The 72,089-nt window shown below is 29.8% G+C and overlaps 1 protein-coding gene across 1 annotated transcript; it reads left to right on the top strand.

Moving 5' to 3' along the window:
* The first annotated feature begins 22,636 nt into the window (after positions 1-22,636).
* Positions 22,637-24,616, top strand: LOC122501846. Its single transcript, XM_043611608.1, has 3 exons — positions 22,637-22,971; positions 23,059-23,515; positions 23,612-24,616. The coding sequence occupies exons 1-3, from the start codon at positions 22,637-22,639 to the stop codon at positions 24,614-24,616; spliced, it is 1,797 nt and encodes a 598-aa protein (XP_043467543.1).
* Positions 24,617-72,089: the final 47,473 nt, after the last annotated feature.

The raw sequence follows: 72,089 nt of genomic DNA, 5'->3' as shown, positions 1-72,089 counted from the left end.
ATCCGATATCAATATGTAAAGAATGCGGAATCAGTCCGCAACAATGCGGTATAGAGTTCGGATTTTTCCGGATTAATTTCGGGAGCAAAAACCTGACCATAAACCGCATTATTACTGACAAATTTCGGATTAGACCGAAATCTGGCCGGTTTTTTAACAAGGGCAATTAATTAAAAAACATTTTAATTAAATTCTACGCAGAAATTTACTTATTTTCATGAAAATTGAAAATTTCACATGAATAATAATTTATTGAATTCGATCAAATTTGATTATAATTGTAATTTTGCTTTAAATTTTTTTTCTATTTTTTAAAAATCGAAATTTCTTAAAATTCTTTGAAATTGAATTATTAACAAATTTTTATAAACTTCTTCGCAATAATTTAATTATTTTTATAAGTAATAAAATTCTTTTCATATTAATATGAATAAAACTCTTTGCAGCATTTCAATTACTTTTACTACAATTTTAAGAAATATTAAATTAGGTATGCTTAATAAATTATTTATTTTTATATTTAAATAATTGAATTCTCGTTGACATTTCTAATAAAAATTGATTTAAAAATTACTTTCAGTTAAAATTGTAAATAATAATTTATATTAATTTCTCAAAAAATGCAATTCTTTATAATTTTATTAAAATTCTTCTAAAGAATTAAATTACTTTTGAAAATTTTAATATAATTCTAGTTAAGATTTTAATTATCTTTATAGGAAATAATTAAATTCTCTTTAGAAATTTAATTTTTTTCATAAGTAATAACATTTTTTTAGGAAGTCAATTGTTTTCATAAATAAAATTTATCGCAGACTTTAAATTACTTTTTAATACAATTTTAATTCAATTTCTTCGAAAAATATAATTATTCTTAAAAATTTTATTTATCTTCGTCAAAATAATTTAATTATTTAAAAATTTGTTGATAAAATTCTTTAAGAGAATTTAATAAATTATTTATTTTTGTATTTAAATAATTGAATTTTCGTAGAATTTCCGAATAATTCAGTTATAATATAAAATAATAATTTTATTACTCAGTTATCTTTTATTCTTATAAAACGTGAAGAAAGCGTTCACTACGAGTCGAAGACTCGGAGTAAACTATGTCTTCATGTTTTATAATATTTTTTCAATTTTTGTATTTCAATAGGTTTGAATGTAAAATTTTAGAGAATTTTAATTCCTATGGAAAAATTGATGTTTTCGATTAATTTTACAATCACAGAAATTCCTAAATAAATGTAATAGATTTAATTTAGTAAATAGTAAGTGTAGTTTTAAAAATCTGGAAAAATTTCGTTTTTTAACCTGGAAAACCTGAAAAGTCAGGGAATTTCAAATAAGCTAAAGCGTGGAAACCCTGTTTTTAATACAAATTTCCTGCAAACTTTTCGAGTTTTACATTGCAAATTTGGTAAAAAATATTATGCTATCTGGGTACTGACAATCCGTTATTGAATTACAAATAAGTTTAATATTTTAAACTTTTTGAATAAAATTTCTTCAATTACATTGGTAAGAATAAATAATTTGAATATTATTTTTCTATATATGCCTATATTCTAACACCTTAAAAATTTAGCAGTGTTCACTGTAAAAACAGTGTCTCAATGTAAGACGTTTCTTTCCCCACTTTTGAAACATTTGAGGTGTTTTACCTTAATAATTTTGAAATAAAACACCTCAAATATTTTAAAAGTGGGGACAAAACGTCTTACATTGAGACACTTGTTTTTACAGTGTTGTATCCGCACTTTGAAAAAGGCCTTAATAAGTCTAAAAATAAGAAATATCTCTTTAAATACAATATCTGTGCATGTCTGGATGATGAAGGACCACTTTGTTACAATTAGACTCATCTCTGAGTATATTCTCATGCAGATTTCGAACAACATGTTCGGTTTTTGATCCCCCTATAGCGAAAATAATTACTTGCAATATCACGGTTGATTTGGACATGTAAATACATGTGTATTTACATTTACAAGAAGTATTCAAAGTTGGAAGTGACTAAAGCCTAACTAAAATAAGTTAAAACTTCAAATATAGCATTAATTGCCGTGGAAATTGAACGTTATTGAAATTACGAAAAAATGATCTTTAAAGCAAAATTTAACGTGGTAAACTTTGTAGTTTGATTTTTAACAGTAAAAGAAAAATAAAAAAACTGAACTACTTTAAAAAAATTGCGACGTACACATATAAGTCCCTGATTCAGATCATGGAAGTCTTCGAATTTTAGATGATTAGTATGAACACGCTGAATAAGTATTTTACATTAGATTCCAAAAAAATATTATACCAACACTTACAAAAAGCTTCAATTATATGTTAACACTTGTTTTACAATTAAGCACTAAAATCTCAAATAACAATGTAATCAACAATTGAAGTTTTAAGTTATTGATTTCATTGTCAAATTTATAAAATATATTACATTCGATTTCTCTTTTAAGGAAAAGAACCACTTTTGACGCATTTTGTAATTGTAAAAATAACGTATAATTTTCATACATTTTAAAAAATAAAATAATAACAAATTAAAACAAAATGTCATAATTGCAAACTAAATATAAATAAATTTATTTAGTTTTACTTAAAATCCAATGCTTTCATAAATGTAAACTGTAAAGAATCAACAATTAATTAGTTGAGCAAAACACAGAACTTACTTTTGTTTACCTCTTTCTCTTCGAGAAAGTCTATTACTAGAAAGTTTTAAACGTCCAGACTTATTATGTCTTCCCATTTTTATATTCTATTATACAATTTTTATATTTACATAAAAAATATCGCCAAATAAAATTTCATGCTATTCGTAAGCAACCAATCAACTATAGAGTAATCAATTTAAAACATGAGATCCTATTTTAGGTTATCAATATATGTTGACTAAAAACGAATTACAAATCTTAGCAGCGACAGTGCTTTTATTATTAAAAATCCTACTGATACTTTCACAATGTTTAAAGTTGTAGCCACCTAGTGGTAAAAAATTAATGTTAAAGTGGATTTGGATAGGTGCAAAAAACGGAATGAAAGATGGCGTGAAATGAGTTGCGCCAAAGATTAATTTGGGCTTTGCGCACACTAAATGTATGATATATCAACTAAGTAATCATTGTTGGTATGCGCAGAACCCAAATTCATCTCTGGGCGCAACACATTTCACGTCACTCATGTTTTCATATACAGTTTCAATTTTCATTGCACATGAAGCAAAAGATTAATTTCCTGTAGTATAGTCTTCTTGATTTTGGTTTTGGCAACTATAAATCATTACCAAACGTAATAAAAAAGTTTCTAAAACAAATATATATTCTTTTGTTTATTGGGTATATTGCCTTGATTATACTGAAACATTGAAATATTGACATTTGTTGTGTTATGTATGTATGAAAATAATTACGAGAGCCAATATTAAAAATAATTTAAGTAATTAAATATAAATAATAAATAAAATAAACCATAAAATAATTAATATAAAATATTTTACAAGCATATTTCTAAAGCACTCTCATTATATTATCGCAATAGAGTAAGAACATTTTTGAAACCTACTGTACAAATTTCATGGAAATGCGGGTGCTCAATATTATAGAGACGTAATATCAGAAAATAATAATTACTTAAAAAATATGAGATGTGTATTAGTAAAATATATGAAATTTATTTAAAAGTTATATAAATATTAACTTAGAAATGTAATGAACAATTAAAAATTAATTTGAATATTTAAAATAATACCTCATTAAAAATAAATCCACTTAACTGCTTAACAACTTGAATAAAATAAAACTCTAAATAGTAATAATATTGAATTTAATTATTAGCAGTGGGAATTGTTATTAAAAAATAAATTTGAAAATTAATATTAACAATTTTTCAAAATTAATTTCAACGTTAATTTTAATTAAAAAAAGGAAGTTAAATATCATAAATTTAATTGATTTTATTGCTTTTATAGGTGGATTCATGTATTTTAAAAATCACACAATTTTGAGAAAATCATTACACCACAAAGGGACTAAATTCTATAGAAATGAAGAATGCATGGGATACAACTTTTACGTGTAGTGTATGAATAAAGTAAATAGTGCACTACAACCGCCTATAATGAGTGTGCTCATTCTAGGAAAGAACTTTTGAAAGTATAAAGGTGCTAACACACTTTTTTAAGACTTAAGGCGCTAGCACAGCTCCTAGCCTGCCTGCCTGCAGGTTGTCATGGTAACGCATAAGAGTAAGAGAGTCAGAAAATTCAAATTAAATGTTTTTCTCTCTCAATCTCATTGCGCCTGCCTGCGCAGACAGGCAGGCAGTAGAGGTGAGAGTGTATTTTAAATGTATGTCCGAGACCAAAATTTTAACGCTTGTGAGACTTTATTTTATTGGCCATGCTAAATATTCTATTTACACAATTCTATTTTTAAAAACTAATCGATATAGAATCTTTATCACAAAGATTGACAAAAATGACAGAGGTGCAAAAGAACCTTGAGTGATTATATGTTTACATTCTAATGATTTCTTTTGTTTTACTTGCCTGCGTTTGTATTGAATAATAAAAAACAGAAAGTTAGACATATACTTATATCCTTATTAAACTGCTTAACGAAAAAACGCAGCATTTAAACGCAACCATGTAAACATAGGCTGATGGTGTGACAAGGATAGAAGTATCTCTCTCTCTCTGTCGACATATTCTGCTCACATAAAAACGCACCCTGAGAGTATTTCGGATTGCGTTTTTTAATTAGGCAATAAAGGTGCACTCTCATGGCAGCGTTTTACTTTGCGTTTTGTAATTAGACCATGAGTGCAAAATATAGCGAACATATTTGGACATTTTTCGGTAAATTTTATTTCTACCGACAAAGATATAACCTTTTGTTTTCTTTCATAATCATTTAATAGTTACAAATTGTTCTCATGTAGACTAAGAACTAACGCACAATAGCTTTGTCAAAGTCGTTAGCGAACGAAATGCATGAGTTAGACAAGGACAAAGATATATATGTGTCTTTTTCTATAACATGCATCTCGCTCGCGAACAACTTTCCCAAACCAACTGTTTGTTGGACTATAGAAAAGTCTGCGCTTTGATACATGTTTCACTTTTATGATTTTCTAATGTAGGATAAATTTGTGCCTCTGTTAGTAGACAATATATTTACCAAAAAATGTAGAAATGACGTTCACGTTTAGTTGTACAGAATTTTTTATAAATTCAAGGTAATGTAGAAACACCACGTCCTTGTCTATCTCATGCGTCTCGTTTTGGAAAAACCGTCTTGTCATCTCAGTTAGGTGTAAACGCGTTTATAATATTTTTCTGTACATTTTTTTTCTTACGACAAATGTTTAAATGTACAGCAATAATTTTTTTACACTGTAAAAAAATCTCGGTCAAAATGTCTCAAAATGAGATAGATCACTGTACCGACTCATTTTGAGACGTCTTTTTTACAGTGTATTACATGATGATGCAGTCTCATGTGGTCAGAAAGCGTAAAACCAAAAACAGAATTTCATAAGAGTGAAAAGGATAGTGATAACGACTATTTCTCTTGCACTCAGTATTATCTGCTTTCAGATTTACGCTTTTTACTCTAATAAAATTGCACTCTAAGAGTAGAAAGGATAGAGTCAACTGGCTTTTCTTCTTGTAACTATCAAATTCTGCTTTGCGTTACGTTTTCTGCTCTGTATAGGGTTCGCAATCAACATATTTCAATGTAATATGTAATTAGAGTAAGATACCTACGCATATTATCGTAGAAAATTTGAATTGTTATCAATTTTAAAGTGAAAATGTAATATTTGTCATAGACAATCAAATTTATTAGTACGACCATGAATATTCTTCGACTCGAATTGCTTGACCAAAATACCGGAGGTATGTAAGCACCTTTACACTACAACTTGAGAGTGAGGTTAGAGTCCTATGGCAGAATTTTGCGTTGAGTTTTTGTAAATATGTCAGGAGTAAAAAAATATAGCAAACGTATATATTTTGTTTTTATTGTTGAACTAAAACAAGTAACTCAATATGAGAGAATAGTGCAATAATGAAAGTAGAAAATTATGATAGAAAAGCAAAGAGCAAAGACTTTTTGCTCCTGTATAAAATAATATTGCACTTTTGTAACTAACATAAACCTAATTTATTGAGATTTATATTTTTAGCATGAGTGGCAGCATTTCTGCATTATAAAAAAATTTGAAAATTTGAAAATTTGAATTGTTATCAATTTTAAAGTGAAAATGTAATATTTGTCATAGACAATCAAATTTATTAGTAGGGGAGACTGGGGTAAACCCGCTCACTTTTTTTCAGATCGGATAAAATCTAGGAAATTATTCTCTAAATCCAAGTTAATTTATATCATTTGAAAGCTTTTGATTTCTACTAAAAAAATAAAAAATAGTTTTTGATTTATTTTTTTTAGTTTTACTTAGAGAAACTTTTTAATAAACATATACCAAATTTCGAAATCACAATTTTCCAGGGTAAACCCTCTCACTTTATCTTTTCAAGACGGAACAGTTTTATTTTTTAAATATTAAAGTTCGTCTTATTCCCGTCTTAAGTATGATTTATTATTGATAATTTATGAGTTATATAAACAATTCTATAAACAAAAAATTGGTTTAATAAATAATTAACATAGATTTCATGAATTACAACTATGGATTTAAATAGTGTTATATTTTATTAAGAGAAAGTGAAATGTAGTTACAATTTTGGTTTTAATAAGTCATAAATTGTGTTATTGTTGAAGTATAATACGTGAAATTATTTTATTCTAAATTTTAAATTTAAAACTAAGTGAGCGGCTTTACCCCGACTTCACGTGAGCGACTTTACCCCGAGTGTATTCCTCACATTTCAGAATAAATTTAATTAAATCTTTTTAAAATAAGACAAAACTATATATGTACTTCGATGAAGGACATCCAATAGCAACAAAAAAAAATTTCCCAGATAAATTAAGACTCAAAAATAATGATCGAAAAACTTAAAAATCCAAAATACGTTTTTTTTCTGACACCTCTAAAAACATTTGATCGTCTCTGATTCTGTGTTGAATTCATGAAACTAAACAAAAGTTCGTTAATATAAGTTGAATGTTAAGTACTATTCACAGTACCAATATCTCCATCTTAAGTTGAGTTCATAGCGTAAAATCGCTAGTGAGCGGGTTTACCCTGTGAGCGGGTTTACCCCAGTCTCCCCTACGACCATGAATATTCTTCGACTCGAATTGCTTGACCAAAATACCGGAGGTATGTAAGCACCTTTACACTACAACTTGAGAGTGAGGTTAGAGTCCCATGGCAGAATTTTGCGTTGAGTTTTTGTAAATATGTCAGGAGTAAAAAAATATAGCAAACGTATATATTTTGTTTTTATTGTTGAACTAAAACAAGTAACTCAATATGAGAGAATAGTGCAATAATGAAAGTAGAAAATTATGAGAGAAAAGCAAAGAGCAAAGACTTTTTGCTCCTGTATAAAATAATATTTCACTTTTGTAACTAACATAAACCTAATTTATTGAGATTTATATTTTTAGCATGAGTGGCAGCATTTCTGCATTATAATATTTTATAATATTTTTACTTATAAAGTTTTTGAACTATTATTTTGTGCATACAGTGAATCTACTATGAAAAATATGACAAGTATAATTGTATATTCTTTATCAGAAATTTTCATTTATATTATCAATTTTATTACAAAAATTTTTTCTTTCTTGGTACAATAGAGCTATTATAAAATTTAAATTGAACCATGGCTGACACTTTCTTGAATATTTAATTTTTAAAAAAATTTATTCGATTTGAAACTCAAAGTATTTTTTGACAAATTTTATAAAATCTGAATTTCTCAATTTTTTATATCTGTCACACTACATATATGTCTTAGACAACAATCAATAAATCATAAAATATAATGAAAATGAAATTGTTATTTACAATAAATTATATAATATACATAATATTATTCTTTTGTTATAAATATCAATTCAATTTCAATCCTTATTATATATATATATAATTTCTTATTATTATTCTTATCATTATTTACATAATTTTTCATCTCATTAGCTACTTTTTAAACACTGTTCAAAACAGATGAATTCAACATTATTTGTAAGACGTGACTTTATAGACTATAGCGCCCTATGCATGTGGCCGCTTTCAGAAACATATCTGCAGCGAAATGTTACACATATTCTTATAACTGCTTTCTCTATAACTGTGTTTATATTTATTACTCTAGTAAAAAAGATGGTTGACAGGAATATGATCTGTCAAAAATTTCGTGAAATATTGGCCTTGGATTATGCCTTGCAGCATAAATAAATCATGATTCCATAAAGAAAAAACAAAAATACAAATTATAATACAGTGTCGTTACTATATGGTTTTTTTATCTGCTATCAGTTTTATGTAATAGAAATTAGTTTTCTTATCATTCTAAACCATTGAGTTCCCGCTTATCAAATTTCATCTTCAGAAGACCGTAAAATATCCTATAATGTGATTTATGTCAACGATTAAAAAAAGGAAGAAATCAGAAATAGCACAATTAAACGAAATACCTTAAATAGATAATAATAACGTAAATGAAATACGAATAAAGAGATGTAAAGTAGTACAAAGAAAAGAATAGTTAATTTTACGACGAAAATTTGAACGTACAAGGATAAAAGAAATATTGATTACAAATATGACTGACAAATATGACTGAATGATAAACTATAAATCAAGAAAGAAAACCATTATGACAAAATGAATCAATAAGATAATAACATTATGACGACTGGGAAATTCAAGTAGGATTGAATGATAAAATATAAATCAATTATGACGAAATGAACCAATGAGATAATAATATTATGACGACTAGGATATTCAAGCAGGACTGAATAAAAAATATGAATCAATAAAGAAAACAAATATAACGAAATTATGTCTATGTAATTTAGTACTTGAATACTAACTTACTTACTAAGCAAGTTTGAAAAAAATGAACGATGACATACCAAACTATAAATATATTTTACAAACGAAAAATGAATACGTACCGATTGACAAGACAGACTTAGAAAAATGTAGCACTGTAGAAGAATATAAAGTTGTAAGAGAAACGAATCGAGCTATTTAATATATCAAACAAAACTGTGACGCGGATTTAATAAAAATGTTTAACAAAAATTGTCTAAAATCTCCATTATATTACTCACGTGAACCTACCTAAGTGTTACTCTCCGATTTGGCTGAAACTTGGCACATTCGAAGAACTCGGCAAAATATTAGACACGTATAATTTTTTATCGGCAAAGAAGAAGGTTTAAGGGTTGAAACTACCCTTCCAGTAGCTTAAAAACCCCCAAAAAAGTTTAAAATTTAAAAGTGCGCAATTAGTTAATAAAATTTTTAAAAGACCCGTATCTAGGGGTTTTCGGGGTCGCTGATTACGAATCTGATATCAGATTTTCAAAATTCAAAATGGCGGATCCAAAATGGCGAATGAAAATTTTTAAAACTCTGAAATTTTTCATTAAACTTGGTATCTAGGGGTTTTCGGGGTCACTGATTACGAATCTGATATCAGATTTTCAAAATTCAAAATGACGGATCCAAAATGGCGGATGAAAGTTTTAAAAACTTTGAAATTTTTCATGAAATTTGGTATCTAGGGGTTTTCGGGGTCGCTGATTACGAATCTGACATCAGATTTTCAAAATTTAAAGTTCAAACCATACGTAACTACAAATACTAAAAATTTATAATTTATTAAAAAAACGATGAAGCAAAATAAACTAATGAAATTTTAGTTTACATTTCAAGATCGTAATACATGATCGACTATTTAATTGTGAAAGTCTATAAGAAACTAGAGTTTAATGATTTTTTGCAAAAACCTTTGCTGGACATGAAATGTAAGCATCAGGAGTATACAACCAGCAAAAACAATTGAAGCTCATTTTCTTCAGAAAAAAATATTGTCGTGGGCATTAAAAAAAGCTAAAACTTTTTGAACATCAGAAAAAATAAATTAAAATTTAAGTCTGTCAAGACTTGGTTTAAGAACTTAAAATATATGAAGCAATTATATTGTAGAAAAAAAACTATCGAAAAATCGTTCTCAAGCAGAAAAATGGGTCAGCAATTTCTAAATTCGTTTTCAATCAATTTAAGTAAGCTCTCGATAAACGACTAAAAATGCATGATTTGATGATTCATTTCGTTACAGGTTTTAATAAATGAATTGAATGAATTCGTTTATTTAAAAAAGCGCATGGATTTGTTTCCAGAAAAATAAGTACGTTTGTTAGATAACTGTTAATTAAGAAGGATAAATTAGAAAAAGAAACTAATAATGTAGTACAAAAATATAACAAGCGTCACTTTAACTGTTGGACAAAAAATATTTCTAATTCTGATCAGTCTGGATTTATAATTTAAAATTGGAACGATACGTACATTCGTATTAAAATATTCAATATGCAACAAAGTTGAAATTTTAAATTTAACTTCACATGCTATGACTCATAGTTACACACAATCATTTTTTCTTATAACTGGTGGCTTTCTGTCCCTTCTTTTAATTGTTTGCAAAAGTTGACCAATTAGGGCCTCTAGATGGCCTCATAATAAAAGCTAAAAAGTAAACAATATTATATAATTCTAATCGGTTATTCATAAAAAGTATTTTTCTCCTCGAATTTCGAATTTAAAAAAAGTACTTGTATAAGCGTTATTACTTTCAGAAAAGACCATCTGAATTTTAAAATTGTAGTAGTTTATCAAAAATAAAATTGTGCTTGCTGTACAAAATCTTTTAATTATAAATTATCGCTACTGCAAAAATTATTTCGAATAATATATAATAATATTAATAAAAAAGTAAATTTTCGTAATTAGCTGATGAATTACAACCGTTTTCACGGCCCCAGAATGCACCACGTGGAGGTTTACGAAAGAATTGCATTCCTCTTTTTTCTTATATTTTTTTTTGTTTTTAAGTTTTTAAAATTTTTTTTTGTTTTAATTTTTGAAAATTTTTTTTTGGTTTTTTTGTTTTTTTTCTTTTATTCGAAATAGTCCTTGCAGTAGTGATAATTTTCAAAAAAATGTGTAAAGCACAAAGAATTTGTACACCAAGCACATTTTACAGTCGCTACACTACTACAAAACTGACATCCTGGTGCACAATTGACAAAACAATAGTGCACAGGATTTTCAAATTCGGGTGGTCTTTCCTCAAGGTAACCGCTTTTAAACCAAGCATACTTTATTAAATTCCGAAATCGGGGAGAAGAGAACTGATTATGTATGACAGATTGGAGTTTAATAATATTGTTTCGCAGGTGCAAATTCACATCATAATTGTGAAGAATCACTTTATCAGAGAAATGTCGGATAAAATTCTTCCATGGTCTAAAAAAAACACATCCAATGGTTGCACCATGCCAGTTGTGCCTGCTGGGATTGTTAAAATGGAGCAATTTTTGCGTCTTTCTGCAACTCCAGCAAATGTTGCAGAATTCTGTCCGCTCCAAGAATCAAGCAACAGTACGGAGTTTTGGTTTGTTTTTGGCAGGAAAACTTCTCGAAACCAGGTTCTCGAAAGCTCTGAGGTCATCTTGCCTGAATTCGATGCCAAAGCAAGAATATTTTCTGCTTTGAACATTCTTTGTTGCACTAAAGGTCCAAATTGACCACCTTTTTCTTGCAGGACAATTAAAAGAGGGGACAATAAAACGCCATTTGCTGTAATTAGTGGTTGTATGGTGTAACTATGAGTCATAGCATGCAATGATTGGGTTAAGGTTTCAACTTTTTGTTGACCTTTGAATGCCAATGTACGTCCCGTATGCATTTCCAAATTAAACCCAGACTGATCAGAATTAAAGACATTTGCTTCTCCAACATTTGATAAAGCACTTTTTACTTTTTGTACAAAATCATTAGCTTCTTTTTCTAATTTATCTTTTTCAAATACAGACTTTTGCGTCACAAATTTATTTACTTTTCTGGAAACAATTCCATGCGCTTTTTTAAACATATGAATCCACTTATCAGAAGCTGTAAATAAATTCGTTGTTAATGAATTCTTTTCTGCGGCTTCTAATGCCCACTTGCGAATGTCTAAATCATGAACTGTTAGCCGTTTATCAAGAGCTTCTGTAAATTTATCTAAAACGTACTGTGAAATTTCTTTCATTTTATCTATTCGAGTACCATTGCTCAAAACTTGTTTTTCCCAACGATATAATTGCACCTTGTGTTTTAAAAGCTTAAAGCGGGCTTTAACAGACTCAAATTTTAATTTATTCTTCCCGGAGTTCCAGTAATCAACAACTTTTTTTTTATACTCCATGGTAATATTTTCATTTTCTGAAAAATGTGAGTCCGTATCAGATTTTATGCCAGTTGTATACTCCTGATCTTCTTCGATGGGAACAGTAATGGGTACCGAGTTTGAGTCACCAAAGTGTAGTCCATTATATACTTCCACAATTAAATTATCGTTAATTGCATCCTTTATTAAATTCTCCAAATGTAAACTAAAATTTCTTTCGTTTTCTGATACGACAGATTCGAAGTCATATTTCGCTTCGTCGAAAGTTGTTTTCAATAATTTTATAATATTCCTAGGATTCATAGACATTTATGACGAAAAATACTCTATATCTTGTCGAAAAAAATAAAAAAAGCTAATAAAAAAAAATACCTGAAAATAAAAAAATAAAAAAAAATAATAAAAAAAATACCTGAAAAGAAAAGGAAAAAGATGAAAAAATAAATTTCTTAATTACAAAAGAGTACAAACCTGCGATAATATTTTTACGTAGATGATTCAAAAATCAATTTCGTAAAGCAAAGAAATGACGAATAGTCACCTGTACTTATAATACATGTGCAGCTTCGTCGCCAGCGAGAAAGGCGTCCATCTACCGACAAGTTCAGTACTAAAATTTTGGCGGGAATATTCGAATCATTAGAAGAGAACGAGGAGTAAAGTAACAGAGGAGGAAAGTAATAATCCTCATAACTTTTGAACAAATAAGTGAACGAACACATTTTTAATTTATTAAAGGTGTTTAATTAAAAATGTTTTAAGTTAATGAGAGAATATAAGTAAATTGACCCACATAAAAACATAACCTAAATATCATAAATTATTAATTTTCAAATTTTAAATTAAAGTTAATTTTAATGCAGTTGTCCCTACCAAACAGCAATTTTTATTATATAAATTAAATTCTATCTATTAAATCTGCTTAATTATATCAGGCAATGTTCAAATTGCTAAATTGACTTTTAAATTTCAGATTTAAGTCCATTTATCTTAATCTTATCTTGTTTTCGAACTTTCTTTATGTTTCAAGGGATTAATTTAATTTACGACAATAGTATAAGATTTTTCTGCAAATTTCGAAGTATTGATATTGTATTTTTGATTTGTTTAAACGGGGTCTACTAACCGTGCAATAGCCGGGAATTGACATTGACAGGGAAAAATTAGGAATCTACCGGAAATTTCAAGTCCAATCAGGAATTTCTTGTCCCATGCTTAAAAGAACTTTTATTATATTCATGTATTGAAAAAATTACTTTTTAATTCCGATTAAATTTTAATTGTGAACAAACCGATACCTTATAAATCCCCGAATAATAAAAATTAAAATATTTTTTAAAAATTTGGTCCGCCATTTTGAATTTTGAAAATCTGATATCAGATTCGTAATCAGTGACCCAGAAAACCCCTAGATACCAAGTTTAATGAAAAATTTCAGAGTTTTAAAAATTTTTCATTCGCCATTTTGGATCCGCCATTTTGAATTTTGAAAATCTGATATCAGATTCGTAATCAGCGACCCCGAAAACCCCTAGATACGGGTCTTTTAAAAATTTTATTAACTAATTGCGCACTTTCAAATTTTAAACTTTTTTGGGGGTTTTTAAGCTACTGGAAGGGTAGTTTCAACCCTTAAACCTTCTTCTTTGCCGATAAAAAATTATACGTGTCTAATATTTTGCCGAGTTCTTCGAATGTGCCAAGTTTCAGCCAAATCGGAGAGTAACACTTGGGTAGGTTTACGTAAGAATTGAATCCTTCTATTGATAAAAACGGTTGTCAAATTGGAGGTTATCTCATCCAAATCATTTCTTGTTGAAGAAAAATAGTAATTTTTATTTAAAATATGGGTATTCTACGTGAGATTTAAGTCGACCTCTTAAAATCGGTCAAAAATATTCTTTTTCTATTCTGTATTAAAAAAACAGATACGTATTTTTTATTGTTGTTTAATTGTCCAAATTTTCAAGTTATGAATTTTCGAAATTTTGGACTTTTAATTATAGACCTATATTTAGTAGCTTATAAGTCAGAAAATATTGAGTTTAGGAAAAGTTGTCAAAGAATGAAAGTTTTAGTTTTCTTTCGACTTTTAAGAAATGTAAACAAAAAAGTTTTTTTTTTTTTATAAACAAATTAATTTTTTCTAACTTGGGGCCGGAATTAAAAATTTTTTTTTTTAAATTTATTTATACGTTATAATATAGACAAGATTTTCCAAAAAGTCCGGAAATGGGCCTAATGTGTTAAATGAGTTTTAAAACATTTTCAAAAATCACTTGCAAGCAACACTGGGATTTTTGAAAAAGTTTTAAAACTTATTTAACACATCAGGCCCATTTCGGATCTTTTTGGAAAATCTTGTCTATATTATAAGGTATAAATAAATTTAAAAAAAATAAGAAAAAATCCGGCCTAAAGTTAAAAAAAATTAATTTGTTTAAAAAAAATTTTTTTGTTTACATTTCTTAAAAGTCGAAAGAAAACTTAAACTTTTTTTCTTAGACAGCTTTTTCCTGAACTCAATATTTTTGGACTTATAAGCTACTGAATATATAGTTCTACAATTAAAAGTACAAAATTTCGAAAATTCATGACTCGAAAATTTTGACAATTAAAAAAAAAATAAAAAAATAAGTATCTGTTTTTTCAATACAGAATAGAAAAAGAATATTTTTGACCGATTTTAAGAGGTCGACTTGAATCTCACGTAGAATTGCCCATATATTGTTCGAAAATTTTACCAATATCCACTCTAAATTATTAGGCGGATGACTGTTCGGTGGCCGACTACTATATGGTTATCCCTGGAGAAGAACGGGTCGAGGCAGCCAACGGGGTGAGCTCCGCATAATTTTTTCAAATCGTGCGCTATTGATAATGTAGACTGCTTATGTTAGTTTACTTCAGTTGCTAACAGATGGGCATAATTGCGATATTGCGATATTTGTAATATTACGGGTTTTGTGAATGTTTTCTTAAAAAAGTACTCGTGGGGTTAGACAGCCAACGCTAAATTTTTTGTCTTTTTGTGTTGATTTTATTGGTTCTTCTAAATGTTTTCTCTTTTTTTCCTATTCCAATACATTTTAAACTTAACATTGAATTTTATAAACCATTTTTTAAGAATAACAAATTCATATTTCCTTAAAATGTTAAATTGAATTTAATTAATGTTATTATTATAATATTATTCAAATGTAAATTTTTGAAGTTTATTAACAAAATAAAAGTAAGTTAAGTACAACTACCTTCTTATGCTTCACTAATTTTAACTTTAAGTTATGTTTTTTTTAACTATTTTTCATCCAAAATGTCCGACAAAATTTTGAAAAATTTCAAAAGTAGATAAATTGTTTTAAAAATTCTTACTCGGGCGTTTTTAGGATCGCTGATCACGATTCTGAAGTCAGATTTTCAAAATAAATAATTTTTCATTCAAAATGTCCCCCAAAATTTTGATAAATTTCAAAAGTAGATAAATTGTTTTAAAAATTCTTACTCGGGCGTTTTTTGGGTCACTGATCACAATTCTGAAGGTAATTTATGGATGGCCTCTAAAGATACATATAAGGTTTAAACGCGTTTTTCTAAAAATAACGTTTTTTCAAATTGCGTACACTTTATCTTTGAATTTAATAAACCGATTTTAATAAATAATAACTAGTTTTATTTGTTAGCACGTCCTGTGTGTGGATTCACCAGAAAATAGTCAAAAAATTAAAAAAATCATTTTTGAAGACTAGAAAAGTACTGAAAAACATAGTGTATTTTGACAAAAATTATTGAAACATCTGCTATTTTTTTATTTTAGTCGATTTTTCATTAATGGTGGTGGATTTCTATGCAAGACACCTTCCTTTTTAAAAAGCAGTTTGGATTTTTTGTTACCGATTTGTCAATTTTGAGATAAACTGTCCGCAATTGGATAATTAACTTTTTGAAGTTTTGATCTGGATGCTGTCTGCAGATTATGATATTAAATAAGAATTAAAAACAGACCATTATTTTTATTCTCCAAATATGTACTAACATAGGCAAAAAAGTTTTTTACATATTTATAATAAAAGACCTAAGAAAATTTTCTTTTAAATTTGGTCTTTTAAGAGCCTTACAAAGTGTAGTGGTACCTTAAGAAAATTCTGAGGAAATCGTGTATTATTTCTAAATATTAGGTATTAGGTTTTGAAAGTACACACCTCAGCAATATTTACCACCAAAAACTTTGATGAATTTGCAAGGCGTTTTTTTAAACAAATATTTATTCTCAAAATGAGCCTGTGGGTCAAACCGGACAGTTTTCGGTGGGACAAACCGGCAATAGGATATTTTCATTGTATCAGAGTTTCAAAAATATTATTATTAATAAGAATGTTTTTTTCATTAAAATATTTACTTTTAATGAAAAATAATTATCTTCCAATTAGAATCAGACCCTTTAATATTGTTTCCCTGATAATTTCAAACATTTTTGTTTTGTTATTAACCACTTGAGCGGCAGGGCGTCAGAATTGGCGTCAGCGTGCAAGTGACAGAAGCGGCAAAAATGCGAAAAAGGCGTCAAAATTTGACTACTATTTTCTCATTCTGTAAGGAGATTTATAATATCACAACAAAGTATTTTTCTTTCTTAAAGTGAAAGAACAGACCTGTAAGCAAAAAAAATGTTTTTTAAAATATTTAAATAAGTTTTCAAGGATCAAAGCTAACAATATTTAATAGTTTGATATTAGTGGCGTTTCAATTTCTACCACAAAAAGTCCAATTTTTCTTCACGAAATCGAAATATTTAAAAAAGCATTTTTTTGTTTAAAGATCTGCTCATTTACTTTAAAAAAGAAAAATACTTTGTTGTGATATTATAAATCTCCTTACAGAATGAGAAAATAGTAGTCAAATTTTGACGCCTTTTACGCATTTTTGCCGCTTCTGTCACTTGCACGCTGACGCCAATTCTGACGCACTGCCGCTCAAGTGGTTAAAAATATTTATTTATGATACAAGTGCGTAAAGTGAGTGATTATACGTGTGTGACATTTGCAGCACGAGCTGAAGGCGAGTAATGCGAATCACATGAGTATAATCAGCTTTGCACACGAGTGACATACAACATTTTTTGCAACACTCACCTCCCTCCTCACAGAATTTTGCAAAAATATTGATAATATTTGGGCAACATTTCTATACAATGTAGTTACTATGGGGGGATTGTAGTTGTTAATTTGTGTTTATATAATAAATATATTTTATTTTATATATATATGAATATATAAGAAAATGAAACATAAAACATAAAAAAACATACATACATTGTATACATATACTATGTATACCTGCATAATCATTAATACATACAAAACAGTGCGTAAAGTGAATCACTTTACACACCGTTTTATAAAGAGGTTCTTTACACATACTTTAAGGTGTGTAAAATTTAACTTTAGAGGTTAATGTTGAAAAAAAAGTATTTATTCAATTAAAATTCAATCCTGTATTATTATTTACATTATTACAACCATTATTAACATGATTCTCTATGTTTGTTGTTATTGTAGATTATACAAATGCAATATTATAGATAAAAACCCAACTGGCCGGTTCGCCCCATAGGGGTTGCTGGTTCACCCAAGGGAGTGGGGCAAACTGGACAGTTTAAACATTTTTTGAAACTTAACACTTCAACTCAACAATAAAATATAAAGTATAGGTGTCTCTCGGAAAAAGTTACGCAATTAAATGATCTTTCAAACAAGCCATCAAAAAATGAAATCGGTTGATTCGTTTAGTCACAAGAGTAAAAAAAACCGTTTGTATGGCCAGTTTGCCCCACCCTCCCATATACTTTTACCATCCACAGATCGAAATTTCTAATTACTTTTAATATAAAAAATTTCGGAAGGGAATATCATCATTATACTATAAAAAAATAAGTATTTAATTTTAATATTTTTCTATAAAGAACTACAAAAAATAATCCGTGTTCAAAATTCATTGAAATATTAAGCGCCTTTCAGAAGATTACACTCTAATCATCTTTGTGTGTCACACGCAACCCAATTGAAAAGAATCACGAGTTGCGCATAGAATCTAATTTCACTTCTTCCCTTTTTCTCTAACTTCAGTACAAGGTTTTTTCGCCAACATGTGCTCACACAAAATTACCTCTTAAAATCAGTATAAATCTTGAAATCCATACTTTTCTTAATTGTTTAAAATAAACAATGTTAATAATTAATTCAACCTCGATTATTATGTATAATTAGTTTTATTCTATTGAAATTAAATATCGTTTTAATTAAAGTGATGTAAAGTGATATTTTCTCCTAACCAAATCAAACTTTGAAAACAATAAAGTAATGCCTATTCGAAAAACGAACATAAATAATGGTCCTTCGAGCCGGATTTTTCAACGATTTACATAAATTAACAACTTTTATTGAACATTATTCACAACTGTGATGAGGAACTCAATCTTCAGTGAGGAATCTAAGTATAAAATAAGTTCTTTAAATCTAAAATGATTTGGAGTAAGTGTTTTATGTTAACCTGTTCGCTCTTAATTTCTTGACGTTTTTCATGTTTTTTGAGACGTGTTACAATTGTAACAAATATAACAAATTATTTATTTGAATAATTTTTTTTAAAATAATTTTGTGAAATGACCAGTGGCCTGATGATGGTTTCAAACCAAGACACCGAAATGCACAACTAATGTACCATTGTTTCATTTATCACTATTCCGATAATCGAATAAAAAAGGATTTACAAACTTCAACAACGGAAGAAAAAATATCATATATATTAAATATTGACTATTAATAAAACTTTAAAAATCATGGGACATTTTCTATTAACATATTTTTTCGTCTCTTTCTTTTTTTGGCCTTGTTAGTGTATTGCGTTTCTTAGAGGGAATAGTAGATTACTTTTAAGTAACGTACTACATTCAAAGCTTTCAAGGTTTAGTTAAAATTACTTTCCTTAAAATCTTAAAATTAATCATACTTAATTTAAGTATATTTAATCTTTAAATAGAAAATTAACAAATAACTTTTTTTTTGCTTCTCTTGTCATTGGGAATTGGTCATCATGTCGGACATCGGTAAACAGGAAGCACTAGCTAAGCGGATTACTAAACATCACTCCGATATTATCAAGTCCCCCAGAGCAAAGGAGAGTCCGTTACATTATTTGGAAACACGTCTGGAAACATTAGAATCATATTGGAAAGATTGTTACGAACTACATTGGAGGATACTTGGAAATACTGAATATGCTTAAACCGAATATGACGTCAAGTCGTTATTTGATAACATTGAGGAAGATTACACTGTAACTGAAGCAGCTATGTATTTTACAAAAAATTCAATCATCCTACAATCTAAGGACACCTCTTCACAAGTGTCCGTAAGACAAGGTAATATTGCTTCTGATCACTCTTATAAACATCTTCCTGCTTTATCATTACCTAAATTTTCAGGAAATCAATTACAGTGGGAAACTTTTAGAGACCTTTTCACTGCTATGGTTGATAAAACTAAACTCTCAGACGTCCAAAAGTTATATTATTTAAAATCCTCCCTAACCGGTAAAGCCGCGGAAAGAGTAAAAAATGTTGCTGTTAACGAAACTAATTATGCAGAGGCTTGGAGCATGTTAGTTAGAACGTACGATAATAAGCGAGTATTATTATCAACACACATGCGAAAACTGTTATCTTATCCTGCAGCGTCTAAACGATCAGTCGATGAGATCCTCCGGTTGTTAGACTCAACGAATGAATCAATTCGAGCCTTCTATAACATGGGCAGACCCGTCGAACTTTGGGATGACTGGTTTGTTCACCTCTTAGTAAATAAGCTTGATTCAGTCACTAGAGAAGATTGGGAGACATCTTTGAAAGATTCTGAGAAATTTCCTTCCTTACGAAGATCTGTCTTTATTCTTAGAAAACACTGTTAGAGCTTTGGAAGCCTCTCAAACAATTCAGAATCCCTCCACTAACACCCCTAAATCTCAAAATGCTAAAGGGAAAAAATCAATTATTTCAGTCAATCATTCTCAGACTGATTCCACACCTTCTTCTAATCCTTGCCCTCTTTGCCAGTATAAACATTTAATATTTCATTGTTCTCAATTTAAAAAGCTTAAAGTCCCACAACGAGTTGAAAAGGTTAAGAGTTTAAAGCTTTGTTTTAACTGCTTGAGAAGCAATCATAAATTAGAAAATTGTCCATCAGAAAAGAAATGTTTTGTATGTAGTTCTAATCATCATACATTCCTCCATGACAATTTTCAACCAACCGATCAAACCGTACAGGCTTCTAACCCTGTTGCAGGCACTTCTTCCTCTGTACAGGTAACCTGTCACACTGTCTATCAAACTAATCATCTTTCAAATCACCTTGAGAGTGATCCAAAAGGTATCTTTGCCACAGTTTATGTAAAATTGACATCATTCAATGAAAAAACAATTATCGTGAAGGGTTTTTTGAATTCTGGTTCCGAACGAACTTTAATAACGGAACGTGCAGCTCAATTATTAAAATTACCCAAACAAAAATGTGATGTGTCTTAAAAAGGTATCGGCAATACCTCACTAGGATCATCACACTACAAGGTTAATCTCTGGCTGCAATCACCAAGAGATTCAGAATTTGAACTACCTCTCAATGCATTAGTGCTTAAATCTCTTGTCCAATTAGTTCCCAAACTCACACTTAACCACACTAAATGGCAACATCTTAAGGATCTTGATCTTGCTGATCCCAACTACCACCTTTCAGAACCCATTGATTGCGTTATTGGAATTGATCTTCTCGGACACATTTTATTACCAGGGCTAAAGCAAGGTCCTCTTAATAGTCCTACAGCATTACTTACCACATTTGGTTGGATCATTTTTGGTGGTTCATCTTTACAGAATGATGGTGAGAGTCATACTTGCAATCTTCAAGTTGAAGAGAAGGAATCTCTTTATGAACAGCTGCAAAAATTTTGGGAATTAGAAGAACTGCCTCAAACGACATTTCTTTCCAAAGAAGAAATTGAGTGCGAAAACTTTTTTCGAAATACTTATTATAGAAACAATGGTGGCCAGTATGTTGTTCAACTTCCTAAACTTAAATCTCCTGATCTTTTGGGACAATCTAAAGAACCCGTTATTTCTATGTTTAAAAGAAATGAAGCTCGTTTAATGAAAAGCCCTGAAGCAAGAACTAAATATAACACTTTCATGAGTGATTATCTCTTGTTGAATCATAAGGAACCTGTTTCCAAGGAAGACGAAGATTTTCCTAAACCCAACTATCTACCGCATCACGTGATCATTAAAGCTCATGACCCTTTAGCAGCCATAAAAGTAGTGTTTAATGGATCTTTTCTGACTGGATCAGGTGTATCTTTAAATGAAATCTTGCACCCCGGGCAGAAATTGCAACCAGATATCTGGCTGATCATCAGCCGATGGAGATTTTGGAAGTTTGTATTCACTGCTGACATAGTAAAAATGTTTAGGCAAATCAAAATCCTATTTCCCGATTGTAATTTACAACGCATAGAGTGGAGAGCTGATCCTAGTCGACCTTTGCTAGAGTATAATCTGACTACAGTCACTTATGGTACTAGACCTGCTCCCTATCTAGCCATCAGAGTACTCCAACAACTAGCTAGTGACGAAGCTGATCGTTTTCCCTTAGGGGCGCAAGTGTTACTCAACAACACATATGTCGATGACATTTATCCTGGAGCAAACACTTTAGAACGAGCAATTGAAATCAGAAATGATCTCATCAACATCCTTAACACATCTTGCATCAACCTCAGCAAATGGGCAGCAAATCATCCTGCTCTGCTTCCTGACAATGCTTCCGAGAAAGTAAAAATTGAGAAAGTCTTCGATCCAGAAAATTCCGTATCTACGTTAGGTTTACGTTGGAATCAAAATTCGGACGAGTTTCATTTCAAAATTACTCCTATTTTTATTACTAATCCAACGAAACGAATGGTCGCATCAGAAATTGCTAAGCTTTTCGACCCCTTGGGATGATTGTCTCCATTTTTGTTAACTGACAAAATTCTCCTTCAAGATTGCTGGCTTGCAGGTATTGATTGGGATGTAATTCTTTCAAACAATCTGTTGGATAAGTGGAATGAATTTCAGGAACAATTCAATCAACTCGATACTATCATGATTCCTCGATGGATTCACACTAATGATGATCAGAGATTTCTCAATCTCATCTCTTAATGTCTAAAACTAAACTAGCACCAGTTAAAGTGATTTCCCTGCCTAAACTTGAATTATGTGCCGCTCATCTGTTAGCCAAACTAGTCGCAATTGTCATCGAGAAACTATTACCCTTAGTTAAATCAATCTTCTGCTGGTCAGACTCACAAATTGTTTTGTCTTGGCTTCAAGGTCATCCTTCAAGATGGAAACCATTTGTAGCAAACCGCATAAGTGAAATTCACTTAATTTTAAAAGATGTTTCTTGGTCGCATGTTTGTTCCGAACATAACCCTGCTGACTGTGCAACACGAGGTTTCAAGGTTGAAGAACTTCGAAATTCAACTTTATGGTGGCATGTACCAACATGATTAACAGAGAATTCTGAGAACTGACCGGTCTCTAATCTTGTAATTCACACTAAATTAAATCTTGAGATTAGGTCAAAATTCGAGAATAGTAATGAAGACACTCAAATCAACCTGTTACAAGAAAATCAAGTTCCTGATCTACTCACAAGAGTTTCATCACTATCCAAACTCATTAGAACAACTGCATACTGCTTCCATTTTGCTAAGAAATTGTTAAATCAAGATACTGATTTTCCAACATACCTTACTTCCGACGAACTAAAACATTCTGTTGAAGTCTGGATTAAACTAATCCAAAAGGATTATTTCTCTGATACTATAACCGCTCTAGACTTCAATCGACCTTTGTCTACTAAAAGTTCTCTTATAAAGCTCACTCCATTTTTAGATCAAAACTCAGTTCTTCGAGTAAAGGATCGTTTAGAAAACTCTTTTTTTTCTTACGATGAAAAACATCCGACTATTTTGCCTAAAAATTCTCGATTTTCAGAACTTCTTGTCTTGCAAGCTCACCATGAAGCTTTACATGTAGGTCAATAACTTACCTTGAGCAGAGTCCTTCGAAAATTCTGGATTACAAGTGCTAAGTCACTTATCAATAAAATTCTAAGAAAATGTGTGAAGTGTGCACGATTCCGTGCAGCAACTCCCACTCAACTTATGGGTCAATTACCAGCTGAGAGAATCACGATCTGTAAGCCGTTTACTTTCACTGGTCTTGATTATGCTGGACCTTATTACGTTATTACTTCCAAAGGTCGAGGCATTAAATCTACCAAGGGGTATATTTGTTTATTCGTTTGCCTTTGCTCCAGAGCCATTCATCTGGAACTAGTCTCGGATCTTGAGACTCAGACTTTCCTGGTGGCATTTAAACGATTCATTTCTCGCCGTGGTAAATGTGTTAAGGTTTTTAGCGACAATGATAGAAATTTCGTGGGTGCCGAAAGAGAGTTAAAAGTACTATTTTCTGGTGCAAAGAGCATCTTTCCCAAAATTGCTGAATCACTCGCCAACCAAGAAATTACATGGTCCTTTATACCACCACATTCTCCACATTTCGGTGGAATTTGGGAAGCTGGAATCAAGTCTGTTAAGTATAACTTACGACGAGTAATTGGCGAGACGCGACTTACTTTTGAGGAGATGACTACTGTCTTATGTCAAATTGAAGCCTGTCTCAATTCTCGCCCCCTCTACCCTAATACCTCTGATCCGCAATCTGTTTCAGCTATCACTCCTGGTCATATACTCATAGGAGGGCCTATTTCTGCAGTTCCAGAGCCAACACATAACGACATCACTCTTGAGCCTAATAAGCGCTGGAAGCTATTAACAAAAATAAGAGACGACTTCTGGACAAGGTGGTCCCAAGAGTACCTTCACCTTTTGCAGCAGAGATCTAAGTGGTTGGTCCAAACAGATGCTGTCAAGGTTGGAGAACTGGTTCTGATCAAGGAAGATCATCTACCTCCAACTCAATGGTTGATGGGTCGTATTGATCAGTTACATCCCAGACGTGACGGTTTATCAAGAACAGCCACGATTAGAACAGCTACGTCTTGCTACAAACGAGCATTTTCAAAGTTGGCGATTCTTCCTGTTTCAGATAACAACGACGATAAATAATGTACGATAAATATTGAATTCAATAATGTGATATAACATTTTATTTCTGCGTTTGATAAACGCACCCGGACAGAATGTTCAAAATTCATTAAAATATTAAGCGCCTTTCAGAAGATTACACGAGTTGCGCATAGAATCTAATTTCACTTCTTCCCTTTTTCTCTAACTTCCGTACAAGGTTTTTTCGCCAACATGTGCTCACACAAAATTACCTCTTAAAATAAGTATAAATCTTGAAATCCATACTTTTCTTAATTGTTTAAAATAAACAATGTTAATAATTAATTCAACCTCGATTATTATGTATAATTAGTTTTATTCTATTGAAAATAAATATCGTTTTAATTAAAGTGATGTGAAGAGATATATTTTCTCGTAACCAAATCAAACTCTGAAAACAATAAATTAATGCCTATTCGAAAAACGAACAATCCGGTTACACTACCAAAGAAATTTTGCGAATGCTAACACCTCAAGATATAAAAAAACCAGCACAAAGACAAAGATAATTCCTTCAAAAATGAAGCTAGATGCTTTTCTTAAATTGCATTGAAAAGATAATTAAATTTCCAATGAAATGATACTATTTTCATTTGTATTGGATAAATGGAAAGCGAGATATCATGTTATAAACACAAGAAAATAATTCTAATTTTTTTTAATTTCTTACTCTGACTTTGACTTACAGTAAAATTTAGAATAGTTGGTTAAACAAATTGTTACTTTTAGAGACTATTCCTTGTAATCTTAGCTTTGAACAGAGACACAGAATAGTAAAAAATATTATCGAGTTCCCGAGATATTACAAAAAGAGTCGTCTCTGTTAAATCGCTAAGATTACAAGGAATAGTCTCTAAAAGTAACAATTTTTTACCAACTTTTCTAAATTTTACTAGGAGTCAAAGTCAGTGTAAGAAATTCGAATAAATTCGAATTATTTTCTTGTGTTTATAATATGATATCTCGCTTTCCATTTATGCAATACAAATGAAAATAGCATCATTTCATTGGAAATTTAATCATCTTTTCAATGTAGTTAATGAAAAGCATCTACCTTCAATTTTAAAGGAATTATTGCTGTTTTCTTATTTGTCTATGATTGACCACATTTTTGAGTTATAAATTTTTGAAATTCTTTATTTTTGAAAGTAGACATGCTCAAGATTATTATGTTTTCTGCGTATGTACCGCGTGTAAGTTCACATGGAAATTTCCATACATAAGCTTGTATTTATGTTTATGATCAAGTTTATTTTCATTTTCATGTTTATATGTAATTAATTATATAAAAAAAGAAAGTAAAGACTTTAGAGCCAGAACAGTAGATGTACAAGTATTAAGTAGTAGAATTTACACTTTTTATTTTTTAATATTTGATTTTAAGAATTGATAAATTTCTTGACATTTAATAGTAGATGTACAAGGCTTTTACAGATGCGCAGTAGTCTTAAAAAGCATTGCTTCTTATGATTTTTTTTCTTCCTAAATGACTTGAGGTTAGGCCAACTGTCAGAACACACATTCTTATATACCAACTTGTTTATGCGTTTCTACAGAACGACTTTTTGAGGTTAGGAGTACTCGCATTTGCCTAGACCACCCGTCAATGTGTTTTCTCGCCAGAGAAGAGGGAAACTGTAGAAAACCTCTCTTGAGTACAACCGGTTTATCGGCAGCCGAGTTCTAACGGTATGTACTGGATAATAATCGACAGTGCTCATCATTATACCTCGACGTCAAACCTCCAGCTTGATATATTACGAAAGTAGTGAGAAAACACCGGGCTATAGCGAGATTCGAAGCTATAGCTTGGTCACCTATCCAAGTACTAACCGCACTGGATGTCGCTTAACCTACTTTTTAGCACGGATACGTGCCTTTTGACTGTCTCATCCCCAATCAAGTAGACTTTTAGCTACTATATAAACCCCTAATTTTCTTAGAGCATTTGTCAAATACTCCGGTGAGTTTCTGCCCGAATAGTGTCGTGAGTCGGCTCTTCTATCGTGAAATTGAGTTATTAAATTCAGTGTTAAAGAGAAGACTAGTTTTCTAGTAGGGAAACAAGTTGCATTAATTAAAATATAATTTCAATAACACTTTCGTCGTATAACAGTATAATTTACGAAATCTTTCTAATTTTGATAAAAGATTGGTGCAAGTTCTTTCCAACTGCTAAGAAAACAAGTTTTCTTTAGTATCAAGGTACAGTGTTAGAAAGAACACTTAGAAATTGTAAATCAACTGTTAAAATAGTGGTTCTTAGTGCCAAAGTGCTAAAAGGACGAACTGAAAATAAAAATTCATAACAACATCCATTAAACCAATCGACTTGTGTGTAAGACGGGTTGCGGTCTCATTATCTCACAAAACAATCAACAATTTCGACATTGTAAGTACTTGTAATTGTTAAAAATTAATATTATTAATAAATTTACACTCATAAAAAGGAATATGCTTATGATTATTTAACGGAAACCCATAGTTTCTTCAAAGTCAAACGAATCCACACTATAAAATAAATGTCAAGACTTACCAACTTGATAAATCAGCGAATTACCTTCCTTTTATTAATTATTTAATAAAACTACCCTTGCCCTAGCTCGGGACGTGACAGGCAGAAAGGGTTAAAAATTAAATAAAAAAATTTATAATTTGTCTTTACTTCGCTTTGACATTTTACTATATTTACGAATTCATTTTCAATAGCAGAATGTAATAATTTAAAATCATTTGAATTTTTTAATTTACATGTAAAACCATATTTGAGAAGAAATTCATTTATCATTTTTTGTCTTCTGTATTGCCGTTCTACCTGAAATGTTTTGAAATCAGTTTGAGAATCCTTGCATCTTTTACTGTTCACTAATGGGCAGTATATCTACTCGTCTATCTCTCTTTGTCAGACTGGATAAGGAGATTTTGGGTAATACTTTTTATTCTGAGGTTGACTTAAAGAAACATTATCTCTTTTGTTTCAACCTCTTCAGCTTCTCCCTATTAACACTACAGGTTTCACTTCCTTTTTACTCCTATTTCTGCACACATTTCTTGCAAGAATGATCTGGGAGGCCACATACCCAGCAAGCTTTACTCCTATCGAATCCTTTTCAGACCCTCGTCAGATGTCCATTGCTCAGGCATTTGTGTCGTCTGTCCAATTAAAACCATGCTGCGGATCCTGCAGTTTATCCAACCTACCCTAACTTTACCAGACTTTAGTAGAGAATCCACGTCAGCTCCTGATAGTCGGATTATTGTAATCATAACGGCTTCGCGCAAAGTTAATAGGTCGGTCCTGCCCAAAGGTTTCTTTAGGCTTCTGTGACATCTATGAAGTCTGTTGTCTCATCTAGATCTCTAATTTCTAGTGATCTCCTTGTTATCAGGAGTTAGACACAAGCTTTTTATTTGAGAGCCTCGATTAACTTATTGTTGAACAACGAGAAGTTTTGTCCCTTCTTAAAAACGAAAAGCAAGCCTTGCTTTTTTGTTCTTCTAATGGTCAGAACCTCTGTTTCTGCATGGTTAATAGTAGTAAAATTCTCATCTATAATTTTTTTCGAAGGGACCCTTCTGTCTTCTATTGTCACTCCCTAGGCCACTTGGTACTTTATTCGTTGCCTTTTTCTTTTCATGTTCTTTCTTCCTTTTCTTGTAGAAGAATCCCTGGCAGCCAACATTTTGTTTACTAGAGTGTAATTAAACTTATTTAACTAAATTTTAAAAAAAATTTACACATTCCTTATTAAGCCACCGTTTCGAAGTGCCAAATTGTAACTATTATTTCTTTTAATTATTCAAAACACATTTCTATAAAAACATTTACGTTAAACATATATCGTCGTGGATCAAAAATTGCGTTGTGCAATACAGATATGAATCTTTAATAAAGAATTACGTCTTCTTATTTTTGTAAATCGTATTTAAACAATTAGTTAGAATATATTTTCTAAAAACTGAATACTATTCCATCCTCCGTAAAATTTGTAAATTAATTAAAGTAATTAGTGTTAATGGATTACTATTGTGAGAATATTAAAGAAAAGTTTTTTTTTAATATTTTGTTTAATTCCCTGATTAAACTATACAAAATTTTACGGATTAGATATTTGATAAAACATTATAAAGTAATGAAGTGACTAGCTTCGGAACATAGTCAGCTATACAACGAATTTTTCCAAGACCTTCCAACTCTGTGGATTGTATTATTCTAGAACTAAATTAGTATGTAGAAAAAATTTATTTTAGATTACATTTTCACTGGGAAAAAGTGAGGGCATTCTCTTAAAAGCTCAAAATAAGTTGTCCATGGACCTTCAGCAATAAAATCCTGAAGCGACTGATTTTTCTTCAACATGTCGGACGCCAATATGGCTGCTGATTCCTTAAAAATGGTCCAAAAAAAACAACGTAATGTTACGTACAAGGTACTTAACAGCTAATATTATTTTAATTATTATCGTTTAATAAAGCTACAAAACATAGGACGGAAATAGTAAAACATGTTTATTATTAAATACTTTATAAACTGTTTATAAATTAGATGCATAAATTTATGAACAGTATTAATTCTAAAATTTTTATATAATAAATGAAACCTCCATTTGAAAATAATCAAAAGTAATGCATTTCACACATGGATTGAGACGACCAGGGTGTATACGTGCACATCCACTGATTCCGATGGCTACAAGATCTAACACTACCACACCCTTGAGTTCTTCGCGTTACGGGCACACATACAAGCATGCTACACATGCCTCTGCTCATTGCCTTGTCTCTCCTATTGTCTTTTCTTGTCTCTCCTTCCTTTTTCCCCTTTGGGCCTACAAACTTAGGGACTAGAATATCATAACAAATGCACATGCATTTGGAGGCTGACTCAACGCTTTATGAAGCGTATATATTTTATTCGTTTTATGCACTATTCCAAATTTACAGAAAATAATTTGATAATAGCTAAACATTTTATTGTAACTTATTGTTAACAATAAAATGCCGGAGGACTGTAAGTTGCATGTATATGTGTATATGTATAATTATGAATGCAAAGTACATATACTAGTAACTTATAAAATGTAGGATCAATATAACGTTATTTATACAACTTATATTAAACACTTATAACTATTAATAAATTATAATTATAAATAAAAAATTCTTTCTTTACAATATAATTATAATTTATATATTTAGTTATAAAAATAGTTTCTAAAAAGTATCAAATTAACAACGCCGTTTCCGTTCTCACGAAAACTGCATGCAATCAGAAAAGTCAGCATAATGCAAAGTCCAATGGGCCTCAAGAACATCCCTACTTCTACTTCTAAAAATCCTTAGTTGACAAATTTACCCCACTTTGGCATTAGGACAAGGAGTAGAGGCTTGTCGCAATATTTCCATCGCTGCTGTACAATTTTCCTCTTCAAGCGATCAACACCTGTCCTGGCTGCGGCCTGACAGATCTGTTGATCGCAAGAAAGTAGGAAATGCCGCGACTAAGCCCGTCTGCGCGTCGGACCCCCGCGTATAACATATCAAGTACAACGTGAAAGGCAGACGAAAAATTTAATAGAATCTTCTAACCGACGGAGTCCAGTGAGAGCTGTTTTGAGTGAGATTCCAATTAATTAAATATTTAACAATTGTGAATCTTGTTTCTTAACCCAGCCAGTCCGTACGTGTAGTACCTGCGCCGTCTCAATGCAGTGGCCCCACATAATTCGCGAGTTCGCGTAAATAAAAATTGGTCGCATAGACGACTTAATTTTCAAAATTCAACTTGTGTTTTGCCCGATGGAGGATCCCTGTTTCTCGACCGGCCAGTCCGCGCGCGTAGCGCCTGCGCCGTCTAAAAGAAATTATGCCCTGTCGGTAGGATTAAGGATTTTAGCGGTAAGTCTGTATCGTTTCAATGATTTAATGTTACTTTCAACTTTAATTCTCTTTCAAACATGTGCAAGTTTGTAAATTTCTTAAAATCTTGTTAAAATAAAATTTTAATGTGAATGCCAAATCTGATTTTATTTATTTTAAAACTCCTGAAATAAATAAAGTAAATTGAAATAATTATTTATCAGAGTTAAAACAAAGCAGAAACGGTAACTTTTAAAAGTAGGATCACGAACCCACACAATTAAACAGGGCCTTAAAGACCCTGGCAGCTTGGTGCCTCCCCAAACCGAATTTAAATAAGAGCCATCTCAAAAGCTCGAATAAAAGGAACAACATAAATTTATTATTCTGGTTTGTAACATAATGCCAAAATTTTTGAATATAGATAAAATCGGCTGAAAATCGTTACTCGGGGGGTTTCGGGGTCGCTGATTACAAATCTGATGTCAGTTTTTGAAAATTCAGAATGGCGGATCCAATATGGCGGACGCCAAATGTAAAAATAAATCGGATTGGCCTGAAACTTGTTACTCAGGGGTTTTCGGGGTCGCTAATTACGAATCTGATGTCAGATTTTAAAAATTCAAAATGGCTGATCCAAGATGGCCGACGAAATTTTTAAAAATTCATCGAATTTACTTAATATAGTCACTTAGGGGTTTTTGGGGTTGCTGATTACGAATCAGCGACCCCAAAAATTCTTAGTTAGTTTTTCAAAATTGAAAATGGCGGATCCAATATGGCGGACAATTTTTGGAAAAATTCATCAGATTCGCTTGAAATTCGTTACACGGGCGTTTTTGTAGTCGCTGATTACGAATCTGATGTCAGTTTTTGAAAATCCAAAATCGCGCATCCAATATGGCGGACGAAATTTTTTAAAATTCATCTAGTTCATTTGTAATTCGTCACTCGGGGGTTTTTTAAGGTCACTGATTACGAATTTGATGTCATTTAAAAAAAATTTTAATTGGATTAGTAATAATTTATATCGAATCAACTTTGTGATACTTGGTATACCCAGCATTAAATTTCTTTAAATAAATGTCAACAATTTCTAAACCAATTTGTTAAATCTTAAATAAAAGAAAAATAATAAAGAATAAAGTAAAATCTTAAAGGAAAAAAGTAGTATTGATTCAAGAAAACTATGTACTCATATGTTTCCAATTCACCTATTTTCTTAATTTTAAACTTAATTTTTAAACTATTAAAATTTTCTTGGATCAAGAAGAGAAGCGAATTTAATACGGACCATTACGAATTACGATTTTTTTTTATTTTTCTTTTATTTAAGATTTAAATAATTGGTTTACAAATTGTTGACATTTATTTAAAGAAATTTAATACCGGGTATACCAAGTATCACAAAGTTGATCCACTTGAAGCAAAAAAAAACTGAAGGACAAACATTATTGGAGCGATAAAAATAATAAATTAAAGACTCAGAAAAATTTGGCACTGTTATATTAGATTCAATATAAATTATTACTAATCCAATTAAAATTTTTTTTTAAATGACCTCAAATTCCTAATCAGTGACCCCAAAAACCCTCGAGTGACAAATTTCAAATGGACTCGATGAATTTTAAAAAATTTCGTCCGCCATATTGGATGCGCGATTTTGGATTTTCAAAAACTGACATCAGATTCGTAATCAGCGACTCCAAAAACGCCCGTGTAACGAATTTCAAGCGAATCTGATGAATTTTTCCAAAAAGTGTCCGCCATATTGGATCCACCATTTTGAATTTTGAAAAACTAACATCAGATTCGTAATCAGCGACCTCAAAAACCCCTAAGTGACGTATATTAAGTGAATTCGATGAATTTTTAAAAATTTCGTCGGCCATCTTAGATCAGCCATTTTGAATTTTTGAAATCTAAAATCAGATTCGTAATTAGCGACCCCGAAAACTCCTGAGTAACAAGTTTCAGGCCAATCCGATTTATTTTTACATTTGGCGTCCGCCATATTGGATCCGCCATTTTGAATTTTCAAAAAATGACATCAGATTTGTAATCAGCGACCCCGAAACCCTCCGAGTAACGATTTTCAGCCGATTTGATCTATTTTTAAAAATTTTGGCATTACGTTGTTTTTTGACCATTTTTTAAGAATTAGCACCCATATTGGCGTCCGCCATCTTGAAAAAAAAATCAGTCGCTTCAGGGTTTTATTGCTGAAGGTCCATGGACAACTTATTTTGAGCTTTAAAGAGAATGCCCTTACTTTTTCCCAGTGAAAATATAATCTAAAAGAAATTTTCTTCTTGAAAAATCGTGTTTTTTGGAAGAAATTGGTTATAACTTTTTCCCTGTTTGTTATAAACAAATTCTAACAACGGTATCTGAAAGAGCGATAAATTTTACATCGGAAATGTTATATGCAAATTTTTTCTGATGTCATTTTCATACAAAGATGACTGCTCAAAGTCAATGGCAATTTTTTGTCCACTTGGACGTTAATGGGTTAACGACCAAATAAGCTGATTTTTAACTTCTATTTCAAACTCTTAATATTAGAAGAAAACAATTATTAAAAATTCTACAATCGCATATCATATGGCGGACAAGAAAATTAAAAATCGACTAAATTCGATTTAAATTTGTTATTTGGGGATTTTTGGGGTCGCTGATTACGAATCAAAAGTCAGATTTTCAAAACTCAAAATGGCGGATGAAATAGGTTGAAAGATAAAATTAAAACTGCATCGTATTCGTTTAAAACTTATTACTCGGGAGTTTTCGGGTTTCTGATTAAGAATCTGAAATCAGATTTTTAAAATTCAAAATGTCGGATCCAACATGGTGGACATGAAATCTAATAATCGACTAAATTCGATTGAAGCTCGTTACTCGGGTGTTTTAAGGGTCTATGATTACGAATGTGAAGTCAGATTTTAAAAATTTAAAATAACTGACCTATCTGATTCAGATTTGTTTTACTTCGAATTTTGCAATAATATTTTAGGAGAGTATTCTTGACACTATAAGAAATCCGAAGATAAAAACAAAAAAAATCGATTTTTTTGATATTTTGAACTGGAATGTCCCATTAAACTATACACCTAATACATAAAATATCTGCGAAATATGCATTTCTTTTATGTATATTTCGATATTGCATAACTTTAAAAAGTTTTTAAGTATTTCCTGTTTCTTAATTTGATTTAAATACTCTTAAACTTTTTATATTTAATTAGCACTTGCTGATTACTATTGTGGTCCTCTATCTATTTGTGGAAATGTTAATATCAATTCTTCTCAAAGTCTATCAATAAAATACTTGAGTGCCTTTATAATCGCATACAACTTTTAACTTTCTTCAAATCATTAGAACTCTTAACCTGAAACATTTATTCAGCTAAGTCTATTTTCGAATACAATATCACTAGTAGCGTCAAAAAAACTATCCTCATTCCGCAGCTCGACCGCAAACTATATATTCAATATTAAAGGAGAAAGAAGCTATCAATTATCCGAATCAAATTTTTACAAATAAATTAAATATCTTAAATAAATCTCTATAAGCTCACAGATTTCATATGTATCGACAGCACAGCCGTCCTAATACAGAAACCTGCTTAATCTGAAAAATATTTTCGAAATTAATTATTAATTAATTAATTTGATTCGGATAATTGATAGCTTCTTTCTCCTTTAATATTTAACTGCCAAATGATAAATTTACTTTCTATAATTATATATTCAATACACAAAGTGTCCCTGAAATATGCATTTCTTCTATGTATATTTCGGTATTGCATAACATTAAAAAGCGTTTAAATGTTTTTTGTGTCCTAATTTGATTTTAAAAAAAAATTTTAAAACCCTTAAACTCTTTACCTAAATAGCACTTACTGATTAATATGGTGTTCCTATTTCTGTTTGTGAAATTGTTAATACTAGTCACTAATTTTGCGCGCTACGCACGACACCTTTCTTTCTGCAATTAAAAATGGAAATGTTTTTACACCGAAAAGTTTTTAATATTATTCTAAAAATACACACATAGTTATCAAAAACATTTTATCTTTAAAAGATTAAATTTTGGTTTAAATTTCGTATACTTTAATTGTCTTTAAATGATAAAATTTTGTTTTAAAATTTGTATACCTATTCCCTTTTTGAATAATATGTTCTGGTAATATAACATTATCATCTGCATCATTAAATTCACCATTGCCAACTTTAAGTAAAAAATCCACAAATTCCGTTTCTTGTGGTAAACCTCGCATATTATCTGTTAATGTGTATTTTTTAAAATATTTCTATAGTTTACTATTTTATATTGATAAATGTTCTATTTCTGATCTAGTACCCCGTTCTTTAATTGGTAAAGTTTGTAGAACATCTCCGCCTAGAATTACAATTTTACCACCAAAAGGTTCGTTGGAATTCATTATATCTCTTAATAGATAATCCATAATTTCTAAAGCATATTTTGGAGCCATTGGTGCTTCATCCCAAATAAAAACATCTATATTTAAAAAAAAATCTGCCCGCCCTTCGGGTGGACACATTCTCATCCGCGCTTCGCGCGGCAGGCTCGCTTCGCGCGGCAGGCTCGCTTCGCTCGCAAGTTTCAGCGCGCCTCGGGGCGCGCGAATTTTGGTCGTCGCGCTTCGCTCGCAGACATCCACAACCGTTGTGCATTATTTGCGTTCTTTTCCTTTTTTCTATTATATGTTTCAAGAAATTATTTTTTCTTAAAGTTACTACGACTTTAAGGATTACATTCTCATCAGATATTTTTGCTTGCTGATAATTGCGAGATTAAGTGAACTTAAATGCAAATTTTTGTTCTTGCTGATCGAAAATGAGAAATTATTTTAACTACTAAATATTTTCGCAGAAATATGGGTTGTTGAAGAAGCTACAATATTTTAAAAATACAAGTCGGGTAACAGTGACAAGCCTTAAGCCGCTCACTGCTACTTGACTAGTATTATTCCTGTCAACCACGCGTTCGTCCCCTTATTGCAGCCAGACCTTCATTTGTCAATAACAATTATTTGTATAAACTGCTGCTCAAATTGATTAAATCATAAAATATCTTTATGTTTTTATGAACATCTTAATTATTTGCAAAATTTAAAAATAACACTAGTTTTTAGGCGCTTTAGATAAGAAAAATAATAAAATAATAATAACTACATAGTATACTTCTTATGAGATTCAATGCAATTCGAGGGGTAAAACATATAAAAAATTCAAATTGTTTATAAAATTATTATTAAAAATATGAAATTTTTAAATTTACAATCATGAAAATATTTTCATTTGAAAGAGTGAACTACTATGTGTAGTCAGTGTAAATTTCATTAATTTACTGTAAACGCATTTTAAGTTATTAATTATTTTTTAAAATGATGTAGTATTCTGTTCTAATGCAAACAAAAAATTTCAAATTTAAAAAAACAGTTAAAAGTTTTACTTTACATATTCTAAACAACAGATATTTATAAAAGTTTTAAGATTTTAAAAAACAATAAATTTTTTTAACACAGTAGAACTGGTTGGGCCCAAAAACTTAAAAAAAAAAAGTTTTTTAAAAAAAATGTTGTAGAGAAAAGTTGTTTGTATTTTCCTAATCTAAAATAATATAAAGTTAAAAATTCTGAAATTTGAAAAAATTGAGTTTTCAAAATTTTGAAACTACCGTAGTTTTTGTAGTTTTCAACGAAAATGGCTGGTTAACGAACTTAACCTTCATTTTTACACCAACTTTAAGTGTGTCAAATTTAAAAACGATCAGATAAGATTTTTAAAAGTTATTGTGTCAACAAAATTTTGGTCTACAGACGGACATACATACAGACAGTCAGACAGACAGACACACAGACAGACGGACTCGCCGGACCATGTTTTTCGGGTTCAGGGGACCTCAAAACGTAAAGATTTCATAAAATTATCAAAAGTCAATTTTCGACCAAAACTAATACTTTCTCATGTGATGAGAATGTAAAAAAGTCCTTCTTAAGATTGAATTTTAATGTTTGAAGATGAATCACTGTATAATGGAACGGGTAAGCCTAAAACTTTATGAACAGTTTTTCCATTAAAAAGCAGAGTCGCAGCTATACCTGTAAATTCCATGTTGCAAACATTTATTCCTTTACTTCTTAACAAATGCCATAGAACCATCAAAAGAAGAATCCTTTAGGGCATCAAGTACATAATCAACTACAAGTTTTTGTTTTACATTTAATTTAGCATAATTCTGTTCTTCTATGTTAATATGTTCTGCAATATTTATATCATTAACTTGTTTAGTAAAAATTTCATCTGGTATATCTAATATCCCCTGAAAGTCAGTTAAATTATATCCTTCATTAAATAACATTGTTATAATATTTCTATAAGCCCTCTTTTCAGCTTCAATGTCGTTAATTTTTGAATAATCTTCTGACATTTGACCCTTAAATTGTTCCCATAGTTTATCCGGATGTACAGGATGACAATGAATTAAAATTCTTGTGAATAATTGACGAAGTGAATAAGGCATCATCCATAATGCAGCTTCTTCCATTGTCCTAATGCACTCACTATCATCTTCTACAAGTCCTAATGCCAAACAAGCAGTTGTAAAAGATTCATGAACAATTCCATTAATTGTTCTCAAACTTTCAAAAGAAGTTGCTTCTTTTACTGTAAGCAACAATAATCTAAGGTGAAATAACTCCAATTGGTGTGGATTAACAGAATACATTCTGCTCAATACTTTTTCTTTACGAATTCTTTGTTTCCATTCAAGAGATTTTGTTACCCATGTATAATTCTATGGTATTTCGGAATATAATACTTTTGAGCATTACTATCTCGTTGGTTAAGTTTAAAATAATCCAGAAGTTTTGTATTTTTATTTAAATCGAAAGAAATGCCGTTACTATCTTTTTCTTCTCGAATAATAACATTCTGCTTTACTTAGAATTCTCCAAACTGCCTCAACTGGACCAACATATCTATTTTCTTCATAATGATGTATTTCATTATGATTAACAGTTACGTCACTATTCGCATTTGTGATAACAATAGATGCAGCATCATGCCCTTTGAGAATGTATTTATATAAATATTTAACAGACTTGATACTTGAAACTATTTCTACATTAATATGGCAATTAAATATTTCTGAAAGTTTAGGGCAATACAAAACAACATTAGAATTATTAACAATAAATCCATTTGGTCGTTCATACGCTTTATTATTACTTCTTCGACGACAATGAACATATCAATTTTCTTCAATTGTAGTTTCTTCTTGGTAACTTATTGGAATTTTTTTGTACATTTCCCATCAATTAAACACCAATCTCCACAAGGTTTGTGAATATTATTTTGCATTATTATTTTATGTAAAATATGAATGATATTTTCATCAGGAATTTATGCAAAAATATAACTATCAATACTTTCACCTGTTAATATTTTCGAATTTTCTTTCAATATAACTAACAAATAAATGTGTGGCAATCCTCGCTTTTGATATTCAATAACATAAACATAAGATTTGACCTCTCCAAATAATTTATTATCAACAATAATTTTTTTACATAACTGTCAACCACCCATTGCTAAAACAATCTACCTCATATAAAAATTGATTAAATTCTTTATCTCTTACAGCAATTTTGTATTTAATGTAGGCAGACCTAGAAATAGTATGATTTCTATTTCTGTAATCACTATCACTAAGAATCATACTAATATTATAACCCTTATTTCCAAGTGGATAAAATATGGGATAAATCCATGGTTCAACATTCAGATCTAAATTACTAACTAATTTCAATTCCTTTGTAGATTTATTATAAACCGTTACATAAGATTCTGGTATTTCTCCTTCAGAGTTTGTATTAACAATTAAAGCAACTTTTTTTATTTCATTTATTATTCTCGGGAAAGAAATATCTTTCTTAATAGAGTTTTTAGAAAAGTTTGATTCTCCATACTAAAGTTGAATATCATTTTTATTTAAAAGGCAATTCCAGTCATACGCAAGTATGCAACATCTACTATTAGAAAGTTATACAAAGGGAAATTTACATAAACTATTGTTTTCGAACATTAACATTAAATGATTTCTCATATTACAATAATAGTAATTGACAGAGTGGGGCATAATATTAAAAAACAACGATGTTGCGAATGCTATTGCATATACTCCACAAGAAAGACTAAATTCTGGTTGTTGATCAACAGTTGTAAAAACTACTGGTGGTTCAAAAGGATATAATCTAATTAAATAATCTATTTGATCATGATTTAAACATTTTTTATTAAGACTATCAAAAATGTAAAGGCTTATTCCATCATAATTAGTACAAATCCAATGACCAGATTTATAAGATCCACAAAAAGTATTTGAATGTGCTGCTTACTTTTCTCGATTGGAACTATCAAATCAAGTGTTTGTAAACACAAAGTATTTTGCATATTATAAAAAAAATTTGATTGTCTTCCTAATAGCTTTTGAAATTCGTACATATGATCATTATTTAGCATTGCTCCTTTAGTGACAACAATACTAAACCCTTTTAGTCCCAGTGGTCGATATATCGACCACCTTTTAAGCCACCGATTTTTTTAACATAACTTAAAAGAAAACTTTAAATAATTGCATATTTCTTATTTTTATGTTTCTACAAATAGGGTTTAGTAGTTTTTTAACAAATTAATGTATATTATTTATGTTTTTTTGTTATTAACAAACTTACACACGGCAATGCATTATTTCAGGTTAAACTTAACTGTAATAAAATTAAATCAGTAACATATACTTTAAATTATGGTTGTCTTCTAAATTCTCGGGGTTCAATGAATATTAATCTAAAATCAATTATGCAAATTCAAAATGGTGGATCCAATATGTCAGACAAAAATTAAACAAATTTGCTTCAAAATGGTCTCTCGGGGGTTTTTTGGGTCGCTGATTACGAATCTAAAGTCAGTTGCTAAAAATTCAAAATGGCGGATCCAATATGCAAACAAAACTTAATAAAATTTGCTTTAAAATTGTCTCTCGGGAGTTTTTGGGGTCGCTGATTACGAATCTAAAATCAGTTTTTAAAAATTCAAAATAGTGAATGTATATGGCGGACATAAAAAGTTACGAATTCGGAAACACCCTCCTCTTTTTTAAAACGGGCTTGAGGCGGCAATGGCAGAGTTTCATCTCTTTTTAAAATTTTTTTTTGTTTTTTCAAAATGTTTAAAATGTTTTGTTTTAAATTTTTTAATACTTTTATTAATTTTTTTTATGAATATATTAATATTTGTCGTAACAAACGACAAAAGACAAGTGACGAAACATATAAGATGAACGACAAAAAAAGAAAAGAAAATTAAGATAAAATCAAGAAAAAAAGGGAAAATGGGAAACGACAAAACAACAGTACTTCTCTCCTATTTTTAATATTATTGTTGTAATAGTCGTATTAGATTTGCCATTCAAAAATTATGTAAGAATGATTCCAGATTTGTATTTACACACCTCGCAAACTATCAAAAAGCAGCATTCAGTCCTACACACTAAAAAAAGTTTTACTTTCAGCCTGTTTTCGAGGCTGAATTCAAGGTGTAAACGGAGTCAGCGCCATTAAACAAGACTTATGGGAAATACATAGGCTGAATTTAAGGTGTAAACGGAGTCAGACTTTTTTCCTGTGTATTATTGTCAATTTTTAATTTTTGACTATCATATTGAATGTATTATTTTAAAGTTACAAAAACTGACTTCAGATTCGTAATAAGTGACCTGGAAAAAACCTAGGCTGTAATTTTCAAACAAATTTGATGAATTTTTTATTTCTTCGTCCAACATATTGAATCCTCCATTTTTAATTCTAATAAACTGACTTCAGACTCAAAATCAGCGACTTCAAAAACCTCCAAATGCAACCTTTTAAGCAAATTTGTTTAATTTTTAAATTTTGTCTGCCATATTGGATCCGCCATTATAAATTTTTATAAACTGACTCCAGCTTTGTAATCAGCGACCCCAAAAACCCCCGAGTGATAACTTTCAAGTAAATTTGATTAATTTTTTACTTTATCGTCCGCCATATTGACTCCGCCATTTTAAATTTAAAAAATTTTGAAAATCTGATTCCAGATTCCTAATCAGCGACCTCGAAAACCATAGGTACTATACCTATTGTAGAAATTTTTTAATTGCCCTAATTATGGGACTGAAAGTGTTAAATCATGAGAAGTCAAATTAACAGTTTCTCCTTTTTTTGGACAATGTTCTTTTATTTTGTAAAATGTACTTATAGCAAGGAATTAAAATGGTAAAAATAGTAATATTACATTAGAATTTAAACATCAAGTTTTATACATTTAATTATAAATTTTATAGTTTACTTTTATCCAATGTTACCAATTTTTGCCTCTTACAAAAAATAACAACAAATTTACAATTCTCTCCCAATTCAAAACTTTCAAATTTTTCCTTCTATCAAATATAATCAATGTCCAATTTTGTCATTTATCCAATGTAACTAATTTCCCATTTTGCCTCTTATCCAATATTTAACCAATTTACAATTTTGCCTTTTATCCAATTTAACCAATTGTTTTTATCTAATATATAACCAATATCCAATTTTTCCTTTTGTCCAATTTAACCAATTTCCAGCTTTGTTTTTATTCAATATAACCAATTTCAAATTTTGCCTTTCATCCAATATAGCCAATTTCTAATTTTGCCTTTTATCCAATTTAACCAATTTCCAGCTTTGTTTTTATCCTATACACTTGACTCTTGGATCTTTTGCATTCAGTTCTTTTACACTCTCGCTTCTTTTGCAATTTTTCTCCCGCATCTTTTACCTTTATATTAAATAAATAAATGACTATTAAATTGGCAAAATATTTATTTCGCGATAAATTTGGTTATCTAAAGTAAATTAGAACAGCTCCTCCATTATGTGATTACAATTATATTAAAATTTTAATTATTATAAATGTAAATAATAATTTGGTTATACATATTATTTTCTTTTGCTTTACCATGGCATTTGTTTTAGTAAAAGGTATGAGAGGATTTGGTCCCGTAAGTGCAAAAGATCCGAGAGTCGAGTGTATAACAAATTTTAAAATTTTTCCTTTTCATCCAATTCAACCAAGTTCCAGCTTTTTTATCCAATATAACCAATTTCTAATTTTGCCTTTGGGTTCCAATTACAGACGATTTCCAAATTATAACAAATTTTTAAATTTATTAATAAACATCAATAAAATGATAACAAATTTTTGAGGCGCATGAAAAGTCTCCAATTTTTATTTTCCGAATCTTTATTTCATCGAAATTCTTTTTATCTAATAAGAATTAATTATAATTTCTTTTAATCGAAAAAATAATTGTCAAAAACATTATTTTTTTGAATGACTAATTAACAGAATGTTTAATACTGCGAAAGAAAATTTTTTATAATCTTCAAATAACTGAATTATCATTTTTAAAAATTATTATTTTTTATATTTCTTATTTACACTAATATTTTCATTTTCGAAATGTCAATTTTGATAAATTTTATTTTACAGATTCGTTAATAATTATAATAATTATATTCCCGAATTATTATTCAATATAATTCAAATATTACCGAATTACCAATTCTTAAAAAATTTATTGTTGCTAATAATATTTTTTTATAATGTGTAAATGTTCTAAATTCTAAAGTCTCTAAATTTTATTTTTTCGAAATATCATTTGTTATAAAACTTTTTTCTTATAAATGTTTTTCAAAATAATTTTAACTTTTTCGAATTAACATTACTAATAATTTTCTTTACTTCTAATCATTCTTCTTTATAATTACTATATTTTGTAACATGTATTTCTTCTAACTATAACTTTACCGAATTGTCACTTCTCATAATTATTATTATATCGAAATATTATTTTTCAAAATTTTTGTAATATCTAATAATTTTTTATACAAATTTTTTTATTGTATAATAACCAGTTTTTATAATTTTATTTTATTCGAATAATTATTTCGTATAATTTTTTTCTTACCGAAATTATATTTTAAATAATTTTGTTCAATCGATTTTTTATTTTTCCTAATATTCATTTTTCCAAATAATTCTTTTTCATAATTTTTATATTTCCTAATTCGTATTTCACATATCATATATTTTTTCTAAGATTTAAATTCTCTAATTTATTATTTTCCTAACCTATAAATGTCATAATAAGAATAATAATAATAATAAGAATTGCACCGAATAGTTATTTCACTTACAGAATATACGGTTTCGACGTTTCCCATCTCTGAAGAATATGGAGCCAAATTTGAAAAAAGTTTATTATTTTATTATTTAAAAATTATTAATTATTACAAATATTGTTTAAACCAATTAACTACGCTAAATATCATTAGGGAAATTGTTTTAAACAATATTTGTAATAATTAATATAAGTTATTTAATAAAATAATAAACTTTTTTCAAATTTGTCTCCATATTCTTCAGAGATGGGAAACGTCGAAACCGTTTATTCTGTAGGTGAAATAACTATTCAGTGCAATTCTTATTATGACATTTATAGGTTAGGCAAATAATAAATGAGATAATTTGAATCTTAGAAAAATTGTATGTTATGTAAAATACGAATTGGGAAATATAAAAATTATGAAAAAGAATTATTTGGAAAAATGAATATTAGGAAAAATAAAAAATCGATTGAACAAAATTATTTAAAATATAATTTCGGTAAGAAAAAAATTATACGAAATAATTATTCAAATAAAATAAAATTATAAAAACAGGTTATTATACAATAAAAAAATTTGTATAAAAAATTATTAGATATTACAAAAATTTTGAAAAATAATATTTCGATATAATAATAATTATGAGAAGTGACAATTCGGTAAAGTTATACTTAGAAGAAATACATGTTACAAAATATAGTAATTATAAAGAAGAATGATTAGAAGTAAAGAAAATTATTAGTAATGTTAATTCGAAAAAGTTAAAATTATTTTGAAAAACATTTATAAGAAAAAAGTTTTATAACAAATGATATTTCGAAAAAATAAAATTTAGAAACTTTAGAATTTAGAACATTTACACATTATAAAAAATATTATTAGGAATAATAAGTTTTTTAAGAATTGGTAATTCGGTAATATTTGAATTATATTCAATTAATAATTCGGGAGTATAATTATTATAATTATTAACGAATCTGTAAAATAATATTTATCAAAATTGACATTTCGAAAATGAAAATATTAATGTAAATAAGAAATATAAAAATTCATAATTTTTAGAAATGATAATTCAGTTATTTAAAGATTATAAAAAATTTTCTTTCGCAGTATTAAACATTCTGTTAATTAGTCATTCAAAAAAATAATGTTTTTGACAATTATTCTTTCGATTAAAAGAAATTATAATTAATTCTTATTAGATAAAAAGAATTTCGATTAAATAAAGATTCGGAAAATAAAAATTTGACACTTTTCATGCGCCTCAAATTTTTAAACTTTATTAATTAACATCAAAAACTAAACACAACTCAATTAATCATTTAATGATTGGAAAAAAATTAGAAAACAGTATCTTAATGTATTTCTATTATTATTTACTATTCACTTATTATCACTAATTATATTCACTAATACCTACTATTCACTAAATCACTATTTACTAATTCACGAAGTATTCACTAATAATTTACTTCTTTAACTTTATATTCAATCATATATAGTGAGTGAATTCATCAGTGAATTATAAAATTTTTTTTTAAACATAATTTTCGTTGAAGACACGTAGAACGTGCCCCAAGGAAAATAATAATCGACGATAGCCTTTGTAAATGAGGATTAAGGGGACCCGCACCCGAAATTTCAACTATGACAGAATATAATTGAAAAAATTTGGTATATTTTTTTCTGACACTATTTTGATTCAGAAATAAGGTGAACAAAGAAAAAAAATTTTATGATTTTTTCGAAAATTAAAAAATTTTTTTTTTTGATTTTTTTTGTAACTTTTGACAAAATTAAAATTTTACAAAATCCATGCCCTTAATTGTACAGGGGGTTGTAAGGAACTCATTAAAACAAAAACCATTAAAAAATAATAAAATTTACAAAAAATTAAAATTTCACAAAATCCATGCCCTTAATTGTACAGGGGGTTGTGAGGAACTCATTAAAACAAAACCCATGAAAAAATAATATAATTTGTTAAAGAAGAAGCATTTTTTTGTAAATTTATAGTTTATAATGTTATACGCATTATAATACGCATTATAATGCGCCAGTAACGCCAGCTCTGGTAACGGCAACCTTTCTCTCTTTCTCTAAAGGCAATATAAATAAGAATGTCTCTCTTTACCTAATTTGCATATCTACTCGTTTCATATTAAGGGGATCCCACTTATCGACATGTAGATTGAAATTATTGAAAAACTTGCGACCGTCTTTTCTCGAAGAAAATGTAATATAATGCTTTGTTAATTATGGGAAATTGGTTTTTAGAAAAAAAATACATAGGATGAATATTTTAGTTTTAATAATTGTTAAATAAAAATTATTTTTCATGAATTAAATATGTACAGTTTTCCTCTATCCATGCCTTCACCACATTGCAAAGCATGACCGCCTTTTTATTGAAACGAAGAATCACATTTTTTCCTTTTCGTAAATTGAATATATTTATCAAACAGGATAAAACTAATTACACACTCAAAAATAAATATAAACTTTATTTTAAACTAATTACCATTACTCAGATAATGACTGTATTTGACAGCTGTGCTATAGATTTTATATATGTAAATGTTTCCAGAAATTGTGAAGAGATGGCGCGTCTAAAAAGCAACCGTAAATTATTAAAACATGTCAAAATTGTTTTTATTATTCATTTGTAAATATTCGTGATGTGAAAAAAAAAATAAAATAAAAAAATAAAAAAATAAGAAAATAAGAAAAAAAAATAAATTAAAAAAAAAAGTTAAAAAAAAAATTAAAAAATAAAATATAATGTCGGTAAATTACATTTCATAAAAAAATGTTTTATCCAAAAAAATGACAGCCATGTTTTAAAAACTACAAAAGCGACAATTTTCCCAATTTGAGAAAATTGTTAAAAAAAATTAAAAATGTTAAATGTTAATTTTTAATTAAAAAATTAAAAATTAAAATTGTTAATCTTTTTAAATTGTTAAAAAAATTACACCAGATGACACCTATTATATTATTAGACATAAAAATAAAATTGATTTACTTTTTTAGTAAAATGCATTTTGTAAACAATGTGACAGCTGAGCGACAGTCAGTCCGAGAACGATTCGATATTCAAATATCGATTGCAAAGTGTCGATTCGCTGTAATCGATTAGGGTGCATTTATATAACAGTAGTTTAACTATTTACAAAAATTATTTTTTGGAAAAACGAGGATCACAGCTAAATCACAATTCTGCACTAAGCGTCAGCAACTTTATTGCTGTTTCTAGGTTATAAGCTGTGTCAAATCGTAAGAGTTTTATTTTTTCGTAACAAATTTTTTGTTGGTTGACAACCTCTATTACAGTGTTGGGATGTGACGCGTCACTCAAGGTTTTTGACGTAAAATACTTGGTTTTTTACATAGGTAAAATACGTATTTTACTCCCCTCCCCCAAAAAATACATTGTATATAAAACTTTTGAAGTAAAATACTAGGTACTTTACTGTAAAAATCCATGTAATTTAACTGAGGTATTTTACGCACCCAACTCTGCCTCTATAGGGAAAAAAATTCCCTAAAAAAATAAAAATAATTCAAATTTTCCATATATGTAAATCTTTTTAGTGATAATTCGCAAATATAACATTTTGGGAAAATAAAAAGATGTATTGTTCTGAAAAATAGCAAATTTTATTTAAAAAATTTAAAAAACTAAGTTTTGACTTCAGTTTCTGAAAGTACTTATCAAAACTAGCAAAAACCTATTTCAGTTTTGCTAGATTAGCTCGGATTTAAATTTTATCGACATTTAAATTTTCACATTTTTCAGTTTTCTGATACGGGCGGATGGGAACACTGGCTATTAAAAGTTTATTAAAAAAATTTGCAATGGTCACAATTTGAAAAGCAATAATCCCTCTTTAATTACAGAGAAAGAAAATAAAATTTGGTAAAAAATTGTTTCAGTTACGATTTTTTTTTGACTTTTTTACATTTTTCGGTTTTCTGAAACGGGCAGGTGAGAAAGCTGGCTATTAAAAGATTTTTAAAAAAAATTCGTAGTGGTCATCATTTGCAGGGCAATAATTCCTCTTTAATTTCTGACATTGAAAAAAAAATTTGGTCGAAAATTGTTCAAGTTATAAATTTTTAAAATTTTTTGGTTTTTCTAATACGAGCGGGTCTGAACGCTGTCTATTAAAAGTTTATTACACAAAATTCGCAATTATCATAATTTGACTAGCAATAATCCCTCTTTAAATTGTGATAAAGAAAAAAAATTTAGTCAAAAATTGTTCGAGTTATGAATTTTCTTCGTACTTTTTAAAATTTTTCTTATTTTTGATCCGGGCGGGTGAGAACGCTGGTTTAAAATTTTTTTTTAATCGCAATGGTCACATTTTGCAGAGCAATAATTCTTCTTTAATTTCTGTCAAAGAAAAAAAATTTGATCAAAAATTGTTCCAATTATGGTTTTTTTTACTTTTTCACATTTTTCGGTTTTCTAATAACGGAAGTGGGAATACTGGCTATTAAAAATTTATTAAAAAAATTCACAACTGTCAAATTTTAAAATGCAATAATTCTTCTTTAATTTCTGATAAAGGAAAAAAATGGTAGAAAATTATTCGTATTATTTATTTATTTCTGTACATTTGTATACCCGCGGTCCTGTCGAACCGCGAGTTTTGATTTTTTTTTACTTTTTTCGAAATTAAATATTTCGAATCAAATATTTTTTCTTGGGCATAAATTAAATAGGGATTATTGCTCTTTAAATTGTGCCCATTACGAATTTTTTTTATTTAATGGTCAGTATTCCCACTTCCATTATGAGAAAACCGAAAATTTAAAAAAAGTAAAAAAAAATTCATAACTGGAACAATTTTTTACCAAATTTTTTTTTCTTTGTCAGAAATTAAAGAGAAAGTATTGCTCTCTAAAATGTGACCGGATTGCTCAATAACCAATTTTACAATTATATATTATTAAAAAATTTAATAACCAGCATTCTCACCCGCCCGAATCAAAAACAAGAAAAATTTGAAAAAGTACGAAAAAAAATCATAACTCGAACAATTTTTGACCAAATTTTTTTTTCAATGTCCGAAATTAGGGAGGAATTACTGCTCTTCAAATGGTGACCATTGCGAATTTTTTTTATAAACTTTTAATAGCCAGCGTTTCCACCCGCTTTATCAAAAAACCGAAAAATTTGAAAAAGTCAAAAAAAATTTATAACTTGAACAATTTTTGACCAAATTTTTTTTCTTTTTCAGAATTAAAAGAGGGATTATTGCTTTTCAAATTATGATAATTGCGAATTTTGTGAAATAAACTTTTAATAGAAAGCGTTCTCACCCGATCGTATTAGAAAAACCGAAAAATTACAAAAAAAAATTTACAACTTGAACAATTTACGACCAAATTTTTTTTCAATGTCAGAAATTAATGAGGAATTATTGCTCTTCAAATGGTGACCACTGCGAATTTTTTTTTATTTTTTTTAATAGCCAGCTTTCTCACCTGCCCGTTTCAGAAAACCGAAAAATGTATAAAAGTCCAAAAAAATTCGTAACTGGAACAATTTTTGATCAAATTTTATTTTCTTTCTCTGTAATTAAAGAGGGATTATTGCTTTTCAAATTGTGACCATTGCGAATTTTTTTAATAAACTTTTAATAGCCAGTGTTCCCATCCGCCCGTATCAGAAAACTGAAAAATGTGAAAATTCAAAAAAATTCAAATGTCGATAAAATTCAAATCCGAGCTAAGCTAGCAAAACTAAAATAGGTTTTTGCTAGTTTCGATAAGTACTTTCAGAAACTGAAGTCAAAACTTAGTGCACATTTTATGTGTTGCACTATGATATTATATTATTATGTATATATTATTATTATTCCCCCCGATGGTTGGCACCTTGCCGTGGTGGGTGGGCTTTAAGGCAAACTGAAGATGATTTCCTTCCCCTCTTTTGGGGCAGTTAAAACTTTACCGGTTTTTCTATATCTAAGATCAGCCACTGACATGGAGAACTGTTTAAAAGAATTTGTAGATAAATAGAAAGAGGTATTAAGAAGTGGATTGTTTAGGGACCATTTTCCTCTGCGGCCGATCGGATTCCTGTTTGTTTTTCCGCTTCTTGCTCCTGCAGTTCTTAGTACCGATGAGGATGGATTTGCTATCTGTGCGAATAATCCTGTGTTCTAACACTCGATTTTCAAACGGAAGCGATGACCACTTGCTCGGGCCCTTTACCCTCCCTCGGAACTGTAGTAAGACAATCGAGTTAGCCTTCGAGGGTGGCGCTCCAACTCTGTCGCTAATGCGACCTTCTTCTTCTCTCTGCGGTTTTCCTGCGTCCGTAGTTAAAAAAATGATTAAAACTATTTCATAGTCTAAGCGGAATTTACAGCACAACAATAATAAAAAAAAATTATTTAAGAAGTGTTAAAAGTCAAAAGATAAAATCGCAAACGGATATAAAAAAGAAAAGAAAAAAAGTAAGCAGGTATATAACGTTGAAAAGACAAAACTGTACAAAAACAAATAATAAAAACAAAACAAATTAAAAAATGTAGAAGGAGAAATAAATCACAAAATAAATTAATAAGAAACGAACAAACAAATTTGAAAGCTGTTTAAATTACGCGTTTTTGGCGGCCGTCGAGGTCCTTCCTCGACATAACCGAGATTATGAAGTTCTCGACTTGCCGCCAATTCTCTTCTGACTGGGTCATCAGCGATACTATGTTCTCTGGTGTAACTTGACTGTTTACACCTTCGAACATGGCCCGCCTCTCCAAGTCCTATTTTCTGCATGAGAAGAGGGTGTGCTCCGCGTTGTCCGCAGGGAACTGTCAATATGCACACACCTCGTCCTCGCGTAATTTAAAGCGACACAGGTACGAGTTAAAGCACTTGTGACCTGTGAGCGCCTAAGTCTTCACTAAGTGTGAAGAGTTCTTCCTCTTCGACTTTGCAAGAACTCCAGTCCCTTCTAAGGTATGGTTCTGCAGGAGGAAACAAGGAACTTATTATCTTTCTGACCCAATCGGGATTGTCCAGGCCGGAGGTCTTTTGCCTCGTCACTAATTTCTTAGTCACGATCATGAAGTAGTATAAGGAGACCTATCGATGCGTTACGCCTGGCCCCAAAATCAGACGACAGATATCTCGCTTTTCTCGTGAGTGTACCGTTTTAAGCGCTGCGACGTGAAAATTATGAACTAATAAATATCGTCTACTACGCAATGCAGAATGCACAATAGTTGTTGTGATGCTTACATATTTTGTGTTAGTTATTTAATTTAAAGTGATTTACAGTGATTTCTGAAGGTGCCAATTAAAAAAACGTAAGGGCTATAGTATATTTATCTATAAATTCATAAAATTAATGAAAACATGATTGTATTTTATTTTATGGATAGTTATTTACACTATTGTTATTCATTTATAGGTTATTCCTGACTTTCCAAACTTATGAAAATTTTTTCTTTTGAATTAAAGAAAAATTAAATAGGTAGTTTGATTTACAATAAATAAATCTAAGGAAAAATGAATTGCTCAGAAGAAAGAATTAAATTTACAACTTTTAAGGAAACTTTAGTTAATACACTACTACCTTCTGACAGATGGTGTTACTTCGAAGGAGATGAAAAGTTTTTTGGCTTCTTAAAGGTAGAAGATGATATCACTGTGAAAAAGAAAGTTATAATTCTTAATGATCTAAAAGTGAAGATTTTTATCGACTCAGTAGAAATGCCTATTTCTACGCATGTCCATTTCAAAACCATCGAAGAACTCGTACACCTTTTGGAAGCAGTTGACAAGACATGGAAATAAAAATGATTTCCATTAAAGTATACTGAGAAGGAGAAGATATATTTTACTACGATTGTACATGTTTTTTAACATGATATTATTAATTTAAAAAGTAATTAGATTTTACTTTGATTATTTTTTTTTTATGAAACTCTTATTTAATTTTGAAATGAATATCAATTATTTATTCTATCTTTGCTTTTTCTAATTCTGATTTTAATTCGTGATTTTCATCCCGATCGATGTAATATCAAATTAAAAATGTATTCCACTTTAAGGGGTTATAATATACAGTCAGGCGGTCGGAAAAATGCAGTTTTTCAGGATTTTTTTTTAAAAAGGAATATTAACTTATTAAAGCGAAAGTTTTTCTATAATGTTTTACATCTTTAAAAGTTTAAAAAAATATATTTCATTTGTAAAAATATTATTTTTTTGGCCTCTGTAGCTTATCTCCCAAAAAAATATCTTCCCATGAAAATAATAATGGCCGCCAAAGTACTGTCGTTGTTTTGAGTCGCTCCAATTCTTTTTAGAGTTTTTATCGCTCTATGTAATAAAAGTCGTGATTAAAGTTGTGTGAGTAAATTGTAAAGTGTTGTTGAACATTATTGTAATGGTTCCTTTTGATCTAGTTACATGGATGTGACTTATATGAGTGATAATCGTTCTCATGATACGGTGTTCTCGTTAACACATCGGTAAAAACGTTTCATAATCTTTCTGATTTGTTAGACTTTCTTAACTTTTTACATTAAACTAAATGTGAATAGATTAAATGGACCGAAAAGTGACAATTATTAATTGAAAATTGTAGCCGTGCGATTCTTTTTTATATAAATATCATAATTAATGTGAATTAGTTTCCACGTGCTTTTGTTTTCTTCTTTCTAAACACATTGACTCTACGCGTACTACCCATTACTTTCGTGTGATCCACAACAAAGTGACGTGCCTATTACTTATAGAACCACAACTCACATAATTTGACACATAATAATATTTTAATAATGGATCCTAAATTAAGTCAAAAAGAGGATGTAACACAAGTTACATCGTATTTCATATGCCGTGCTTGTGGAAAAAAAGTAAATGATCCTAATCACTGCCCAGGGTGTAATGCCCCCTACCACAAAAATTGCACTGAAAAAAGAACAACTCTAATTCCTGGAGTAGGCTACTCCAAATGTTGCGGACCTGACTCCAGACCAGCGTCTCCTACCAGCTCTGACAATTTAATACAAGCACTTTCGCGTGATATAAAAACACTTGCCACGCAAATGACAGGAGGCCTTGAAAAATTGGATCAAACTGTATCTCAACTCCAGAAAGACTTCACCACATATGGTCAGCGGCTAAACAGTCTAGAGGACAACAATGAGAAAAATACCGAACGTATTGATAACATTGAAGCCACTTTATCTATTATAAACCAAACACAACCAAATCAAAACAGTGAGTATTTATTTACGGAAGTTGAATTACGCATTAAAGCAAAAAGTAATATAATTTTTTTTGGATTAATTGAACCAGTTTCTATCAATGCTTATGATTTTGAGAAAGATAAAACAAATTTATCGGAACTTTGTAACATATTATCTCCTCAAATAGATATTTTACCTAATCTTTATTTTAAACGAATCGGAAAATTTTCTATGGCGCGAACTAAACCTCGTCCTTTAAAACTATTCTGCAAATCCCAGGACAATGCAGTGAAAATCATGAAATCAATCAAGGACTCGGCAGAAAAATTGAACCAATCGCCAATTTTCAAGGATTTAATTGTTACTCCAGATCGAACCATGATCCAACAAAAACAATACAAGGAGCTCAAGCAAATACTTCAAGACAGAATCAACAAAGGAGAATCCAACCTTGTAATACGCTACATCAACGGAATTCCCAAAATTCTTCCAATCCATCAACGGAGCACCGATCAAGATCACTGAGTTTTTTTTATCAGAATGTCAGAGGTTTAAATACCAAAATTTCTTCTATAATTAATTTTCAAGATTTTAGTTTTTACAATGTGATAGCTTTAACTGAAACATGGCTTAAATCTAATTTTAATATAAATAATTATTTTGAATTACATAACTTTATTACGTTTCGAGATGAACGAAAAAACAGAAGAGGCGGAGGAGTCCTCCTCGCAATTTCATCAACAATTAATGCACATCAACTAAATTTACCCTTACCATCAGTATATGAAGATATTGTTAGCCATGTTGCGGTTAAAATTTCTATTAATCATTTTTCTTTAATTGTTGTTTTACTTTATATACCACCTTCTTTAACTAATAATTTCTTTATTTCAATCTTTGATTATTTACAGAGCCAATTTATATTATTAAATACAAAATTACTAATAATTGGAGACTTTAATGTACCACGATATTTTGACTATGTAGAATCTTTTAATACGAATTCTCAATTTTCCGATGTTAAGTCAGAGACGCTTGGAAGCCTTAGTGAGTTTTTTAATTTATTACAAATTAATGGAGTAAAAAATTGTAAAAATAATATTTTAGATTTGATATTTTACTCTAAAAATATCAATGTATCCTTAGCTTTAACTCCTTTTGTTATACCTGATAAATATCATCCACCTTTAGCATTTATAGTAAAATACAATAAAAACACACACCTGAATCAATTAGACTCTAATGATAACTATATTAATAGACGCTATAACTTTAAAAAAGGACAATATGACAAGTTCTATGTAGAGTGTTTATCATTAAATTTACTCGATTACACAAATTTTGATGATATTAATAAATTAACTAATGATTTAAATGTGAGTCTCACACAATTGATGAACAAATATGTACCAACCTTCCATAAATTACCTAGGCATAAATATCCAAATTGGTTCACTGCTGACATAATAAGTGATATTAATTTAAAACACACTTTATATAGAAGGTTTAAGAGAAACCCATCTGAACTCCTAGGAATTGAAATTAAATCATTTACACTTAGCTTAAATGCACGAATTAAACACTCATTTACACTATATCAGGCATACTGTGAAACCCAATTCTTTTCCAATCCAAAAATATTTTGGAACAAGTTTAATAAAAAACAAAATGTGACAAGATTACCAACTGAAATGTATTTTAGAGATACGAATTTAAATAATTTTCAAACCATAGTGGACAATTTTGCAACTCATTTTAATACTGTTTATAATCCTAATTCAAATAATATTACTAATATTAATAACAATCTAAAAAGTAAAATATGCCAATATACCAACGTTAACTGCGGGCGTTGATAACATCCCTGCATTTCTCCTAAAGGATCTCTCATCTGTAATTAACGAGTTCTTATGTCACTTATTCAATAAAATTCTAGTATTAGGCTACTTCCCTGATAGATAGAAAGTAACTAAAGTAGTACCGGTCTTTAAATCTGGAGATACTAAAAACATATTAAACTATAGGCCAATTTCTATTATTCCAAATTTTGCCAAGATTTTCGAAAGGTCTATAGTAAAAGTTTTAAATAATGCACTACAAACAAATCTTACCACATCACAACATGGATGCATCTCTAAAAGATCGACATTGACAAATCTTATTACAATAACTGAATATATTAACGATGCAATTGCTAAAAAAAGTCAAGTCGACGTAATTTACACAGACTTTTCGAAGGCTTTCGACAAGGTCTATCATTCAATCTTTTTTGGTAAATTGAAAAAAATGGATATTCCAGATAACCTACTTAACACATTAATATCCTACTTAACAAATAGAATTAATATAGTACAATATGGAGGATTTTCATCGAACCCTTATATTCCTACATCTGGCGTTCCTCAAGGATCTGTCTTAGGATCAGTTTTATTTACTATTTATATAAATGATGTAGTTGACACTTTAAAGACAAATAACCTCCTTTTCGTAGATGATTTTAAAATTTTCTTAAAAATTGATTCTGACTCAGACATTTTATTATTAAAAGAGGATTTGAAAAATTTAATAGAATGGTGTAACTTAAATAATTTAGAAATGAATCCAGAAAAGTGTAGTGTTGTTACATATTTTAAAAACATTGACCCAATTATTACTACTTACTTAATAAATGATGTATCAATTCCTAGGAGAAATACAATCCGTGATCTTGGCGTGACTTTTACTAACAATTTAGATTTTTCAGAACATATATTAAATATTAATAAATCCGCGTCCAGGGCATTAGGAATGTTAATGTTTAAGACAAAGCATTTTAAAAATATTAAAGTTCTCCAGAATCTTTTTGATATATTTGTGAGATCATTATTAGAGTATGTGTCCGTTCTGTGGGATCCACATTTGAAGAAAAATAAAATTCTTCTTGAAAAACTTCAAAAGAGATTTCTAAAATTTTGTATTTTTATTGAAGCGAAAAGTTATCCAGAGAGAGGAATTGATTATATAGAATTATGCAAAGCAAGTGGTGTTTTTGCTCTTGAAGAACGACGTCAAATGGCAAATTTTAAATTTATTTATAATATTATTAATAATTTAATTGATTGTCCAATACTCTTAAATCAAATAAACTTTAGATTGCCTAGACTAACTTCAAGAAACCTACAACCTTTCAAAAATAAGCTCCCTGAGGCTCCTATAGCGTATCATTCTCCAATGTATCAAGCGACTCAATTAATAAATTTTGTGTATAATAAACCGTGTGAAATTGACTTATTCAGTACTCCAGCGCCTAATTTAAATAATTTATTAAAGGATACATTTCTCTCTTTCCGAGATTAGTTTATATAATTTGTTATTATCCGACAAAACTTTATAAATTTTTTTTCCTCACTAAATTTATAATATTTTGTTTTATTGTATCTTAATATTTTCGTTAAAATCTTTCATACTACAAATTAATTTCTATTGTAAGATAATTGATTTTCTTTCGTTTTATGTATATTTAAATGTACTATAATGTAAAAATATTGCCCTTCAACAATTTTTATAAGCATGGGCTGCACAAACTATTTTCAAATAAAAAAAAAGATCCACGAAAAAAAGTGCCCCGCGGTGAACAAGATAACAATTGATAGAATCATCTGAGATCAAAAAGTTAAATAGATTCTGTTAGTGTATGAGAAAATGTAGTCTTTGATCGTTGGAATTAAGAAAATATCACTTTTTGACAAAATGGCAGCCAAAGAAAAAAAAAGTTCATTTTTATGAAGAAAAAAATCGTCTTCAAATGTTGATTAAAATTATAATTTTAATTTTATTTAAAAAACCAACGATCAAGGACAGCAAAAAGTAGTTGTTAAGCTTGTGTGAAAATTAGAGCTAAATCGGTTCAGCGGTTTTTGAGAAATCGTGTTCACCGACTTGAAAAACATAGTTTTGAGAAAAGCGAGTTTAAATACGCTGCATCTGCTCTATACCCCATGACGCGCCTTTCTAGTTTTGTCTGCAACTTCGAAAATATTTCGCGAATCTTAATAAAATTTTTTTTCACAACAGGCAAATATATATACATTAAGAAAATGCAAAGAAAATCGATTTTTTGAAAATCGTGACTGTATATAACCCCTTAAAGACGCTGCACCTACTCTACACCTCGCGGCGCGCGTTTCTAGTTTTGTCTGCAAATTCGAAAATATTTCTCGAATCTTAATAAAATTTTTTTTCACAACAGGCAAATATATATACTTTAAGAAAATGCAAAAAAAAAATAATCGATTTTTTAAAAATCGTGACTGTATATAACCCCGTAATATGTTTGTGGTTTATATTATGGTGTATTATTGTACTTTAATAATAAATTAATGTAAAAATGTATATTTTTGTCAGGTTTTTCAAAATAAATGAAATATGTTAAAGAAAATAAATGTATGTATTTCTATATTATAAACTAAAATTTGTAAAATTTATATACAAAAATCTTTGTCATTAAATTATATACATTCATTTAATTATATATATTTGATAAATTGATTGAAATTATGTACTTTTAAAAACAAATTAATTTTTTTCTCTTTGGCTCTGAATTCTCCTTGTTGCAGCTTTTCCGTTTTCTAGTAGTCCCTTGTTTGAAGTCAAATAAACTGTCGCAAGCATTGTCCTTTGAGGTATCCACATTATCTTTATTAATATTTCGTTTCCCTGTCGTCAAATTTGATGCTTTTCTTTTTTCTCGAGTCATTTCCTTGAGCTCGTTGTTAGTTTTGTTAAACTCTTTGCAGATAAAATGCATTCTCATTGTCAAATAAAATGTCATAACGAGGCTTGTTATTAATTTTGAATGTTTTGAATAACCCACTAACGGAATTGGGGAAAGTTCTTCCAACATTCCCGTTATTTCGCAAAAAGTGTTAACATTAATTTCTTTATTTTTTACAGTTTTTAATGTTGCAGTTTCTAGTCTGGAGATCAAATTATACAACACAACTGATGGATGCATTCATCCTCCTCTTGATTTGATTTCTATTAGCTTGTGTCGCTCAGGTAATACAGCTAATGGTGACAAAATTAGACTCTCGATGCAATCATTGCATAAAAATGGTTTTCCATTTTCAATCAACAAAACGAGAGCCTTTCCGGCTTACGTACCCTGATATATAGGAAAGAGCATATTCACTCGTTTCAGATAAAGTATAGTCATGCTCTAGCATAATTTGCGTTGCTTCGCTAATTAAATGGCATCCATTTTCTTTATCCAAAACTGTGTCCACTACTCCTTCCCAATGTTCCTGTCTTTCATTAATATCAGTAATGTCTTTAAGAGCTAATAAAGTTTCAAAAATATCTTTTCCTTCAACATTACACCCCTTTAGTGGTTTGATAAGGGAGTATGTTGATATTAATTTATACATTTGTATAAATAATACAGAATCTGAGTGGTCATTAGCTCCGCAGCTTTCTCGCATCATACCGAAAAACCTCTAAAAATATTAAATTTATAAACTACAACTACAATTGTAGTTGTGTAGTAACTACAATTTATAAGTATTATGTTGTCTAACAATAATTAAAAATAAATATTACCTCCAAACAATCCTGGTTTAGTCGTGCAGTCATTAAATAATTGAAATTACATTGCGTCGTTAAAAAGTCACAAATCTCTAACGTTGCTTTCAATGATACCAAAAGCCCGTAGAAACTGTTTTCTGTCAAAAATTTCCAATTATTTTGTTTGGCAGATTTCTCCCATTCGACAAGATATGGAATGAAATCTTGAACGACCTAAATATAAAATTTTAAGTAATTTTATTTCCTTAAAAAAATTAATCTTTTATAACACGAATACAGACTTCGCACTCGATAATTAATTTTAAAAAAAGTAGCAAAAAGTAGCTTTTAAATTAAAAAAAGTAGCTATCAAAAATTAAAACTTGACGACAAAAAAATCTCGTTTTAGACACCTCACAAAACTGACAAAAATTCCATTCTATATTTTATTTTCCTAATTTTCATAAAAAATATTTCATGTAAATTCTAATTTAAATAATTGAATTCCTGAGAAAATTTTTATTATTTATGAAAATAATTGAATTTCTGTGAAAAATATTATTAGTGAAAGTAATTAAATTATTGCGAAGAATTGTATAAAAATTTTGTTAAATAATTCAATCGTTTTAAAGAATTTGATTATAATTTAAATTTTTTTTTATTTCTAGTATTAGCGAATTGAAAGTAGTGAAATTTCTAAAAAAAATATATTAGCTTTTAGTAGCTGAAATCTGTAAGTAGTAAACAGTAGGTTGTAGTAGATGAGTGCGAAGCCTGCAGAATAAAAAATATAACAACAAAACTTACTTTGTAATATTTATTGCCAGGAGACATTGCCTCGCTAGGAGTTCGACTATTCATTGCGTGAATCAAATCAGTAATCCTCTTACAAAAAATCTTTGTGGATTCACAGTCTCTAAATCCTCATGTTGATTCTCATATATTTCCAATGCGTCGTGAATATTGAAAAACTAAAATAATAATTAAATTAATATTAACGACTACAAAAATTTATTTAAGTGTTATTCCCACCTGGAATGCTAACGCAACATTCATTTTTTGATAATATTTAGGGTCGATATGTTCTGCCCTCAGTTTATAGTTGACTCGAATTTCAAAACTAGCTTGCTTTAATATTTCTACAAGAACTTACCAGTGTTTTTTAGAAATTCCTCCATCTAGTGTCTAGAATTAAATAAAATGTTAAATAACATATAACAATAATTCGTTAAATTTTTATTTGTCTAATACCTACAAAAATTTTGTCCATCTTTGAAAACTGTGTAATGAAATTTCTAAAAAATTTTGCCAAATGAGGAAAATCGGACAGGAACCATAACTTTCTCTTGTTATCATATGTGTGAATAATACTCATACGATTCATGGTGACGCCAAAAAGCTTCCACATAGCTCGATTCCAAGCAGCGCCATCCGTAACTATTGCATCAATATATAAACCTGATTGCTTCAGAAGAATACTAGAACCAAAAGGGCGCGCCCACTTCTGATTTTTTACCACACAAAAAAAACCTTAATATAACCTTAAATTAAATCTGAATTTAATAAAAACATGTTTATATTTTAAAAATTATTTTTCTGTTAATAAGATTGTATAAAATTTTTTAATTTTTTTAATCTAAGATTGACGAATTGAATTTTCTATAAAAAATTACACGTTAATGCCTATAAAAAATTCTCATTCTGGAAAAAATCACCTTTAAAATAAGCCTAAAATCATTAAAAAGCATTCAGTATTTTAGAAGTCATTAAAATTTTTGTAACACATTGAAAATTATAATTTTTAAAAATGTCTAAATAAAATATTGATCAAATGACTTGAAAAACTATGTACAGACTCCAAGGATTAATTTAAAAGAAGAAAAATCAGTAACCTTCTATATTATAGAAATTGTGTAGATTTTTCTGCCAAAATACAGGCGAAATTTTTATAAAATTTATACTTAGAGTTTTTCACATCAATACAGGGTAATTTAATTTTCCTAAAATATTGAGAACATTCTTGAATTTGCAATTGTTTTAAAGAATTGTTAATAACAATTTTAAAATTTAATTTTTTAACAATAACTTTATTTTATCATTAAAGTATAGACTTGAAGCTTTAATTTAAAAAAAATTACTTAATTATTACTTCCTCATAGAGGAAGTATTGTAATACCGAAATTTTTCGATTTCGATTTTTTGATATATCTTTATGTTATTTGACCTCAGGAGTTGCGGACATAAAGTGAGAGTACTTTGTAAAAGATTAATAAAGTTTAACTAATTTTTTTTTTGGATTTTTAATTTTCCAAAAAAACGTTTTCTGCCCATAACTTTAAAAAACTGTTAGGACACCTATAATTTTTTTTCCATAATTTTGTAGAGTTTTTTTAAACGCATCTTTTAAGTCCTAATTGAAAATTTTTCGTCCATATTAACCGGAGATATTAAACTTTTAAGAATCATAAATTTTAGAAAAAAAAATTTTTTTGAAAATTTTGTTAAAAAATGTAGAAGTAATCTTAAAATTGTCGTTACCAGTTGGTAGAGCATTATAAAACGATTCGATTGACCTATTTTTGAACTTAATTCGATAAAAAATTTCGACATTATTGGTATTTTAAAAACTAAAATTGTGGAAAATGACATTTTCTCAACTTTTTGTTTGAAAATTTTTGTTTAACTATTAAACTATTAAAACTATATTGTAGAGTATTTAAAAATACATTGACTGACCCAAGATTCAATCACTTTTACCATATTTATTAAAAGTTATTCATATATTTTCCTATTACTATTATCTCTATGAGGAAGCAAAGTATTCATGAAATGAGCGCACCAAAGTTATAAAAAAATATAAAACTTGTCAGCGGTTTCTTAATTTGTTTCAAAGTAATAATAACATGAAAATAAAATGATCTAAAACTTTAACACCAAATTACTTTAATAATAAAATTTTTTTTTTTTAAAAGTTTCCCTTATTAGGAAAATTTTTTTTTCCTTATTGGGTCAAAACCCATTATATTAAAACATCAAAGATGTTTTTGTTGGGATTAAATTATTCTCTAATTAATGATTTATTACCATTTATTAAAGCAATTTTAATTAATTGTACACTATCTGCAAAAATTATGTAAATGCTACATTTAGTGCTATAAATATTTTTTTTATTTTGCAAAATGTATTAACCCATTAACGCCCACCAGGACGCAAAACGTACCAAGATTTCATGACTCTTATTTTGTATGAAATAATTAGTTAAAAATTTTAGGAAGTACCATTTCCGACGTAAATTTCTCGCTCTTTCTGAATATGAAGCTAAAATTTGTTTATAATTATCTCAAAAAAATTTATAACAATTTTATTGCAAAAAAGCACACTTTTTTATGAAAAAAAAATTTTCAATTATTATTTTGACATGGAAAACTAAAGAATATGGTCTCCAAAGCACAAAATATCGCGTCCTTGAATTCTCAGCTATAAAAATGCATAATTACTTTTCATTAAATTCAAGATGGCGGATACGAAAATGGCCATTTTTGCAAAATGCAAAAGGCCGAAAAAAATTTTCGGGTAATGTTTTTCAAAAGTTATTAGATTTGATTGAAAATGGTTACTCGGGAGTTTTTGGGGTCGCTGATTACGAATCTGATGTTACTTTTTCAAAATTCAAAATGTCGGATCCAATATGGCGGACAATTTTTTAAAAAGTGATTAGATTTGATTGAAAATGGTTACTCGGGAGTTTTTGGGGTCGCTGATTACGAATCTGATGTCACTTCTTTAAAATTCAAAATAGCGGATCCAATATGGCGGACAATTTTTTAAAAAGTAATTAGATTCGCTTGAAAATAATTACTCGGGGGTTTTTGGGGATGCCGATTACGAATCTGATGTCACTTTTTCAAAACTAAAAATAATGGATCCAATATGGCAGACAATTTTTTAAAAAGTAATTGTATTTGCTTCAACATTTTTTATTTTTTTATTTTTTATTTTATTTTTTTTATTTTATTTTTTTATTTTTTTTATTTTGACATTTTTTATACAAAGATAAAAAAGAGACTAACACAACATGTGGTTTGATTAAAAACAAGTGACGCACATATATATGCCACATTGAATACACAATTTTTGTGTCCTTTTGTTGCACTTTGCATGATAGTGGCTATATTTTTCGAGGCAAAATACAAAAAAAAATTTGTAAATAAAATTTTAAAAAAACTGGCTTTTTTGCACTTCGACCTCCTGGTGGGAAGAGCAACGATAAACATATTATTGTTCCGATGTTAGATTCGTAATCAGCATCCTCAAAAACCCCGGAATGACCATTTTCAAGCAAATACAATCACTTTTTAAAAAATATGTCCGCCATATTTGATCCGCCATTTTGAGTTTTGAAAAAGTGATATCAGATTCGTAATCAGCGATCCCAAAAACCCTCGAGTAACTATTTTTAAACAAATCCAATCACTTTTCAAAAAATATATCCTCCATATTGGAATCGCCATTTTGAATTTTAAAAAAGTAACATTAGATTCGTAATCAGCGACCCCAAAAACCCCCGAGAAACTATTTTCAAGCGAATCCGCCATCTTGAATTTAATAAAAAGTAATTATGGAATTTTATAGCTGAGAGTTCGAGGACGCGATATTTTGTGCTTTGGAGGCCATATTCTTTTGTTTTCCATGTCAAAATAATAATTGAAAAAAAAATTTTCATAAAAAAGTGTGTTTTTTTGCAATAAAAATGTTATAAATTTTTTTGAGATAATTATAAACAAATTTTAGCTTCATATTCAGAAAGAGCGATAAATTTTACGTCGGAAATGGTATTTCCTAAAATTTTTAACTAAATATTTCATACAAAATAAGAGTCGTGAAATCATTGTACATTTTGTGTCCTGGTGGGCGTTAATGGGTTAATTAACATTTTTCCCGTCTAAGACACTAAAACTCAATATAAGTATTCAAAAATTAAACTTAAGGTTATGTTATTCAGTGGTCACGTGCCCCATGTACTTTACTATGGAAAAACGTCACACTGAATAACATGCCCTTAAAAGTAAAATTTAATTAACTTTCCAAAATCATTAAAAAATTTCTTGACTTTGTCTTGTTTAATAAAATTAATATAATTTTGGAAATACTTTACATGTTTTAATGTTCTTTGGATAAAGCTGAAAGAAGCATTCAGTTTATTTTAATACAATTAATGTCAATAGTAATAATTAATGCTAATAGTATTTAACATTAAAATCTACAAGTAAATATGCAAATAAAAAAGCCAAACATGACAGAATTTTATGTATTATCCTAACTTAAATGCTTGGCCATTTCTGGTTAAAAAAGTATCAAGCTAAATCAAAAATTGTCTTTTTTAAAACATTTACAATATAAATTTTTTTAAATTTTTCATTTCTACTCATAGTCGCTTGCTGGGTGTAAAATCATGATACCTCGGATTAGCGTTGAAAAACATGATACCTCGGATTTGATTTAAAAAACATGACATATCGTCGTTTGGTTTGAAGAACATGACACGTCGAAACAAAAATTTTTTATTGAAATTTTGTTTGGTACCACTGACCGCGAAATTTAAAATGATTTGTTATATAACATTTTTAAAAATATATGATAAGAGATTAAAATAAAAGTAAAACCTTGCACTTTACTCATATAACTTCAAATATTTCACGACATGAAATTTATTTTAATTTCCTATAGAACCAGTTGCTAGTAGAAATTGAACATGGATCTACTGGTGTCTACTGGTATTTACTTTGAAATTCGATTTATGTAACTGAAACGAATATCCAATATAAAATTGAAATGGATTTATTCTGGATTGTCCTCTTCAATTTTTGTTTCGAATTGTTTTAACATGCAATTTCTAATCTTATAATTTTTACTTGCATTTCCAAGCTCGCACATACTAAAAGTATCAGCTTGCAATTCCAAATACAAAAATTAAGTTTAAGTATCTACTTGGTTTAATTTGGATTCTCGAATACTACATTCTACTTGACATGTAAAATTAAAAATCGTCAAGCTAAGTTTAATTTGAATCGGGGATACATTCAGTTCTATTTGGAATTGCAAGTTTAAATTTAAAAAGTTTGATTTATAGCGAATTGGAAGTCACAGAATTGTTATTTTCGCGAATTGTTATTTTGTAAATTGTAATTTTTGCAAATTTCCATTTTTACAAAATATTAACTTTTTTAACTGTTATTTTTGCAAACTTGCTTTCTTCGCATTGACAGTTTAAAGTAATTGTTGTTTCGCTAATTTGCATTTCTCGAATTGATATTTTTAGGAATTGTAACTATTGTTATAAAAAATTATTTTACCTAATTCTCCTTCGACCTGACATATTATGAAGCGAAATTATTTATTTCATATAAGTTTTAAATATTTGACACATTTTAAATTTCGCGGTCAGTGGTACCAACCAAAATTTGAATCAAAATTTTTTGTTTTCGACGTGGCATGTTCTTTAAACCAAACGACGATATGTCATGTTTTTCAAATCAAAACCGAGGTATCATGTTTTTCAACGCTAATCCGAGGTATCATGATTTTACACCCAGCAATAAGTAATCATAGTAATACAACACTATCCTACCTAATTTTTTTTACACAAAAAACATTTTTATAATAAAGTTTAAAAATTAAAAAATTATATTATTTATATTAATTTATTTTTAAATTTAAATTTATAAGAAAATACAAAATTTTTATAAAATAAAAAAAATTTGAATATTAGTCACTTAAGGGGGGAAACCAAATTAGAACGCTGTTTTTGCCGTTTTTCGCGAATTTTTTTGAATGAAATAAAACATTTCCACTATGTTGTTCATATATTTAACTGTAATTCATATTTTTTATAGGCGTTTATATAAAAAATCTTCCAAATTGGGAGCTATTGCATATAGAGCTGCTCCGCCGGAGTTCATGACTGCCGTGCAGTCCTGAGCCCACAAATTTTGTCCGAAAGCAAAAAATCAAGTTTAATCATATTTTATAAATATTTTATTATTAAGTGAACTAACTTTTAAGTGAAAATATTAAAAATTGAAAAATTGACACTACTTTTAAAAAAAAATTCGATTTTTTGCCTACTTTTTTGCAACTTTTTTATTTTAAAAAAGGTACTCAAAAATTTTTTTTTATTTTCAAGTTTAGTTCACTTAATAATAAATTTAATAACGAACAATTTCCAATTTTTCATTTTAAAATCGGTCAATAACTTTTTGAGCTACACTGTACGGCAGTTTTAAAAATCCTGTTTTGAGAAAAACGCATTTGAAAAAATAGTATCAAAAATTCATATTTATACAAAAAAATTTTTTAAAGTGATTACACTTTAATCGGCTATTTCAACACTATATATATCCTTTTATGTGCTTTATAAGTAGCATGTAAGTCTAATAATTCCTCTTTTCGTGACTTTCTGCTCTCCTTAGTCTCAAAAGTGCTACGCTTATTCTACTAATCTACGGTAACCTGGAGCGCGCTCCGTTCATCGCTAGTACAGCAAGGACTTCGAATTTTGCTCTAAAAACTTTGTTAGCCTATTTTTGAATACCTTAACTAACAATTTATGCAAAAAAGAAAAAATCGATTTTTTCAGACGTCTAGTGTTTCCCCCCTTAAGTCATTTTTAGTTTTATTTAAGTATTTTAACATTAAATACTATTATAAAAATACTTTGAAATTAACAGTACAGATCGACGCCTCCCGTTCATATATAATGCTTATAGAAAAACAAATGCAAGATCATTCTTTTTCAATTTTTAGTGCAAAACAATGCTTATTAAAGTTTTCGTGCAATAAAATGCTTATTCAAAATTCTATGCAAAAAAGTACAATCTGAAATTAGCTTACACTATGAATTTTATGAAATTTTCATTTCAATATAAATTTTAATTACAATTGCTAAAAAAATATTTCTTAATACGTAAGAGAGAATCCATGTTTAAAGTTTCTTATAATAATAGATACGCACTGAAATTCTCAGATATTTAATTGTAATTTAATATTAAAACGAAGATTTAGGGTTACATTTATTGCTCTGTCAGTGGCAATTGTTTTGCACACAATTTTGAATAAGACCTTTTCTTGCACGGAAAATCGAATAAGAATTATGTTGCACCAAAAAGTGAATAAGAATGATCTTGCATTTGCTTTTTAATAAGCATTATATGAACGGGGGGCGTCGAGATGGTCACTCTAAGCTTTAGATTTTTACCAATTTTTAGGAATTTAAAGTTAAAAATCACTTATCAAAATTACTTTCAAAATAAGTCAAACACATGATTCTGAAAGTGGCACCTTATTATTATGGCACCTGTTTATTACCTTCAAGACTCTAATTTTGAACTGAAATAAAAAATATTCTTTTTTTGTTTAAGACAACATAAACTTTTTTATAATAAAAAACTGGGTACTTGTTTAAGATTTATTAAAAAAATATTAAAGCATGTAAAGTATTACTGAAATTATATTAATTTTTTAATAAAACAAGGCAAACTCAAGGACGAGATCAAGCATTTTTAAAATGATTCTAGAAAGTTATTTAAATTTCTTTACAAGTTTAATTGTTGAAAAAGTAGATAATTTTAGTGACTTAGACGGAAAAGTTGTTAATTTATTACTTGCATTTCTAAATTACAAAAAAAAATCATTTTATATCATTAAAAAGTAGTATTTCACACAATTTTTAAAAACTTACCTTCTTATCCTTATTTTTAATCACAAAAATTTTTTTCGTCTTATTTTTTTTAATTCTGAAAAGAGAAAAAAAGTGTTCTTCACTTTACACTTTTATTTTTCTGTATTATATACTGCAAAAATCTGTTAATAAACTGTAACTACACTGTAAAAAAAGAGAGTTAAATTTTAACTTCCCAGGGGATTCTATAAAAGTGGCACCCATTGTTGAGTTAATGCCAGGGGAGTTAAATAAAGAGAGTTAAAACTTCACACCCAAATGCTAACTCCCCAATGAAAAAATAACTCACGCGGGTGTTGAATGAAGGGAGTTAGAAATTAACTCTCTTTTGGAGTTGATTTTCAACTCGAAAAATTTCACTCCAAACTCTTGAGTCCGTTAACTCCCTAAATTTTTTACAGTGTATATATGTATATACTCAAGTATAAAATAGACTACCAATGCAACTCTCTCTCTCTCTCTCTGCTCACTGGTCACTGGTCACTCAACTACTGGTTGAAAGAAACCCTTCAGACAATAGGCCAGGTACTCGAGCAGACCTTTCGTCCCTGTTTATAACGCAGAAAATCTAACGGTATTGCTTTCTTCCTCTTTCCAAATAGAAATAACATAAATCGGTCTTTGTTTATAACGCAGAAAATCTAACGCTATTGCTTTCTTCTTCTTTCCAAATAGAAATAACATAATTCGGTCTCTGTTTATAACGCAGAAAATCTAACGCTATTGCTTTCTTTCTCTTTCGAGGATAAGTAACATTAGACTGTCTCTCTTTACCTAATTTGCATATCTACTCGTTTCATATTAAGGATAACTGCCTCTAAAATTAGCTTGTGCAGTACGGTACTGCTGGCACTACATTTACTTAAAAAGCAAGCAATAGCTTGTACGAAATTTCCTCGATAAGGTTGAAACATGATCAGCAATGCATGATCACCTCTTTAATTTTTCTGGTGCTCTGGTGTGTGTTCACCTAAGTCCGTAAATCCTTCAACCTTAAAGTTAACTCTGTCAAAAGACACAGTTTCAGACAATTTCATTTCGTCTATTGCTAGAATACCTTTGGAAAATAAATAATTTATTCAAGATATATATTGCAGAATTTATGACAAAAAAACTAAGAATTAAAAATTATCTAGATGCAGTTATCTTTTTATTATTATAATTATATTACAATCTTACCTCTTCGATTTTCTGGTGCCATAGCTGATGATTTCATCTTTAGTCCTTTAAAAACATAATCATGAAATCCATATGTACTTTTAATGTGCCTGAGATATTTTGATAAAGTTTGAGGAGAAGGCAATATTAAAATTTTGTCACGTCTAAGATGTTTATACGTTTTGCTACTTTTAACTCGCAGTAGTATGCATTCATACACCCATTCAGTGGTGTATCTCATATTTTTTTAATTGTTTATTTGTGCTGCTTTAAAACAAGTTTCAACAGCCACCTGCTGTTTTTTTGGTAAAGAAGAAATCGCCTTCTTTGAAATATCTTGCTTTACTTCAGCACATTTCTGCCTTAATGATTCAGCGTTTTTTTCAGAGCTTTAATCTAGTTTAAAATAAAATAAACGTTTTAAAAAATAAGGAAGAATAATAAATTTAAAAATTATGGAAAGAACTTACCCTTTTTCCAAGTCTAAAACTTTTGCGATTAACGGTTTTGTAGCGGTTTCTAATTTTTGTTGTTAATAAAACTTTGCATCTCTTTAAGATTTTCGTCTTATACTTCTGTTTCGAATTACGGACTCTATTTTTTAAGCATACAGAGCAATTTTTTTTTGGCGACCAGACAATGTTTTTTTTTGAAAAACAAATCCCAAATATCCATCAGACCTATAAAAATTTATATTCAATTAATTTTATAATTTCAAATTTTTTGAATTTTAGAAAAAAAGAAACACGTAGAGTTTAAAAAAGTAATTATACTTACTTTCGCTCGACACTTTCGCCACAAGTTAAAAGATTAGAAATCACATTAAGTGCTGTCGGAATTTCAATAATTTTTATTGTATCATAGTCTACGGCAATTTTTTTTAGTCAAGTAATATCTGTATATATAAAATGAACAATTATTATTAACATACTTGAGAATTTAAATAAATAAAAATATTATAAAATACCTACTTTAATTTTCATTTCCTGATTTATTTTCAACATTCTAGACATGAAGTTTATATCGAAAACAAGATGTAAGAAAACGATGAAACCTTTACAAGTAAATATTTTACAATTTTTTGGAAGGGGAAGATGTCTATAATTTTCTAAAAGTAAACTAAATTCATTGCCATCAGAACATTTATTTTGCAGATTTTCCCAAACAGTTAATGAAGTATTTTTCGAAATTGTTGGCTGCGTTTTGCAACTTGTCATATTAGGGAAAATGGAGGGAACAGCACCTCCTATCAGTTTTGGCCTTTCTCGCGAAATTATGGACATGCTTCCATCTGGCATTTTCGTAATAAAATCTCTTTCTATGTCGTATTTTGCAAAATGCAATTCACAAACGAATTTACTTTTTGTAAATTCTTTTCCCTTCGTAAATTCAATGCCTAAATTGTTCAGAACAGATGACCATGAACGCATCATTTCTTCCTACAAAAAACATGCGAGTAATAATTTTATTTCCATGACATATTTAGTCCTATTAACATTTTAATTATGTTTTCACAATACTTACTGTGCGTGCTTTAAACATAGACTTAGATTTTCCATCTCGTTTAACTTGTAATGTACTACCTGAATCGCAATTAGTAATTGTGGAAATCGGCATGTTTAATATTACTTCTGTACACTTATTTATTCAAACACTTTTAAAATGCCGTAGTACAATCCACAGTAATAACTGTCACTAGCTTAATCAACAATATCAACAATAACAAACCGGCTCGTTTTCCCGCTACATATCTTGCATAGCAGACGATATTTATTAGTTCATAAGTTTCACGTCGCGGCGCTGAATACAGTACACTCACGAGGAAAGCGAGATATCTGTCGTCTGATTGTAGGGCCATGATTCATTAGAAAATACATGTCCGATAGGTCTCCTTATACTACTTCATGGTCACGATTTTAAAAGCCAGACCCCATGGGTCCTTATCGACTTCCTCGATTAGGTCCTTCCAGCTACGGCGTCGCGACTTGCGGATCTCTTTTTTGAGGTTATTTCTTGCCTCCTTGAAAGCCTCTTTCAGCAAAGGATCTCCCTTAGATCGGGTGTATGTCCTTCTTGCCTTGAGGCATTCCTTTCTCAAGGAGGCCAGCTTCTTTGACCACCAGTGCAAGGATTTTTTCCTCGGAAAGGCGCCTTTGTGACATGGCATCGACGCATTGCAAGCGGTGACGATTATATTTCGCACCGCTCGCACCTCTCCATTTAGACTTTTCGGCAACCAGAATCCTCAATTAAGATAGATTCTTCTAGGGACCGGCCGAACTTCTCCTTGTTGAGTTTCTTAATGTTCCACGAGAAGGTTTTGCGACTAGGAGCTTCCTGTTTATTTCCTCCTCGTGTGTCTCCCATTGAGAATAAGAACTCAATGTACTGGTGGTCACTTGCTGTATATTCCTCAGAGACCCGCCAGTCGCTTTTGCGGCTAAATATATTAGACGATGCGATCGTTAGATCTATAATCGAACCGATTGCACCTCGTTTAAACGTCCATGTTTTTCCCCGGTTTACAACTAATAAATCGTTCTTGGAGATCATTTCTCCAATCAGAATTCAACTCTTGTCGAGCCTCGTCTCACCCCACTCTGGCGACTTTGCATTGAAATCGCCAGTGATGATGACATCCAGCTTGGATTCTATGAGGCTCGATTCTAAGTCTTCTATATTGGCTTCAAAGGCGGTCAGTGGGTCGTTGGGTGAGAAGTAGCAGCTATACATACGTATATTAGCTAACTCTATCCACAAAAACCCGCTGCTTGTCTCCAAGAACTTGTCAACCCGCAATTCTGGGTTGCACAGCTTGATGGCGGCTCTCTTTGCCTTATCCTGATACCAAGGTGCGAGGTCGCTTCCTTGATACTGCTCACTGCAGAACAGGATATCGACCTCATTTTCCCTAGCTGTTTGCATCAGGAGCACCTGTGCATCCTTACTTGTATGCAGGTTGACTTGAAGGAGCTTTAGGGATTTGCCCTTTTAAGTTTCTCCAGTTCCTACTTGTAAACCGGGCAGGAAATTCTTCCAGGGATATGGTTGACTTCCGTTTTTCCCAAATCTGTACACGTTATGCACTTTGGCTTGTCGCTAGTACAACTCTTGGCGAAGTGTCCCGCTTCGCCGCATCTCCGACAGTTTTTTGTTCTGTCGGGGCCCTTGCAAATTCGGGTCACGTGTCTATAGGCTAGGCACTTTTGACATCTTGTCACTTCTAAGTGCGTTTGGATGGATGCGTTTATCCAACCAATACGCACTTTGCCCAGCTTAAGCAGACTCTCGCTGTCCGATTCACTCAAGCGTACTAGTGCCACTTTCGTACCACCAAAACGTGTCAGAAGTCGGCAAGTCACATCTAATTCGGGCTTTTGCAACTTCTCCTTTAAGACGGTTAAAACGTCCGCCTTTGAAGTTATTTCGTCCAGTTCCCGAATTTCAAGGGTCTTTTTACTGACAAGAGCCGTAACCTCGGCCTTGTCCTGAAGAACGGAGGTAAGTTTCTCAGCGAACTTTGAAGTTTCACCCCCCTTTTTGACCACAACAAGAACCTCCTTTTTGAGAGTTCTCCTAATTTTCACAATCTCGGTGCCAGTTTCCTCTGGCTTCACCGAAGTTGTTGCCAGTTTTATAAGATCATAGTAGGTCTCTGGATTCTGGGCCGAAATTTTTATTGCCTCCGTGGTTCTAATTTTGGGGGGCGCTTCTGAAGTCCCTCCCTCTCCTCTGCTCTCTTCAAGGCCTTTCTCTTACGGGCCTCCCGTTTCCTATTGGAGACGGTTTCAAAGTCTTTTTCGTTTTCAGGCTTATTTTCCACAGTTGCCTCCGAATAAGAAGCAACCCTGGCCGAAGTAGCCTTACTCACCTCCGTCTTCATAGCAGTAGAACTTTAGCCTTTGTCTCTTTGCTCTTAACCCTCTTGCCCTTGGGAGTGGTCAGAGTAGAATCAGTCTCCGGACATTCAAACTCTCTAGGGCGCTTCCTTGGGTCGATATACTTGCTCTCGCTGGATGTGGCGTGCGACATCAATCTAGGAGTTTCAGGATTCGGCCTTGGTTTGCTTGGGCTAATGAAGGGCTTAGGTATAAAACGCAGGTTACTGCGAAGCACCTCGTGCACCTTCCCCAATGCCACCATTCCATCCTGAACATCCTTGCTAATGTTTCTTAGCTTTTTGCAAGCACGCCACATACTTTCCAGTATTTTAGGGATCAGATCTACCTGTTCTAAAACATTTCCTTCGAATCTGCTAAGTCCCACATCCTCAGAATTTTTGCTTTGGCTCCCTCCAAAATCCTTGGAGCCGTCTGCACCGACTACCGTGGCTTCAACCAGATCAGAATCGGTGACGGGATTACCCTCATTTGAGGTACCCGCTTAGAGTATAATATCTAAATTTTTGTCCATTTCATTTTTTTTATTCTTTGTCCCGTGTCGATGGACAATAGGGCCTTAACAGGGTACTACCATCTGGCCAGGATGGGCCCTGACCGGCCTCCGTTAGTTACATAGACGTTATAGCATTGCCGGAGTATTGATGCGACGTCTATGACATCCAAGGGCACGTGAACATGTATGTTCGGACGTGGAGGTCGATGTGTCTCTCCAAGATAGCAGGAAGTTTCCGCAAAGGGAGTGCATCCTGGTATCTCTTCACAGAGTTTACCCTCATTATTATTATTATT

The sequence above is a fragment of the Leptopilina heterotoma genome, unplaced genomic scaffold, assembly GCF_015476425.1.
Source record: "Leptopilina heterotoma isolate Lh14 unplaced genomic scaffold, ASM1547642v1 Lhet_217, whole genome shotgun sequence".
NCBI lineage: Eukaryota > Metazoa > Arthropoda > Insecta > Hymenoptera > Figitidae > Leptopilina > Leptopilina heterotoma.
Note: the sequence above shows the minus strand (reverse complement) of the source record. Positions and strands in the feature narration are given on the sequence as shown.

What these genes read in the sequence shown, in the direction of transcription:
- LOC122501846 (XM_043611608.1), top strand. Translation starts at nt 22,637, where the DNA reads ATGTCTAAAACTAAACTAGCACCAGTTAAAGTGATTTCCCTGCCTAAA. An exon ending in CGAAATTCAACTTTATGGTG is followed by an intron (nt 22,972 to 23,058) that starts GCATGTACCAAC and finishes TCTTGAGATTAG; the next exon opens with GTCAAAATTCGAGAATAGTA. An exon ending in CTCACCATGAAGCTTTACAT is followed by an intron (nt 23,516 to 23,611) that starts GTAGGTCAATAA and finishes AAATGTGTGAAG; the next exon opens with TGTGCACGATTCCGTGCAGC.